Genomic DNA, 72,089 nt, shown 5'->3' on the forward strand with positions numbered 1-72,089 from the left:
TCCCATTGAATCACAGGTATTTATGGGGCTGGAGGTTTAGCTTGGCTAGCTGTGTTAGCTCTGTAAGCCATGACATGGTTTGAGGTTTGAGACAGGTAAAAGCACTCTGGACAAGGCAAGTCTGGGTGACACCAAGGTGAAAAGCTCAATCTGTAAATGGGCAAATGCCTTAGACAGACAAATGTGCGATGGAGAGATAATGGCTGACCATGCACCATTACAGAAATAGAACTGTCCGTGAAGAATGAGACGCCAATGAAGGGAACGCTGGAAATGAGAGAGGTCTTGCGTGGTGAATACATATGCACTGAAGCCATCGAGTGAGAAGGAGACGAGAACTGAACGGGTAGTTAGGTCAAGAAATGAAAGAAAATGGAGTCAATAAAGGTTAGGCAGAATGACTTTTAAACAATAAAATTGACGACCCTTGTCTGTGGAGGTAAAGTGTGGATGTTGTGAGCCATGACCAAAAAGCTATTGTTGACTAACGTAAAGCGAATGCGTTATCTTTGACCCCCGCGGCTGGAAATGGGAAAAGAGAGTGAAGGGAAGAAGCAAATATGAATTACAAGCATGTGATAGTATGACAATGGAAGGAAAAGAAATGAGTCTTTACACATTCAAAGTCAATTCTCTAAATGATCACACAGTTGTAAGTATCTTCAGGTAATATATTTGTATTCATAAAGAAAGTGCAACAACACTTTTTTTTTCTTTGCAGAGAGAGCTCTCCATGACAGAACAGCATTCTGGGAGAAGACAGACTGCAAAGGTCATAATTATTTGCAGTCATGCTGCTCCTCACTTAACAGATGGAGACAACCTGAGTCAACATTTTTCAATTAAAAAAGAGAACACAAACAAACAGAAGGGATGAGAAAACACACACACACACGCGCACACGCAAGCTGGAAAAACGGAAATGACCTTGAGGACCTGATACCTCATTAAAAGTGATGCTCCAAGCCTGCAAACAGGCTAATTAGACAAATCCTGCTCACACTTAGCAGTAGTACACATGGTGGGGGGATGCGAGAGATCGCATCGTGTTTGCGTGTTGGTTAAATCTTGTAAGAGAGCAAGTTTTCACCTGATCTTCGTGCAAATATCTGAAGTCAATTAGGTCTGTGAAGCAGGAGGGCAAACTGACACACATTGAATTCACATGTTCAGACACATGCGCATGCAACATATGGATGCATTACGTTTTGGACGTGGATGGATGATGATCTAACTCATCGAAAGAGCAGCAACTCCATACGAGGGAAGGAGTAACATGAAATTTTGTGGAAAAACATTTCTGGACTTTTAGACTGAGGACTTATTGTAAACATGAAACTCGCTTAAAAGGTCAAAACACACCGAAGTCAGTAGCCTAAAACACACCTTTTCTCATTTCCACTGGGAAAAAACATGCAGTTGTTTTATCTTAAATATAAATGCAAAATGCTGAGTTAACTGAACTGTTACCAAATGGTTTGATCGATTTGTTCATTACTTATTCTAATGCAAAACTTGTGGAGTCACATAAATATCTTAAAGGCGAACTCAACAAATTTTACACATCAAATTCTGCTCACAGAGATAAAAGTCGTATGAAGCTTTTTTCTGTTCCACACGGAGCTGCATGGAGTCTGGGTGGGGCTGAAAAGTTCGAAAATAAATAAAGTTCAAAAAAAAATTTGTGGTGGAGGAGAAAGAGGAAGTGAGCTTGCCCAGATGGCTCAGGGCTACATTAGCCGCTAGCATAGCATACTTGGACTTCTGCCTGAACTGTCAGTGTTCATGTTGCAGTGTGGGTAATGTAGGCACCAGGTTTGACAAGGACAAAGAAAACTGACACAAACTTCAGCCTTCAATGGTTTGGTAACATTGACATGAGTGGAAAGGCTTACATTTATTCTTGTTATATTTCCTCTTTGCACATAAAACAGTCTCAAGTTTTATCACTCTTGAATCACTTCCTGTCAAGCTTTCTCTTGTGTGCAGTTTACAGGAATGGGAGCAGATTAGCAACTCAAACGGGTCCTTAATATTTCAGAGACAGGTAGACAAAAGCAGGCTTACTTTCCAGCGACCATCAAATTTGATGTCATCGTCATCTGTAGCTAGTTAGCTAGTTAAGCTAGCATTAGCTCCATGGGTTTGTTTTAAACGCTGTTTTTACTTACAAACGTTCCTCCTTACTTATTAAATGTGCCCTTGATGGCTACTGACATGATACAGTGCTAAAAAACTGAGGCTAAAGCTGCATGTGTCTTCAACATACCTGATTTGGTTTTGACCAAACTGTGTTTTATCTGAAACACACATATAACAAGCCTCCATCGTCTTTTCTCAAACCAGGAAAAAGACTTTGTGGGGAATGTTAAATCAAATATGGTGCATGAAGGGAAGTGTGCTAATAAGCTAATGATGTCTCTAAAAATTTAATTTGCTCAGTTATGATGATCATTTTTATGTAAGAAGAACTCATGATTAGAAGATCTAAATTAAAAAAAATATGTATTTAATTTCATTAAACTCAAAACTGATAAACATGTGAAACTTCACTGAGTTAATGGTAATTTAATTCAATTCAAAGATTATAAATTGTAGTAATATCAAGCCATACACGCTTTTGGCTTTATGTGCCCAAGTTTTGAGACACCCACCTCTCAAACTGTTTTGTGTGTGTGTGTGTGTGTGTGTGTGCGTGATTTGGGTGGAGCATCCCTTTAACAGCAAAGAAAAATTCCGAAGCAGCATCGGTAAGAGCAACTTTTCTGATTGACAGCAGCATCCTGCTAAACATCATCTCAAGCTGACAGCCCTGGAGAACTTCGCCAGAATGTGACAGCCATCACAGACCCGCATCCACACATGAAAGGGCTTTGTGTTGCGAAGCCCCTCTACTGAGACAGAAGAGGACATGTTGTTCTCAGTTAGAAACAGACATTCAGAGAGACTGGAAGACAGAGAGAGAGGGAGAGAGAGTGTGTGCGTGCATGTGTGTGTGTGTGTGTGTGCATCCTTTCTGCGATAGGACAAGGAGTGCTGATTTAGACATAGCCAACCCAAACACAGATGCCCCAGTCCTTCCTTCCTGTGGGTAACAGAAGGAGACACAATGTGTTCAAGAGGCCGGAGCTGACAAAGGGATTAATCCGATGACAACAAATGCTGCAATCTCTGGCAGAAGTCGCGGCAGAAAAATACATATCATATGGTCGCAACAGCCCTGACACAGACAAACATGCACAGAGAGCCAGAAATGTTGGAAAAAATGAAAATCATGAAAGAAATTTTAAAAAAAGGAGCAACTCGATTCGATCGTTGGCTGTCTTAGATGTATGAGTGTCACATATTTTAGCGCCAACATTACTTTAAAAAAAAAAAAAAACGATTATTTTAGCTTTGGGAATGAATCTGTAGCAGTGATTTTTTTTCTTTTTTTTTTTTGACGTTTCATATCTCCCACTGGTAATCTGTCAATCTCGCTATTATCTCTTACTTTCTCGCCATTGTTGGTTCTCACATCTTTCTCTCTATCGCTTCCTGTGTCTGTCTTTTTCTCCCGCACACCCTGTCTGAACGTCGTTCAGGGGCTGATATGAACCTGTGAACATCTGCCTGCGATACAGTGGGAGGAACAGACGAGAGGGAGACTGAGATGAGGTTGAGTTCATGTGAGCCACCCGTGGCGCCGGACTGTTACGGCCATCAGTAAATCTACCATCTCGCTGCTATCAAAGGTTCACTCTCTGCCTCAGTGTCCGTTTGTATGTGTGTGTGTCCGCGTTTTGCTTTTTTTTTTTTCTGTGCAAGTCCTCGGCTGCCTGCATGTGTGTGTTTTCTTCTCAAATAACATAATCCCATAAGAGGGTGGGAGAGACATTTTTTGAGGATAAGGGGAGAAAAGAGAGGAAAAAATGATGGCAGTGAAGAGAGAAAAGGCGATGAAGGGGGAGGAAGGGTGGGGGGGGGCAGAGTAGAGCAGGAGAAAAGCATTAGTAGTTCCAGCCAGCTGCCAAATGATGCCCTTGATTGCCTCTCTTCTTGTGCAGAAACAGAAGGTGTGAGGGGTGATTAGGCCTGGGCCCGATCCCTGATGAACAGATGTTAATAACAAAGCCCATGTTCATTGTGGTTAATAGCCAAGCGCGCCAGGGCTGGCTGCTGAGGCTAGGGGAAAATCTGCCTCCATAGCTCTTCTCCTCCCCTCTCCCTTCATGGGAGAGAGATAGGCTCCCTCTACTAATGTTTTGGCTGTACACTAACGTAATGAGCATGGTATTTGCAAGAAAAGGTAATGATAATCAGTCACGGGGGCAGAAAAAACACAGCAAATGATGGTGCGTCGCATTCAGGAGATAGAGGAGCTCAGGGTTTGTGCTGTTAACTTTTAGTTGATGATAGCCTTTTGATGATATCAGAGATAAAGGGATGTTAATAAAGCTGGGCTGCATGGCTGAAATCACTGTTGCCTCATTTTTGATCCTATTAGGCGATTGTCTTCAGGCAGTAAAGACAACAACTATAATGTGCAGCAGAATAGTCATAATTCAATTTCATCAAAGCCAGAATCATTCATTTCTAAACTATACAGCGATACTCAGCATCTCAATCTAAGCCGTCCTGTGCGAACAAGCTCAAAATAGCATTTCAGATATGTGTTCGGTCAGCGAATGCAACAGGGGAAAAGGGTCAAGCAAGCAAAGGGTTAACAGTGTGGAGAAATACATCATCATCCCATCCTTGTTTATGAAAGACAAAGTTACAACAGCTCCCACTACAACGCCACATCCTTCCTTCTAAAGATTACACAGTTTACTTATAAAACATTCAAATGTGATGAATTATTGAAGTGAAGCAGATGCTGTAAATGGAATACTTTTGCTCTGTTTCTATTGGTGAGGAAAAACTTGCTATTCTTCCTAAGTATGAATGCGCCGGCACCAATTCTCTTTTCTCTCTGTGTACACAGCATGGAAGGAGACTCATCTCGCACTCAAATATCTCCGTGGGGAATGGAAAGATGGCAGAGATGCATGCCGAGGCCACTCCTTTTTCTCCGTGCCGCGGGAAGAGAAACATTTGCACCGTTGACGGGGGAAAATGTGACATTTTCTGCACTCTGATACCTTACATCTACAAATTGATGCCTTGTCTGAAATAGACAGGAGGCGTAATGAATGTGCTTCTGTGGCACAAAGACGTGCCACCAGGACATTGTGGGATCTTTGCTCTGGAACACCCTGACTGGTTTGCTTTTTAAAGCACAGAGGGCTAGCTGTTTATGTTATTCAGATTTAGAGGGGTTGGAGAAAATGTGCATCAATCGACTACAGTGGGGATAATGGTTTGGACAAAGGCACCCATTTGGAAAACTGCTCTTATGCTATTTTGGTCAGGCAAAAGTATTTTTCATGACTTGAATTTCTCTTTATATACAGCTGAAATTTGTACAAAAGATTAAAATGATTGTCATTTTCTTCAGTATTCACGCTGTCATTTCCACATATCAACTGAATCACTTGCGCTTTATGCGAAATCTTTCGCTGGTGGGAGACCGTGTTACTGTATGTGCACTGTTCAAACAGACTCATATGGGAGGTCATGGGAGTGCTGAGCTGACAATCAAGAGACCAGCTGTCATTCATAGCCCCATCGCCAGCCGCGCCATGTCGAATCCTCTGACGACCACATGACTACAATGGCACATTTCTGTTCTTTTTCTGACAGGTATGTATCAGCTTGATGGATTGGCATCACAGAAAATCTTTCATCAAGACCCAAATATCCTCTGTAATCATCCTCATTGTGAGACATAAAGGCACACACGTTTCCTTATGGGTTCGAGTGTCACCAAGGAAAGTCACTTCAGGAAGTCACATACTGTACATACGTATATCGTTCCAGGCCTTTCTATCTGATGTACCCAGACGACCCACACTGCCCTATCAGATGAGCTCAACTACCCCTTCTTCAAAACCACCCTTCATCTTCCACACACATTAATTTTACTTTATTTTAAAATGGGTGTTACTTAACACTATTATTTAAATATCAACACATTTATTATGACTATTTCAGCCATATATCCATTAAATTTAGCGAAGAATTTAAGCCATCTGTCCAGTACTTTTAGCTACTTTTTGCCAACTATTTCAGCTATTCACATTACTTTTTGCTAACTATTTCAGCCATATATCCATTACTTTTCGCTAACTATTTCAGCCATATATCCATTACTTTTAGCCAACTATTTCAACCATTCACATTACTTTTTGCTAACCATTTTAACCATTCACATTACTTTTAGCTAACTATTTCAGCCATTCACATTACTTTTAGCTAACTATTTCAACCATTCACATTACTGTTCACTAACTATTTCAACCATTCACATTACTTTTAGCTAACTATTTCAACCATTCACATTACTGTTCGCTAACTATTTCAGCCATTCACATTACTTTTAGCTAACTAATTCAACCATTCACATTACTGTTCGCTAACTATTTCAGCCATTCACATTACTTTTAGCTAACTAATTCAACCATTCACATTACTGTTCGCTAACTATTTCAGCCATTCACATTACTTTTAGCTAACTATTTCAACCATTCACATTACTTTTCACTAACTTTTCCAGCCATTTAGCCATTTTATTTTAACCATATAATAATTTCTAACCATTATTCAGTACTTCCAGCTAACAAATTCAACTGTTTATCCATTTTCGTTAACATCTTATCTTATTTCTTAGCTAACTTCTTTCCTCTTAGTCAACTTTTCTGCTCACTTGCTCTCAAAAATGCTTGGTAACCTCCGACAATATACAGCGTATACCAATAAGTGATATTTCATGCTCCTAACAAGTCTGTGCAAATACTTGGTGCACCATAGTTTGTAAAGTTTATCATTTTCGTGAGCCATAAAATCCTATGGGTGGCTGTAAGGGACAGTCACATGCTCACTTTGTGCCAGCTGAAATATCCCAGGCCACAAAAGATGCATTTGAATGCCAAAATTCACCAATATCCTCCTTTTAAAAGAAAGAATTATATAGATGACAGCCCTGGTCCTTCCTTTAAATTGAAAGGAGACAATGCTAGTTAAGAGTTATATTCCCAGCGGTATGCTTCCTCTCACAGGCGTCAAGCACTGCTGTTTAATGTACACTCATGCCCCATCTACCTTCTCTTCCATTATTCCACTCTCCAAACCTCCGTCTCATGCGCTCTTTCCCCAGGCCCCATGCTGTCCCTCTCTATTTATTGAATACATCTTTTACTCTGCAACATTTTTCCACCTGAGCTGGCAGTTGCAACTTTTATGGGGGTGGTGCACACAGAGAAGAGGACCCTCGTATTTTCATTGCACGCATCATGCTCCAGCGAACGAGAGCCATCTAGGCTGAAATGAACTAACAGGGAAGATGACTTAGACCTTACCTTTTTTTTTGTTGTTGTTCTCTTGTTTATATTATTTAAGAAGGAGTGATAGCAGCACTTGGTATTGCCCCCACTTCACTTCATGAAAAAATAACAACAAGTCAATAGAAAGCCACCAGCTGAGAGGAGACAGAATAGGGATTTAAAAGGGTAAGTAAACAGCAACCTGATCAACAAAACAATCTATTATTCAATGCCATTTTTGGCAAGATCAGTTTTTACATGGCCCCAATTTATCAGACAAGCCAAGCAGACAAAACACATAAACAAGCTTTCAGTGTGATAAAAAAAATAAAAAAAAACATCATTGAGGCATCTTTGATGCTGACACGTTTCTTGAAATACCCAAATAGAACTACTTAATGCCCATCAGGGGTGTTGTCAACTGTTTCCAATGCAGCAACAGTACAAGAAGATAATATTAGCTGTTACTTTTTCCCAACATCACACTTACAGCATGTTAATCATGTCTCACCCTCTTACGCATCAGTCTGTCAGGTGTGTCTGCACTTTACATGCAAGTTCTGTCAGGTGCAACTTTCCGAACATGATGTAACCCTATCAGACGCAGGTCAAAACAGGATGAGTGCTGATGTGAAATTCACTCCATTAGAGTGAAGCCTGGCTTTGTATTCATGGCAAAGGCGAGGCTTTCCAGCAGAATTACACCAGCTTTGTGTAAATAATCAAGGGCTGACCTGTGGGGTTAAACCCCGTAATTGAAGTGATACTTCAAAGAGACGACTACCACCTTCTGTAGGCGGCAAAACGCTGCATGGAGCAAGCGAGATTGAGGTGTGGGGGGGGGCATTTCACACACATGCATAGACACAGACAGGCACTCACACACACATACACATACACACACAGGGCGGAAGAGGGAGGTAATGGGGTGCCCAGATTGGATGACACCATGTGAATGCCTATTCTGTCATACAAGTGCTTTCTCTGTCTCCCCTTCTCTCTCTCCTCTATGGTAAATGGATGACCAAAATACCAAATTGGATCTCAAAGCCACAAATGAATAAATGAAATGAACGTGTGATGCCTTCGCTGCTTCTCGTATCGGCCACGTTGGACGCGTGCAGCCAAAGTCGAACTGCAATGAGCTGGAAGTATGTTCGAAAAAAGGCAAAAGTTTTGAGTGTGTACTTTGATTGGGCGGTACACTTCCACTAATGTGAACTTTTGGAAAAAATGTGTTTATACATTATGCATACATGAGCGTGACTCCAGTGTCTGGAAAATGTGTTAATGAGGTCAAAATCTAAAAATGTATTATTTTGCATGCATTTAATCTGTTTTACAGTATTCATAAAACCATTTATCATTATTCATGACTATTTGTTTCCACTGACAAATGGGGTCACACGGGTCACTATGATGCATCCATTCATCATTTCTGCTTCAAATATCATATCATTCACATGTCGTGATTCAAAATCATCTATCTATGTATCCTGGATCGCTGCTTTGACTCTATCAAACCCGCACTGAACGAGAAAAATGCGTAAGAATCCCCCGGCCCAGGAAAATCTAGAAAATCCACAAAGCAAAGATAGTTTTGCAAATTTCCCTCTTCCAATTTTGGAAACCCCACATATACGGAAAGATAATAAAAACACCGACCCCGAAAAAAAAATCTGCTATCTAATAAACCCTGGTTATTGAATTCCCCAGCTTTGCCTCTGCAGTGTCAAAAATCACAGCCATCCAGAAAAATAATAAAAACTTTGACCCAGAAAAGTCCAGAAAATTAAATAATAAGAATAATAATAAATAATGTAATAATTCTAGAATAATACGCATGTTTTTATAATTCCCTCTCCCTGATTTCACAGAATTCAAACTCCACTGGCCCAGTATAATCTTGAATGTATTCAATGTAATACAGCCTGAACAATGAGTGGTTGGGAAAATTTCCGACTTCATGCATTTTTTCATCGAAACCACAATGATCCCAACCAAAAAAACTGACCTGAAAAACCTAGAAAATAAATCTGCAATGTATTAAATCTAAAAATAGGTCGAGTTTGCAGATTTCCCTGCTTCTGCTTTGACACACAAACTCGTCTCATTAAGAATCTACAATGTAGAACATCCTGAACAATGAGGGAGTTTGCAAATTCCCCTCTTCCTGTTTTGACAGCGTCAAAAACCCCTCTGACCCCCAGCCATCCCCATGGCGACAAGAACCACATGCAGCCCAGGTGCCGGGCCATTCGCACTAAACTAGCCTCGCTCTGCCACAGCACAGTCGCGGCTGCAACCGCCAGCGCTCCACGCCGGCGAGCTCGAAGACATTTGCCCCGCTGCAATTCAATTAGAGGCTGTAAACAAGTGACAAAGGCAAAGACAGACAGACAGGCAGCAGCCACGGCTGAAAATTAATCAGCAGGGTGGTGGTGGGTAAGGAACTGTGCTGCCTGTCGGGGCTGCGAGGAGTGACTGGCACTGCTGTAATCACTCATTTACAGTAGTGATCACCATAGTGCATTGTGGGTGACGGATGCCCAGGCTGTAGAAGTGTACAACCCACTATCTCCCTCGTCCCACCCGCCTCTCGCACCCCCCCCCCCACTCACCCCCAAGCTTCGCACACACCTCCAGCAAAGAGTAGCAACCAGCGGGGAGAGGCAGATTGATCCCTGGATTCTGCGTAGCTACGGGCCTCCTTCCCTCATTAATTCTGCTGATTCCACCAGATGGGAAACAAAATATTAATTTTATTCAGCCCTAGGCACGGGCTCTATGTTAAGGTGTTCACTAAATCACCGGGGTTTCATCAGGATGCTCTGATATTGCAGCCTGGCTGTAAAATTGCCGGGCCGGTGGGTGGGACAAAGGTTCAAATTGTCATAAATGTAATTAATTGTATGGCAAGAATGATTAATTTATCAGAAATGGAGGAGCTGACGTGACTAGCCAAGATGCCTAGCCATGCCTTCAAAGTGGAAGAACATGCTCGTTTGAATTATGCAAATTAATTGACTCTTTCAATGTGGCATAAAATGCTAGTGCAACTACATTGCATGGTACATTAGTCTGTTCATCCAATAAAACTGCATTCTTTACAAGTGAATCCTTGACTCAGAGGGCTCTGGGATACAATTCATTTTCGGCACAGATGTGAGAGTCTGGCAGCATTTGGCAGAAGGTTTCAGGCGGAAAGCGAGGGGAGGATGGAAGGGGTGGGGGGCTTAGAGAGAGATGTACAGTGTGGGTGTATATGTATGGCTGTTTGGTGTTTTTCGGCCCCACTGGGAGCTGCACTGGCATGAAACCCTGCACACTCGTGATGTAATCTTAGCAGCTCCAGCGCACGGTGCTTTCAGCTTTTCCCCCCGTCACCCCTTTTGTTTCAGAATGAGATGACAACTTAGTTTGTTGGTCACATCTAAAGCACCATGGATCATTGATTTCATTGCAATGTTGCCGCGCTGCCCTCCCACCCGCCGAGCCATAGTGGAAACTGGCAATGACAAGGCATGTGCTCAAATGCACAACACACATGCATGCACACACACAAACAAACACACGCCTAATTATCAGCACCGCTTTGCCGCAGTCAAACTCCAGTGAAGGATGATGATTTCCTAAAAGGCACAGAATTACGGACAAGTAGACAATATGAAGATTTTCATTACACGCAGAAATAATCACCCTCAGAAGCAAAATCTAATTTCAGAGGAATAAATCAAGATATGACTCACACAGTAATTTATTTTAATCATTATTTCAACCCAAATGGCTGAATATTCCTTCAAATGTCCAGAATTCTAATATAATAGCTGACTTTCACTTCAGTACCATCCTTGTCTGTGTAGCACCTTATCAGAGGCTAAATATTTCCCTTTATGCCCCCCATCAAATGACACTACACCTGCCGTTCACTTGCAGCATGGAGACGGAGTGAGGAGCAGCTCTACCTTGCCACCTAATGAAAGCCCAGCATACCACTCTTACACCACTGCCCTCCACCTCTCACTCACCCCCACCCTCCTCCCAAGCCACCTCCTCACCCGCTGCAGCCGCCCTCCCCGCCCCCACCTTGATATACATGTGTCAAGGCAAAGTGACAAATAGCACATATTAATTAGGCACTAGGCCGGGCGAGATTGCTGTTATTAACGGTGGAAAGGGGTAAGGTTGGATTTAATTGCCTGTGACATCAAAGTCAAGTGACTGGTATTTCAAGCATCATTTAAAATGTTTGATATTGAGGCCATTGTACTCACATAAAAAAACATCTAAAAATATAACGGAGACTGATGGGGAGGAAAATACCTACATGCTTTTGCTGCAGCTATCTGGAAGCTAATAACATCTCTCCTCTGATAAATTGACTAGATCCTGATGGAAAGTATATTGTGGTTGCCCCTGACTGACTATCACTCCCTCTCTCTCTGATTTGCCATGTGCTCTCACGTATTTCATTCGCTTTTTATATCACTTGTACGCTGGGGGGAAAAAAAATCATTTCAATATCAAGCACAGACGTGGAGAGAGTAAATTTGCTTGGTTGGTTTGGAAAGTGTGTTTTTATTACAGAGTGAGTCCGCTAAATGGATAAAGCTATTGTTCTTGTGTTATTACTTTGTGATAGCGTGTGAATGCTAAATAATAGGAGCTTTTGTGCAAGATCGGAGGACAAAAATCAAGATTTAGCTTGAACAGAAGGGGATTAAAATGCATTAAATGTACTACTCATGGGATGCCTCTGCATTTATATTGTTGTGTAAATAAAATGAAATGTTTAACAGGTTAAAAAACACAAATTTGATGTTCACCTAAATTTTCCATGCTGGAGAAAGCCTTCTATAATCGTCTGTGTGTCTGACTGTGTGATGACTGATTATTTGGGGCCCCTATCAGATTGTAGACAGTGCTTTTAGCTGTTAACTGTTGCCATGGCAATGCCGTTCTCCTGTTGGGTGTTCTGCTAACCCTGAAATTAGTGCAGAGGTGTGGCGCCACCCCAAACGGCGCTCTACTCCTTTGCTGAGCCTGCCCTGATTCGCTGTCCACAACAACCCAAAAACCTGTTGAAAAGATAAGCTCCTGACGCTCCCCTGGAGGCGGTCGCCAGCTAGACGCCCCGGCACTCCAAAGCAAGGCAGGTGAAAGTGATAAACAGCAGATATACTCTAATAGTCAGAACCATAACCCTCGCCCACCGTAGTCTTTTTAAAGGTTTTAGAGCTTTTCTTGGATATGAGACAGATCTAGATGCTTCTAACATCTGCATGTCGCAGCCATTCCACTTTTACCATCAGGCATGAGCCGTCTGAAACAGGCCCCAATGGAGTCTCTACAGCAGTCCATTCAGACCACTGCTGTCACGCTCCTGTCTACATTAATCTGAGGCCCTGCTCAGTGGAGGGCTTATAAAAGCCGAATACTGGCCATTACAGGACATGGTGGCCATGTTGAAAGCCCCACTTCCTCTGCATCTCGTCCCACTCCGGTCTCTCATTTAGCACGGCGCAGCAACTTTTTGTGGCAATGACTTCATCCTTCTTCATTTTAATGGCCCGTTAATGCTAACATCGTCAGTACCTCCGCTCTGCATGGAAATAACCAAACCCAGTAGATAGAGTGCCATTTCTCGGCACTTGTGCACGCAATAAGACACACCAGGTGCGCTCGGTCTCAAATTAGCCGATCAACAGGGAGGCAAAACTGGCATCCTGATGATCCCAGGCACCAGCATGGCACATCATTTAGAAAATGGCCTATTATTTTTGTGCAAGCATTAAAAATAATTTACTGTCTTTAAAGTCTTTGATTTCCCCAAAGACATGACAAAATGTACAACTTGACATAGGGTTTATTGGGTTGCGTAAAATAAACTAAAGAAAACACTGGAGGGGAAACTTTAAAATACCTACTAGTTATGTAGCTTGTGGAATGTGAATTTAATATTGCGTGTGGTGTTACGTAAGTTTTCAATGAGTGTAGCTCGCATTAGAGTCAAAATAGTGCATACGCCTTCTATTTAAATAGTATGTAATACAACATATACATTTTAAAAGATCATGGACTCATACAGAAATCTGCCACTTTCTGCTTGCATTGTTCTAATCCTGCCTTTTCTTTCTTTACCTGCTGTCAGCTACACTTCATGTGTTCCATTATCACGTGTAGGCAAAGCATGTGTTCTCCCCATGCATGCACTATATATAGTGTGCAGGGTCACTTAATGTGCCATTATGTTGCTCTTGACCACCACACAGTGACACAATATATCAAATAGCTAAGCTTCAAATTTATAGCAGGTGTGCAACCAAATCTGGCGATTAATTTCTGTGCAGAACACAAAGATTTTTGTGTCTGACAGCCTTCAAGTCTGCGTCACCGTGTTCTGTCACATGTGCCTGCGAAGACGAGCTGGATCATATGCTGACAAAGAGACACAGAGAGACAGCCAGCGAGAGAGGCTAGTTAGCCACAGTGCAGTCAGGGGCCACTTGGAGAGGTGAAAAAGGGGAAATACATATTGATAAGATGCGGCGGTAGGCCCCTGTAGTCCCTTTCCCAAGACAGGCCACAGACTGGAATTATAATGAGTGGGATTAACACCCCCTACCACTGCTGTTTCTAACCCTTCAGCCCCCCTACCCATCCCTCAACACACATACACACACACATTTGTTCCCCACAAGCACTTCTACTCTAGGATCTGCCCTGCACGAAGGACAGGAAGCCAAGTGCCAGCGAGGAACATACTGACATTAATTAACAACATCTGACACAGATGCCACGCTTGTACTCGCTCGAGAGGTGGTCCAGCACATTATTTCATTTTGGTTATTTCCTTTCATTTTTTTCCTCCCCCTTTTCTCTCCTTGCTCGATTCACTTCTTAATCTCCTTGACACGCTGTCCTCTCTTCGCGTTCGGAACGCAAGGTTTGAACTGGCTTTGAATGCAATTAACTTTCTACTTGTCAGGCACTTTTGTTTAATTTTGAATAACCCTTCGCTCATAATAAGGAAGCTATAAAATCTCGTAGCGGAGATGCATGCGGTGATATTCATCGACATTCACACCTTGCTTTGCTCTAATCTGTTTGCTCTCTCTGATACCCCAAATATTGTGACACCAGACACAACACCGAGGCCCCGGCACTGCGGCCCGAAGCTCTGTGCGCCACCCAGAAGCACGTTCACAAAGACGAGCCGTTTCACAACGGGCTCGGGAGGCAAAGGTCAAGCTTTGAATCGAAGGTGGAGAAAGAAAAGGCCGTCAGACGTTTGGTAATTAGCCGGAGCTTCTACTGTGCTGGAGTTGCACCACGCCAACGAGAAGAGTGCAAGTCACACATGTGCTCGATCCCGTATCTGCACCACTAATCAGCCGACCTCAAACTAAAATAGACGTGTGACTTGCCAACTTGTCTGCAGACGTGTTGATAAGTGGCACATATGTCAAGCCATTATTTGTGATGCAACTCTGAGGGAGAGAGCACGCCGAGTGCTGCAGCCGTACACTGTACAAGAACAAAGAGCAGAGGTGAGGATGGGTAATAATCCCTTGCTGTCTTGAGGGACCATTCACCCATCAGGGGCCCTGCGTGCGTTCCCGGAGAAGGTCTGAAGAGATGTGGCATTTTCTAAACTGGCCAGACACTTTCTGCCTCCTCTGCTGTTTCTCTTTGGTGGCAAGAATGACCCGGACTCCCTCCTGACCTGCCTCTGGTAATGACTGTCGTACATCATGTCTTAAGTGCCGCAGCCCTCGTCGGCTGATGTCGCCGGCCTGTCCAGCGCTCATTTCCATCTGACCCACCGAGTCCTGGACCGGGGCCACGGCAGGGAAATTAAAAATGCATCATGTGATTCATCTTCTGAATGACTCCCACCACATAAGGGGCCTGACCACTGGGGATAAGTCATCGCAAAGGACCTTGATGGCTATCCCGTCTGGCCTAGGTGTCAGCCAGTGATGCTGCGACTTTGTTCAACAAGCAAAAAATGTAGAATTGCAAAACTAGACGTGAATGCAGACGGTCTGCAATTCAAATGATAATCATTACTGACCAAAGACAGTGTCTTTTTTTTTGTTTGTTTGTTTGTTTTTAATAATCAACTCAAACCCTTCAGACTACATGTAAGAACAGCTTTGAATTTCACTCATCGGTGATCAATAATATCCTATTTGCTGACATGTTGACAGTTTTAATTTCTCCTGAGCTGGAGGATAAAACACCTGTCAATATTACCAGAAAGTCCACAACCCAGAAGCTGAAGGGGTGGGGCTGCTCAAACGTTATGCTGCCGCCACCTGCTGGTAAGCAGCTTTTGAAGCCTTCTCCCCCTCCCCTTTTCTGCCATTCAAACTCACCAACCCCCCAAAGTAACCAACAGTAAAATCTCTCCTGCCTCCAGCTTCACTCCACAGCCTTTTTTTTTCTAAAAGAAATCCCAAAGCTGGAGAAGTGTTTATTTTTTAGCCTGTAAAAAATATTTCCTTTCACCTATTAAAAACTTGTCTGGTGCGTCTGCATAATTCGAGTAGAAATATGGGCCTGTGTAACTCTATCATGCACAGAGATGGGCGCAGACAGGGTGGGGTTGCAGATATTGAAGGTCAGCAGATGGACAAATGGCCGGTGACGGTGGAGGTTCTGCAACGTTAATTATTGTAAAAGTAAAAGAGGCTCTCTCATATTGAGGAGGCACCTGATGAGGAGGCCATTGTGCCCGTACAAAGGCCACGTGTTTTCCTTAAATCTCTTTAAGTCGCCTCTCAGACACTCCTGAGGCATATCTGCAGCAGGCCTGAGTCCAAGAACAGACAAAGACAGTCCTCAGCCATTTATCTTAAAGCTGGCATAAGGTGCCTCCGCCACATTACTCTAAACACTGTCTTTTCAATCGAATAAAATAAATTCTAGTGCTCTGGCTAATGGTCACATCGAACATTGACCACGGGAGGTAAGTCTAACAAAATTAGTATGCAAAAGACCTGCCCTCGCGAGGCCTATAATTTCCTTGCAAATGATTTCTGTATTTGAGGATGAAAGGGAAAAAAAAAAAAAAAGACAATGGCATTTTTGTGCGTGCGTGCGTGTGCAGCCTCCCAACAGAAGCCGCATTTAAATAACTTAACCCGCGTCAGCAGGTGGGACTGGATGAAATAAGGTAAAAATGCAGAGTGGAAAGATCCGACACTCCGCATCTTTGATATTTAGCTGATAGGCTTTGGCACGACGCCCCGACGGTGTGAGCTGAGGACAAAAACAAGCGCCTCGGAGAGCGTCCGGCCATAAGAAAGCCCCGCGTTTGCTCTTTCGCCTGCATTATGTGCAGCGCGCAGGCTGGCCGCGGCATGCTGTGACATCTTTCTCACGAGTTCACTTCATTAGACGTATATCCGCCTTGCATTGTTTGGCCCGGACAGACCTTTAACTTAGCTTTTAATAAAGGTCTGTCACAGCCCGCGACTGCCTTAAAAAAACTTACATTTTCCAGGGAAAAAGCAAAAGAAATGTAGTAGTAGGGGTCATAGGATAATAATAATAATAATAATAATAATAATAATAATAATAATAATAACTCTTTTAACTAACTTAATTAAAGTATCTCGTCATTTTGCAGGGCTGCACAGGCCTATAGGCTTCATGCAAGGCTGCATTTATTCAGACCACGAGTCTATGAATGTTAATTGCACCGTTTCCGAATCATAAATACTAACATAAATCATCGGACTATACAATATTATGCTCTACTTTTTTTTAATGTCCCCTACGTGGTCTGCAGGAGTACACCCTCATCACTATAAATCACATCCCTGCAGCTTCCAGGACTGGTTGCAGGGACCGAGCGGTGCCCGCGCACTTTCCACAGCTTAGAGACCATTTCTTGGTATTAATTTTAATGTACTTAAAAGATGGAGCTGTACTTCCCATGTTCGATGTCCATTTAGTAATCAATCATGACTTATAATGTACATTACGGTGTATTAAAATCCGGCCTGGGCAATTGTAATTTCTGTTATAAGTCATTGAAATAAACTATGGCAGAGGGATTCGTTAGAACAGTAATAAAATCAGAATTATTATTATTATTATTATTATTATTATTATTATTATTATTATTATTATTATTATTATTATACTGTAGAATAAAATTCACATTTAAGAAATATTACAGCTTTAATCTTAAGAATTCCTTGTCGACTATTTATTTAATATGCAGAGCTTTTGACAAGCAGTCAAAATATTTATCAAGTGTCAGAGCGTGTGGACACTCACTGTGATGCTAAAACATTTCATGGGAAATCTCAACCTTTTGCACACCAGAGTTTTGCAATTTTTCCAAGTGTTTGACATCTTGAAAATTCCAGATAAATGAGATTCCGAATGTTCTCGGTGACTGACGTTTTCTCCTCTAGTTGGCTCCCTTATTTTAATTTCAAAGAATTATGTGCATTAAATGTCATTTAAAGGCGAATTTTAAGTAGAATTTCAATCTTTTAAAATTAATTTTGGGGTCATAATTTATTAATACTTCATAAAACCAAACTGTTTCTCACATTTTTTAAGAGGAGAAAACAAAGAAATTCAGCCTGCTCTTAAATGTCTGTGGTGATACTGCAAGAAAAACTATGTGTATTTATATGTAAATTCAATGAACACTGTTTGTCCTTTGGAATAATTAAACACTGACTTTTAATGTGTAAGTTGCATCAAAAAGAGGAAGCAGAGTTGAAAGATGTGACCAATACAACAACAATTTTAAGCTGGAGACAAACACTTATTGCTGCATTCTGACCTTTACGTTTTCAGTTTAAGGATAAGCTTTTCTTCAACCAAACTACATGTAAGTTTTGGCAGTTTTCTGCCCGCCTGCATACAATAACAATGACTGCAGTAGAGTGGGCGCCTTAGCCCTCCAGTGTACACGTCTCTCTATGTGTCTGTGTCATAACCTCCATCAGGGTTTCATATTTCCCTCTTCCCTCATCTGTCCCAGCATGGTAGCCTTAATATGCATGTCTCCGTACCGACATGCTCTGACTAAATGGCCACATTTGCACATCTTTTTTGCAGCCTATGTCCAATCCCCTCGCTCCGTTAATGTGAGTTAATTTCTTCCTCCAAAATAATACTTTGGCAAATCATTCTTACAAAGTGCTACATCATTTATTGTGAGGACTTCGGTGAACTTCTTTGAAAAATTAATGCCTTTAATTTTGGTTGATGGCAACATCAGTGCAGCTCTGTAAATTGCACTTTAATGAGATTTTGCTACAGGGGATAATCTGCAACTGACAGAAAAAACATCTTGAAAACATCTGTAGACCTATGATTTCACTCTGACGATTGTACCCCCCGTAAATCTCGGAGTTGAGGGATGAGCTGAAAAATGGTCACTTGATAAGTACAACTTTATGATCCAACTGTTCAAAGTTAAACTATAAGAAGTAAACTTAAAGTATTCCTTATAGTCTGAATGTGTAAAGGGGAGAGGAAACAGAAGAAGGCAGGATCTTCAATAAGATGCTTATAGAAGGGGCTTACTGTAACCTGAGGACAGCCAGATAATATTCATTATCAACTTGTGTCCTCTGTAGCAAGCTTAAATAAGCATAACTGACAAATCTTCAAGTTTAAACATCACACACTATGCGAACTTAGTGAAAGAATCATAAAAGGAACAACAATTTACAGTCTTATGTGAAGATCAAAAGATTGCCCCGGCTGATCAAGCACCAGAAAAGCCGGCCAACTTTTGCATCTGATGATAAAAAACAAATGAGACAAATTCCACGCAGATATTCGACATTTGATCATAAAAAACAGTATGCGGCGTTTCAGCCCTGCAACCAATCCAAATTGAGCCCATCTGAAGCGCTGTGGTGTATATTGCCATCCTTGGGGTGTCTGGACAAGGTCCCACGGCCCAGTAACTCTTCCAAGGAGACAGATTTGGACGCCGTCCAGTAAAAGTATGGACCAGATCATCTGCAGCCCGGGCTAAGCCAAAAGCCCCCCAAATTAAAGCTGACACATTCAATCTCGTCAACATGGTATTTTTAATGTGTCTTTCTCACACCGTCACCTGATCTCTTTGCAGCACCGTGTTAATCTCATCTCTTCTAAAGGTTGTTTTTTCCCCCTCTCTCTCTGCAGCTTTAACCCCACTGCTCTCCATTCAGTGTGGAGAGGAGTGGCACTGAGAATCTGCCAGGTGAACTGTGAATGTCTCATTACTGTTTTATAGATGTGTCCAAAATGTCCACCTGGTTTGTATTTTCCTCATTTGCTCTTTATTTCCCTGTCTATGTTTTGTCTGCCTCTTGCTTGCTCTCGCTGTCATGGAAACAATAGCTTGCCTCAGCTAATTACAGAGCAGACACCAAACTGCAAGGTGGGATGTGGTGAGGAATGCTTGTTCTCATAATGAACGCAACGCCGGATTGGAGGCAAGTGATGGAGTCCCACCCTGTCGGATTTGGTCCCCGCTTTCTGAAATTCCTGACATTTATTGGCCCATCCTTATTCAATCTGTAAAAAGCTTAATGTTTTCCATGTGCAAGCTCACAGCCCTGCAGCGGAGGAAGACATGTTTCCAAATGTTTCATGGTGAGAGTTTGTCTCCTGTGAAAGTGGTTCCTTCACTCAGTTTCCATGTCAACCTCTGATAACAAATAACATTACACCTATTCGAGTGCGCACCCTGCCATGATAATTTCAGAAAAGAAAAAATAGTCCCGACTGGAGGCTGAGGAGGGATTTTAGACTTGTATCAAACTAAAGGTGGAACAATACATGTTGTGTACATGGTTTCATACTCCACTGCAACCTCACTCCTGTTTTCTCCAACTTCTCTTTTCTCCCAAGAGTGACACAATTAAATCAGCTCCAGTGATTGGTGCTGCGGTCAGTGCCAAGTTGGGATCACGCTCGCAGCACGGTCCTGGGTCTTCTGCGGCTCGAGCAGACAACTCTTGTCTGGTTGGTGGCCGAGCTGCGCTGTCGGGATGGCAGCACCTGTCAGAGCCGGGCGCATCATGCCAGAGTCTCGCCAGGAGCTCCTGAACCCAAAAGAAATGACGGCCTCGTGTTGCATAAATGTGGCATCTCTCCTCGGCTGCAGACGCTTCAACCCGAGATCCGCTGGGCTCCGCCAGCTGAGAGCGGTGTGGAGGCACAGTGCAGTGTGTGTTGGTGTGTGATTTCATGCCCGTGTTGTGCAAGTTGGTCTTGGTCTCTTGCTCTCCCTCTCTGTCTCTCTCCATCTCTCGCATGATTTCCCTGACTCGGGCTCCCCAGGGGTTAGTCATCTTGGTCATCAGCTCCGCTCGCAGGTCAATTGTAGCAGCAAGTGGTCGGCCAAACAATGCAGGGGAAAAAAAAGGGAAAAAAAAATTGTTATAGCCATGATCCACCGCCGCGCTCTTATCACCGGCGCATGACAAGATCAGACCAGAGAGCTGGCCATAAACAAGCCAATGAGCGGTGTGAGAGATTTGCTGAAGCTCTTAAAATGGATGAGTAGAATATCTTAAAAATGGGGAAACAGAAACCAGCTTCATATATTTGCATCAAGCGTGCCTCTGTGAATCAGTGACTGAGGCAGGCTTTTTTCCTGCTGATCTCCAGTAGGGGAAACAGTCCTGCCGGGGCAAATTAACTGGAGAGCCTTTGCACACAGGCCCCATAGACTAATGAAGAGGCCCAGAGGATATTTGCAGGGTCACACAAAGGAGGTGGTATAGATGCGGAATGAAAATTGGGCATTAAGCTGGATGCCATGGGTAGCCTCAAACTACTGCAGGCCTTGCTTCTAGGGAACCATCACTGAAGGAGGATTGCTGCACTGTTTTTTATTTATTTATTAAATTTCTTTCAAGAAATGAGATGATTATTCACAGAACATCTGCATGTTTAGTAGAGAAACTGTCATCATTTCTCTTACCCTGCAGACCCACAAAAAGAAAAATTAACATTTATTCAGGGCCACAGGACTTTTATTGGCTCCATATGCAGGCTGCAAACCCACAGGAAATTTCAATTTGAAGCCACTTAACTTCAACACTATTGCAGTCGTCTCCAACAATGAGGCATTTAGGTTTTAAGTGTTAAGAGGGAATCCCAGAATGCCAGTGTCAAACGCTGTATACCAGTCAAGAGCAGTGGCCACAAGGCATCTCTGCGAACGCTGGCATCCGCTAATGCTTTACAGCACTGCTAGTTACAAAGGGACTCCAACTGTTTGCCCAATATGAGGTAAAATGAAATTAATATCACTGACCATACATTTTCTGCTAAGTCCCACAAACTATTGTGATTCAGAAACCTGTGGTGTAATATTACAGCAGTTGTTGAGTTACTGTTGAGGATTTGAGGATGATAATAATATTAAAATCCCATTCTTTTTATTTCTTTTTCATCTATATACAATCTGTTAATAGCACGATCACACGCAGCCATATATCCTCTGAGCTACGCTATTCTTTACAGCTTTTTCACATAGAATGTGCTGTGTAGCCGTTTTACTGCAGGGATATTATTCAATTGTTCATCAGATTTTGGATCTCAGCCGAAACAGAAGCCGCAATTAGAGAATCTAACTATCCGTTTACTTGATGAATTCTATTCCACGGTGTTGTTTGATAAATAAGGAAGTACGACGACGCTTGCACTATGTATAGTAATTAAAGTGAAAAATACTGTCACAATGTAAATCCTTAATTGGACTCCCAGAGAGGTATTGAGAATTTGTCTTTAATAAGAGGTGATGACTGAGGACAGAAAAACAAAGCGTGCTGAAATGTGGCCCTGGAAGTTCAATTAATCACAACATAGAAAACAACCAATTTAGCATAGCTCATTCAGGGAATCACCGGGCTCAGGTAATACACTTTTAATCATCTCACTTGAGCACCTCAGTACAACGGTAAAATAGAGAGAAGCCTCACTCTCTGGGAGGATAATGTTTCTCTGGGTGTTGCAAAATGTTCCACTATAATAGGACATGATTAATAAAGAGTCGATAAGAGGTCTTCCATCCTCGGACTACTACATTTGTTATGCAGCTTTAAAAAAAAAAGCTGGTGAGGGTTATCCGAAGACTGTAAATACCTCCAGTAAAATGTATGTCAGCGAGTCTGTAAACTGTGTGCTAAGTATCTGGGCAGGACCTTATTAGCAGGGGTCAATCAAATCATTCGTGTGAATTGACCTCGTATTCCGCTGCTCTGACGAGTTAGAGCCGCGCACTTGGTAAAACAATCTCGCATCAAAGATAAAAGTTTTCTGGTGTTTACTATTCTCTCATTAACAACGCTCCCAGCCATCTGTGAAGTGCCGCAAACACACCTGCTTCACCCTGGGCTTGTAATGGCTTTTCTCAATGTGCATGTGGGTCTCCAACTATCTCAAGTAGAAGGGGGGTGCTGTTACAGACCTGTCATTCCAGGATCATCAACCAGACGCACAGCACCTTGTATTCCACTCGCATAATTATGGATATTGTAAAGCATTTGAAATGATCAATTCAGCAGGCTCTGTCACCGGAGGAGTTATTAAGCCACTTTGTGTTGATTTCAATGTTCATAATGTGGTGTTTTAAAAGCACACCCAACTGCGTGAATTTGGAGCTCTGCTGCAGAGTGTGGACTTGTGCAGCCTCGAGCAGAAGCATATTTGCTTGCGGAGTCATTTTAAGCAGTATCCACGTCATTTGGGTTCAGGCCAAAATCAACAAAATCTCTAAAAACCTTCCCGTGCTGCCATCCGCAACTGTATTCACATTCGTCTCCTCATCACAAAAACCCATTGATGACAAGATTAGGATGGGCTCTGGGGAGTGGCGCAGAGTGTCTGGAAATAGATTTTTGTTCATTAGTGATGAAATTGGATGGTCCTTAATTGGTGTGAACTGTACAGGGGTGATGCAGAAAACAGAATGAGTCGTTTTGAACAAAAACTCTTAATAACGTCGCCACCTTTGAAGTCTCGCACTTCAAACTGAAATGCCTCACGAAACAAGAAGCAGTGAACCACATCAGGTGCCAAGATGAATGAACTCCAGCAAATGAACTTTGGCAAGACCCCTTTGGATCCTTTGAACTTGCTATAGGGTCTGTTTCTGGTCTGTCAGGGGAGGGTGCAGTGTTGTGGTCACTCTGTGGTATGGTCATCAGGCTCTGGCCCCTCCACTCCTCTCTGCCAATGTATCTGTTTCCAAATGGGACTGACGCAGGCCTTAGACGTACCCTGCTGAGGTCCTCTGAAACCAGAGACTCTTGAAGTGGACGTCTGCCTGTGTCCAGTCTGCTCCCAGAGACCCTTTCAGATCCAAGGACTCCAAATGTGGCCTGCTGCATGAAGACTTTTTGGACACAGCCTGGTTGGTCGTGTCCCTGCCCCCGACGCCTCGGCCCTCTACACACCACCACCTCTACCAAGCTAACCACCAGCAGCCTCTTGCAGACCAGGGAGCAGACCACCCTGGGCTGGTCAGCAACCCCTGCTTACACCTGCCATAAAACTTAAAAGCTACAGTCTCATCCCCCAGCTTTGAAGTGTTCAAAGCATAGCTTAGTGACCTTTGATGCGACTTTGGCCGCAACACATGTTTTGCACCCATGTATGAGCGCAGGCCTCTCAGCAGACAAGGCGGGATTGTTTACCTACATGTGCAAAGTGTAAGGGCCAATGCATGGCAGCCATGCATGGAGCCTCTATTCCCACACGTCAAGTTCCCCGCGGTGGGAAACTGACACGAGTCGAGCCGGACACTGTTTTGAGCTGACATATTCAGCCGCCATGTGTTCAGCATTACTTAAAGCACTTTCTCTGTGCCCTCGCACTGACCACTACACGTGGACAGACGCAGCAGTTAGCTTTGACGTTACACTGGACATCCAGAGCCGAAAAATAACTTACTCTGTGGAGCAATGTAACTAAGTACATTTACTCAAGCACTGCACTTCAGTAGAATTCTGACATACTTACACTTCACTTGAGTATTTCTTTACTATGCTATACTTTATACTTCTACTCCGCCATATTTCAGAGAGAATTGTTGTACTTTGCCAAATATATTTGACAGTGGAACTGTGATAAAAAGTGATTAGTGTTTAAAAACAGACTAATGTAACATGAGTACTTTCACTTTTGATAGTTTGAGCAGATCTTTCTGGTAATACTTCTGTACTTTTACTTACTAACATTGTGAATGCAGGACTTTTACTTGTAATGGAGTATTTCTAGACACTAATGTCTACTTGTTTACTTTTGCTTAAGTAAATCTGAGAACTTTGGCATTTTTTTTGTTGTTGTTGCAAAACACGTTACATTAAAAATGATGTAAAAATTATTGGACGTTTTGGCAGCACTACTGAAAGACAGCTCCTGTGATCCCACTTAAAAGATACCCACTTAGTGTACAATATTGAGGCATATGATTTATAATTCATACTTCTACATCGCTTCACTTGAGGTGAAAATATTGTACTTTTAACTTGACATCTGCAAAGGAAGCCACAGGTGACTTCACAGTTAAGAAGAAATGCACATTAAAACATAAGACAGGCTCATTAATTGTTTTTGACGAACAGTGTAAAAAGTAGCAGCAGCTCCTCTTAGACCATGAACCGCGCTGCAACATGAGTTTCACTTGTAATTGAGTCTTTTTTACATCTTTTGTTTTACATCTTCTCTGTGTGTATGATTTTCAGGGCTCGGGTTACAGCAAATGCATGTAAATGATGCATAATTGTCTTCTTTAGGTCGGTGAAATGCAGCATGCTTTGTTCTGCTGAGTTCCATAATATATGGGTGTTGTTTTTTGAGTCCAAACTTCTGTGTGATGAGTTATTGGTGTCTGCTGGCATCTTAAACTTGCATGCAGTTACAGCTATAATCATGTTTACTGTGCACATGTCAGAGATTATATTTTAACCCTCCGCCGCTTCCCCTCTCACAGATAGCATAGCAGCATTCACTGTACATTATAAATAGCTGGCTGTTTTACAAGGCATTAAATATTTGACAGAACAGTAAGCTCATAATTACACAAGACCATGGCTGAGTATAAATGTCAAACAAAGCAGGCTGATATATAGCCGGCCATGGGGTTTACATGCTTCACATGCTAGTGTCTGAATGACAAGGCTTGAGATGATGTAATTATAACATGAGAGGCTTTATAAGTGTGTGAACCGTCACAGTATGCACACAGAGTTAAAATAGCACACGCTTGAGTCTGGAATAACCTGGCAGGGAAACATAGGCTTCCCTTTATTTACACAGTGTGTGCAAGACCTGCTGTGCATGCAGTGTAAGTACACTAACAATGAATCTCAATTACAGTACACATAGAATAAGTTGAAACATAATCAGGCTGCAAAATGCTGTCTGATTTCGCTGTTCCATTCCCTGCGCCAATCAAAGCGCCGGCTGTGCTGATGTCAGTGCTGTCCCCGCTCTGGGAGCCAGAGGAGCTGGCCTTTGGCTAACTATAGACTGAGAAATCCCGAGCGTGTTTCTTTAGGCCTCGGGGCTGTGCGGCCCACACAAATGTTGATGAGGATGAAACGGCGCAACTGCGCGCTGTCTGCACTGTGACCTATGCAACGTGCCTTCAAAGAGGATTCTCAGGCTGCGGGAATTTCTCTGAGGATTTCAGCCTCGTGGCACTATGTTAAACCAGCATTTATTCACTTGGGTTTACCCAGCAATTTGTAGCAGGCCATGACATGGACAGTGCCACAGGAAAAGTCATACCTGATCTGTGCTGCGTTTCTTTACACAAGGAGCCAGTTGTACCGTCACCAGCAGTCATTTCATCTACTTGTTTGCAAAATGTTGTAAACTCTCGCACAGTGGATGCACGATGACCCAGACAGGACGTCAAAGCAACATGAGCCACAGAGCCGCACTGTATCTTGGCCCAGAATGCTTAGACAGGGTGAGCATACGGGCACAGCAACACCAACATTAAAACAGTATAAGTGAGAAGCTGTCAAGTGTGGCTGTCAACACCTCTATTTCAGCAGACATGACAGGCCCTTTAAACCTTGATGGATATAAATCAGGAGGCCATTTTGAAAGAACAGGGTCATATTCAATCCCTGTTGAATGTCCACATAAACCCTGCCAGCGTGGGGCTCCCAGAGGGCACGCTGGCCTCCCGTTCCCATCTCTGCCAGGCGACACTTTCATATCGAATTCTTCCAATTCTATCGAATAACACCTCATTACGCTTCATTAAAAGTGTTGGTCTCGAAACTCACTTCTGCTGTTTTTGTTTAACTTTGAGGATTTTTTTTTATTGTTTTTATGGTGCAAAAATATTTCACATCTCAGTCAGGAAATGATGTTTGGAGCCTAAAATGCCAAAATTAAAACAGCATAGATTTGCTGTTAAAAGTAACTTCAAATATACAGAAAGCATTCATTCCTGAGGTGCTTTCTTATTTCCAGTCATACAGATGACCATATGGCAAACGCACTAAAAAATATGAATTTATGACAGTCGGTTGTAATAATAAAGCAGTAAAACATCTTCAGCTCTGCTAAAAAGCATATGCATTATAAAATTAGATCCGGTGTATCTCTGCCAGACTAAAGAGGTGAGCAAACTCTTTTCTGCTTATTAAAAGGTGAGCAAACTCCGTTTAAGTGGGTTTATCCATCCACTCCATCCCTAGTTAGGAAGGGAAATCAAGCACAACAACAAAACTTCCGTTCTTTCTCTAAATCTTCCGACCCTCTTTCAGACATGTCCAGCCCCTTCATTCCTTTCACCCCAATGGGACTCTACGGAGGGCCTTTGTACTCGGCAGATCAGGCTGTGTCCACTACTCCCACTCTTTTCAATAGAGAGTAAGAGGACTGCTAAGGGCTGGAACGACAGTGTTACCCATGCAAGCAGAACATCCCTCTCTTTTTGTGCAGTGGGTTGGTGAGGGGGCAGCGGGGAAGGATGCGGTCAGTCTGCTCCGGGATAATAGAGGGCTGGGCAGCTGCCTTTGGCACAACAAAGGGACTAGTCTCCTGTTAGTCCTGTTTACTTTAGTTGTTTCTATGCCGCCTGCGTGTCAGGGTACCTGAAAGGGCGGATGGATAAAAATGTGCGTAGGCCTTACAATTGAGACATTTCAGCCATCAGTCTCTCGGGGCCGGTCGGGTTTATTATAGGCAGAAAAGAAATACTTATAGCATGTCTTTATATTCTACTTCAGGTGTGCTGAGGCTATTTTCAAAAGCAAACAAAAGGAAAAAAAGCTGAAATTGATTTTTCCGTTATTATATTAAATAACAATGCATCTTCATCCGTGCAGTCATTTATGTTTGACTCCTGATCCGTCAACGTGCGATTATGAGGAGCAAAACACAACCAAACACAGTGCGTAAATGCGCACGGAAGTTCAGGTTTATTTCTCTCAAAAAATCCAGTTTTCAAGGATTAATCACCCGCTGCAAAACATAAATATGTGTGTTTGGTCGAGGTTTGTTGATGGCGAAATAAAAAATGTTTGCTGCGTAATGAGGAAAGTTTGCTGTAAAGCGCCTTTAAAGCCACGTTCGGGCTGCAGAAAACGGGTCTTCACAATCTTGCCAACGCTTAAAAGTCAACATCGTCCATCTTTTCTTCACGCAAAAAGCCTTCTTGAGCCGAGCCTTTGATCCCTTTGATCCCACCCCCCCTTTTCCTGCGCCAGATCTGTTATGCGCTAAAATTCTTTGGTTTTCCATAGAAACGTGTTCTTTCCGCGGGGATATTGATGTTTTTTGCCTCGCAGGGGTTATGATATGGTGAATCACAATTTCAAAGCCGGGGACAATACTTGCATTCATGCTTGTGTTTTTTTTTTCGTTTTTTTTTTGTGCCTTTGTCGGGTTTTGTCTCGTTGTTCAAATCCTCATTTCTCAAATGAATACCAATATTTATTCTGTGAATGTCGGAGCTCCGGTCACCTCGGATGCTTTTCAACCATTAAAGTCTTTGTTGAAGCAGCAGGTTGCAACGCCAAGACGCTCCAAAGTGAGGACGCAGAGACAGGTCTGTCTCTCACACACACAGGATTAGACCTGACACACCCATTTCATCGATCACCTCACTTCATGGTTACATGCCTGAATTTATTAGAATTATCACCAAATGTCCTGCAAGATGCGCACAGGATGGAGAAGATCTATGTCTCTCTATGCATTGACTTCCAAATACTAATCAGTGCTAAATCTCTCGCTTCTACAAAAATCACAGCATCCACAATAGCAAATTTGGACCCACTCATGCCCTGCTGTCGCCCATGTTCAGCAGATACCCCCACCCTCCCACCCCCGCAGACATGGATCACAGATGCTAACTGGAAGAATGCTGAAGAGAAACCGACTTGGCCACAGCTAAAAGCTTCAAATTCCTCCAGTTGGGGTATTAAATCGACACCCAGGCCTTTCTCAGCCTCCCCTCCCTCTCCTTTCTGCGGGCTGACATGTCTGATAGACCACGCTCTCCCTCGGCATTGTCGCCCTGTCATCTTAACAATGTACATCTTCGGGACACCAATTTCAGAGGCCTTTGATCTGCAGACCGAAGGGAGCAAAGTTATGGAGAGACGGAGATGATAGAGGAGGATTCCCCCGCCCCTGTCCCAGTTTGGAAAAAAAGCAGAAAGACAGAAATTGATTATCAGTACAACCCATAAAAAATAACACTCCCCCCACTGTAATTTCCAATAAGCAGCCCACATGCTACATTTATTGAAATTCTTCATGCAGCTACTGTATGAGCAGACATGCCCCCAAAGAGTCCTGCAGGAGAAGCACAAGTGTAACAGACAGCTCACTACAGTTTCCATACCTCCAGCTTCTTCAGGAGGAACAACAGACTATAGCTTGTAATCAGTGTGCAAAGAGGGAAGATGACTGAGAAAGTGTGAGCAGTGAGTCAATTTGCAGGTCTTTCTGCAGGCATATGAGATTCCACACATTCCCTTTGTGCCCTCAAGGCCGCCAAGAGTCTACATTTCAAATCTGCCCTAAACATTAATTATGATATTCTGGCAAGTCTCGCGGGAGCCTTAACATTTGACACAGTCTGGGTAATCCTTGTTTTCACCTTCTGATCTTCACCCCGGAGCCACACTGTAAGAACATACAGAAGCGAATGCGGCAAGGGGTGCAATAGCTCCTCTTTGGGGTAACACTCATACCTCTGAAATGTGTTGGCGGGCTACTGCTGTTGAGCTCAGGTAGTGTATGCATTAGTAGCAGTTTACTGGTGCCAAAATATTCACCTTTTTAAGGCACTGCACCTATGGCAGAGAGCTGAAATGTCACTCTTACAGCAGAGTAAGATATTAAACTGGCTAAGTGGCAAGTGGGAGTGCGCGCCTTTAAAGCTGGAAAGTGAGATGGTTCATAGATTTGTTCTACTTCGTGGCCAGATTTTTTTCTGTGGATCAGGACTGTTTTTTCTGCATAATTCAGGGTTACAAGACAACTATAAGTAACTCTAAGAAAGAGACTGCTGCCATATGAATCATGCACTTGTGTGCAGCTGGGACTTTTATTTACATGTCATCCCATATCAGCGCAGCGATCTGGTCTCACCCAAATGTTGCAGGAGCCTCTTGCGGTGCAGCACTTGCCAGAATATCACAGAAACAAATTAACATCAGATGCACTTCAGCGGCACATTTATATTAAGTAAATCTGTGCATGCACGGGCAAAATCGCCCCAAAATGAAGGCTGGCAGTGAACGTGGCAGCACCTCCGACACTCAGCAGCGTAATTATCATCATATAGAGTCATCTGATGGAGCTTTATGGTGGAGAAAAGGGGGCTTCTGCCGTCTCGGGTTGCATGTCATCTCACACGCTGCCACTCGTGATAAATGAACACATTCCTGCTCCCCCATAGGCTGCGACCAACGCAATCATGTCCCTCCTGCCATAAACAGCAGTCGTTTTACTGGCTCCGTTAGTATTTCTATCGCTCCCAAGCAACTTTCCCGCAGTTTACGGAGGGAGTGCAACACAGAAATAAAGATACTGTGAAAACTGACAACCGGAGTGTTGCAACGTGTCAAAAGCCTGTAGGAAGGAGGGCCAGAGCCTCTGCGCTGTTCGTGGCTGCGTCAAAATAACTCCCCAAGCGACGCTATCTGCGCGCATCCACCTCTCTCCTCCGCTGATTTATTGGAGTATTTGGGGTATTAACGCGACCAATTTTTCCTGCGCAGTTTAATCGCGTTAGAGTCTTAAATCCAGCCACCAAAATTCAAACCACACGCACGGATTTGATATGACTGACAAGCCTTGCAGGGACCGAGCGAGCGAAAGTTAGCGTTTCCTGGTGCAAGTGGAAATACGGTTTTAAACGATAAAACTGGAGAATGTGAACCTTTCATGCTCTTTATTTACACACTGACGCTGATTTAATCAGAGCTTATTTACGTAATTAGTTCAAAATGACGCATTTAAAGTGGATCCTAAAAATACACATTTTGAGTTTGGAAGGATGTTAAATGTTTTGAGATTTTATTGAATGATCTGTTTTATGTTTTGGTAAACATGTCTTGCCAATTAAGCCTACAGTTAATAGAAGTTATATTACTTTAATAGAAAAAGAAGTAATCTATTTACATTGGTTTTAATTTGCCCTACAGTGCAGCCAGCTCAGTGCTTGTATGCACAGGCCGGTGTTTGTTTACTCTCATGACAGAAACCTGGAGGAATCCCACCTCCGAGAGCTCCACTGACCCGTGTGTCCATCCAGCAGAGACGTAGGTAGACCTGCGCGGCGACATGAATGGTAACAAGTTTATCCCTCCCGCGACACGAAGCATGCGCGTCCTGCAGCGTCGCGGGGGTCCTTGAACGCGTCTTAAACGTGTTTACTGCACACAGAAGCGAGAAATTAATCACCTATGGAAACTCGTATCTGCCTGTTCAGACGCTTTGCTTGACTTTTTCTCCCCCCTCCCCTCTCCACGCTGCCCTGTTTCAGCGCTCCTTTTTTTCTGAGCAGGTCACCAAAAAGTTTACAAACACCTATGATCCATTGACGTCCTCTGCAGCCCGTCTGACTGCGAACATCCATCCGCTCAATGGGACGTGTCACGGCAGCGCATGTCCCCTCACAAAAGACAATTGTGATTTAGACAAACATTGAGGGGGGGGACATAAAGGCAAAGGTCAAGTCCTCTTTCAGTTCAAGTGTGCTCCGATTCACCTACAACACAACGGGCACAAAGAGTTGCAGCTACCTCCGTTTCTAAAGGGGATGTGATTACCCGTTTTACCGCGGAGGAGGAAGATGCTAATTCTCAACCTGATCCGCGTGAGGGAGAAAAAAAAAGAAGAGGAAGAGCATTTAGCAGAAATCAGCAGAAGATTCTTTGGGCTCCTTAAAGGCGAACCCCTTCCCCTCCCTCCCCACCTCCTCAGCAAACACCCACAGAAAGGCAGAGACATTACAGCCTGAATCCCTGACACACAATAAACAAATTATTATCATTTTAATTATCATGCCCGAAAAAAATATGCATTTTCTACAATTTAGGCACTGGCTCGTGAGTGGGTTTTTTTGTATTATTATTGCAACTTCAATTATTTCTAGAACAGAGGGATTAGCAGAATAAGTAGTGTTAATTGCGCGGCAGGTATAACGAGCAGGTCTAATCCTTCTTCCCCCCTCTTTGTATTGAGTTTTTGTGGGCTTAATGAGTGGCAGGTAGGGCTGCTTCCTGCTTTCTCACATGCTCAAATAGGCCTCTCGCCGCTTGCAGTCCTGGACCCTGGCTGTGTACAGGAAACAATTGATTTTGAGCATAAAGTTAATTATGCCTAGAAATTAGACAGCCTTAACGTTGGGTAAGGACCCAGAGGTTTGATTTTCTGACAGTCCTCAACACACACACTCACATATCATTCACGCATGTGCGTTTTTTTTTTTTTTTTTTTTTTTTACTATAGGCTGTGCAATAAAGTGAGGGGGAAAACGACACTTACCTCGCCTGCTCTTGCACTGGTTGTGTATTTATATATATATATTTTTATATTCCTTAAAAATAAAAATAAAATGCTGCTCTGCTTGTAGTCAGTTTTATCCAAGCATTAGTGGCGAATTTGCAGAAATAAATGGAGAAAAAAGTCCTTTGGGCTCGCGTCTGCGCTGGTCTGAGCAGTTTCCTAGGCTACACAAATCAGTATTATGAAGATAGCCTAAGCTCAAAGAATGTCGCAGTGGTCGGCTTATTATTGAAACCCAGAAAAAAAAATCTTATTGAAACTTTTTTTTTCTTTTGATGAATTAACTCGTGGACCAGGAGGATAAGCCTCGCATAGCGTCTTCTGCGCTGAAGTGGGATTTTTTTTAAGTGCTGCTTTGTGTTTCTTTGGACAGAATCAAGTGCTTTTAATTCTTTAAGACTCCAAAATAAGAGTTTTCCAACCAGAATTATTGCGTAAAAACGCATTAGGACTATTATCACCATCGCTGCTGCTGAAATGAACAGCGGCAATAAAGTTTTCACGGACAGATAAAGACCCGCTGACCCCTCTGAGAGGAACTTTAGCCTACATATGGTTTACGCGTCAAACTGAAATTGCCTGCCGCTGAAAGGGTTTTCTTTAATTCTATTACCGGACGTGGGCTCGCTTTGTTTCAATACCGTCGTATCAAAATGATTGACAAAGTAATAAACGCGTCATGCTGCTGCATCTGATTATGCCGCGGCATTTGCATCGGACATTGAGGGGAATATGACAACCCTGACACGCTGGGGATTTGCTCTGTCAAATAAACACGTCTCCAAGGATCTATATTGTTACGGTGACAATGCCTCCCGTTCATTGAATTTCAAAGTATCCCAAGTTGGTGTATCGTTTTGATCAGCGCTGGTTTTTTAGTGTGTGTGTGCAGCTCTGGCGAGTGTTGGGTCAAAGAAAGCAGGAATAATGATATGAACGAATGAATAAATAAACAGTTGGCCTGAGCGGATATTAACTCTATACCGGCGACACTCTTCTATAATTAATATCCCCCCTCCGCCGTTCCGCCTCCTCTTCCTCTCCTCCGTTTCGCAGGTTCAGTCCTCCAAGTGCCTCTTGACGTTGTAGTGGTCAGACAAGCTGCGTGCACTGCAAAAATATCCGTTTTAACAAATCACGCATTGCACGGTTTATTTATTTATTCCCCTTCCACAAAAAGAAGTGGAAAACATCGCAGTGGGAAATCCTCACACTTGTCAAAGTTGCTCCAAAATGCGCGCAAAACACGTTAGAAACTGGAGCTGCTTTATATTTTTTAAATAATATTTTTTAGGTGTTTTTATTTGATCTCGCTCATTAAAAACATAATAACAACCTCACTGACGTTTAACACTTTTTTTTCTACAGGCTACTGGCATTATAGATGGAGGCCATTTATATCCCACGGCGTGCCCACCTCCAGCAGGTGATCCTGATGTCGTAACGTGTCAGCGGTGGCCTGACATAAGTATAATAATAGTTAATAGAGCGTGATAGAGAGAATGGCATTAAACCTAACAAAGATGTGTCAAAAGCAAAAGTCTATGTCTTCATTAGCCGGATCTCCAAGGACCGTCGAACATTTCATTAGTTTGTAATTTATGAATGTTTGACAAATATTAAAGAGTATGTAAATATGAGCGGAGTAATGTCTTTCCTGCGGGAGATGGCGAAATGACCCAAAGTCTCCGATACTGCTACACTGATCACATGCATTATGCCTCTTCTCAAACTGTGCATTTGCTTGTCTATTTGGAACATATTTCCCGTCTGACGTGTGAAATAGTGCAGATAAACCAATGATTCATAATGCTGGCAGCATTTGCATCCCCTAATACTCTGTGTTATTTTGATATATGATGATATACTGTCTCTTTTATCGAGTGGAGAAGCGCACTTTTGCCATTATGGCTTTGGCTAAATCAGTAGGAGGTTTTTTTGTCCTAAAACGGTTCATTTCCTTGTTTGTGAACCACTTCCAGTGCAGGACCATTATTTTGTTTTTATTTCACTGGCTATCTCAGCCTCTTCACCCACATGCATGGGGTCGTTGTGCGCCGTGCTGAAACTTGAAGCACGAGGCCTCCGGAACTTTAACATTTCTGTCCTTTAGTAGAGTTTCATATTCTTTGTTGAACTGAACACACCTGTTCGCCATGACTGCAGCTTCAGTGTCACCGAACACTCTCTCACACCACGCGGAGGTCAGCAGAGGATGATAAATTCGTGTTATGATATATTACTGTGCGCCCTAATCGCCAAAGGGCAACTCCTCAAATTCAGAATCATTTATTCCGCATGATGCTTGGCCCACTTTCTCTCAATCTGAGGTTTGAGTAGCCCTTTTTTAAACAAACAAACATCTGGATTCATATTTGTCTTTGCAATCTGAAATAATTTCCTTTGGATTGTTGTTGTGAAACACTGAGAAGTTATTTTAAAAACACGCCTCGTGTATTAGAGCTGTGCGTAAATGCGCAGGAAGGAATCGAGTGCGCCACCTGATTACTGTTTACACTGCGCTGCCGCAGGAAGAATTGCGCCTTTTTTAATTCCCCTACATTTCCCCTCCTCTTCATGCGCACACGCACGTCTGAATAGGCCCGTGGCAACGTCTAGATCTATATGTTTGCAGCAACAAGTTCATATATGGAGCGACGCGCGTTATGGAGGGAAGCCATCGTGGCTCCTCCGTTCAGACTGCGAGATCAAGTGAGAGCAGGAGATCTCAGATCAAAAGAGACCAAATGAGCGGGTCGCTGATTCATTCATGCAGCTGCATTGAGACCAAGGCCAACAGGCGTATCACACGCTGAAAGGGAGCTGCTATTCAGAGTGCAGGTGTGAAGTATGTGGCACATTCTGCCATATAATGTGGAGGTTGTTAGAAATCCGTGTTCGGGCCTATGGGCTACTAGGGGGCTGATTCGCTTTGGAGGGAGCCCGCTCATCTATGAAAGTAAAATAACTTCGTTTCCTGAAATCTGCGGATGACGGTAATCCTAAAACCTGGGGAGTGTGGGGCGGAGGCGGAGGCTGGTGGTGGGGGTCTATAAGGTCTTATTGGCCCAGTTTTTTTTTTTCCTCTCTCCTGACTTATGTGAGGCTCGCCTGCTATGAGAAAAGCTACCGCAGGGGTGTAGCCTTAAACCTGCCTGGACTCCGCTTGCTCACCTTTTTTATACGCGGAATACAGTTAATTTAGCTTTAAAGGTTGTCATAAATCTTTATGACGGAAGCTCGTGGTAGCCTATACATCACAGGCCATGTGATCTCGTAGTTAACTTGCGGGCGCGCACGGTTTGCCTTTTGACCTCACGTCTGCGCACTCGATCAAAGTCGAAGAAATAAGGTGTAATGCTCCTTTACGGAGAGAAAAACGCGATAATCCTCCAAAAATATTTAGACGGAGGGGAAAGAAGAAGAAAACTGCAAAATAGTGGCGTCTGTGGAGATTTTTTAGCCACATTTACAACATCTATTTATTTATTGACTATAATAAATGGTAAAATCAATGCCTCTTCTTGCTTCGACCAGTGTTCCCAGGATGCCAGCTCTATTATAACAGCTCTGTCCTGCTTTTCCGGTCTGCGTCTGGTGGTTCTATTGCACCTGTCCGCCTTTCTCTTTATTTTCCATGCCAATTTCGGCCACTTCATTCCTGATAATTATGACCTGGTTGGTGTTGGAGGTGCTGATGGTGGTGTTGGAGCGTGGGGTGGGCGTGGAGGAAGAGGCGGTGTGGAGGGGGGGCTGATGAAGGGTGGTGTGGAAGGAGGAAGGGGGGGTGAGGCTTTTACTCCTAGACTGCTAATCCCCCTATTAAAAGGGTTTTGTTCAATAATGCCGGACAGTTTCCGGAAGTAGGATTACCGCCTCCATTATTTTACAAAGAAATGATATTTCACACTCAAATGAGCCTTAGGATGCAGCCGTGGCGGTGAGAGGGCCTCGGAAGAAACGAAATGGATTCATTTTCTTTTATTTCGTGGTGCTCTGGAAGTTCAAAACCTCCCCTCTTCTCCTCTTCATTTTAAAACATCTCCTCTTCTGTAATTAATGGGAATATTTCCTGTGAAACTGCGATGCCGCCACCAGTTTCCTGTTTTGTTTCTTGGAGAGGACTGGCGCTCGCGTTGCTGCTCCAGTGGAGAGCCTCTCCTCCTCCTCCTCCTCCTCCTCCTCCTCCTCCTCTCTCTCTCTCTCTCTCACACACACACACACCTGTTCTTGATTCTTGACCCCAGAGCTGATATCAGATCAGAGGTTGTCACTCAGCTGAAGGTGGGAAGCCCCGATGAGTGAACCCAACGGGACCAGTTGTTAAAGATCCCCTCTTGCAGTTCTCGCCGCCTGAGGGATCCGGCGTCCGCGCGCCGGGAATTTAACTTTCACAATAAAAGCAAACAATCATCATACCCGCGCTGTGGTGCAAACACCAGTTCACTTAACACTTACACTGTCTGGATCCGAGCTTCCTTGCTACTTGCGCACCAGCTCCGTTTCTGACTGGGACACAGGATGTTTATATTCGGCCAGAGTCGTAAATTGCTGCGCGTAAATGTCAGTAAACTGTTGCAGAGCAGAGGAGCGCAGTCCTCCAGCACCGGGGCATGATTTTATTTCACTTTGTGGCTTCTAAATGAACGCAGGGCCACTCCACTTTGATCTCTGGCTGCAGTAAAGATCACATTCAGAAACACTCAGGCTTAAAAAAAAAGAAAACACACTTTGCCGTACCTCACTGACTCGTGTTATAACTCTCTCCCGCTCTCCTTCCTCCTCCTCATGAAACAACCCTTTAAAAACGTTGCCTATCCTTCACTCTGAGCGCTGAATGGAAAATGTTTTTACGCGACTCAGTTAGTTCTTGTCCGTTCTGACGACTGGAACTAAAAGCTTTAGACGGCCCAATAGAGAGGAGCCCAATAGAGAGGAGCCCAACAAATCGGTGACAAAAGGCTTTCCGTGTCATCAACGTCGTTCAGACGACCTAGAAGAATCCCTCTGATATCAAGTCCCACTTCAAAGACTCCCACTTTCAATTGAGATCCAACTATCTTGCTTTTTTCTTCCTTCCTTTGTTTTTTGTTCTTTACGCACAAGAGCTGGTGCCAAAATCACCATCATCTTCCTTCTATTTGGTTGGTTTAGCGTTTTTTTCTTCTTTTCTTTAGCTGGGCCTCTTCCACAAGCAAAACTGTCATGCACTTAACCAAACTCTATATCAGAGAGTTGTTGCTCTGTTGTTTCCACCCACTCCTGCCTCAGTCAAGGCCGGGGTGAAAATTTACCCCTCCGCCAAAAAGTTTTCCCAGCACAACAGAGCTCTTCAGCTTTTTTTTCCTCAGTAAACTACAACTTTTCGCTCCTCTTCAAACTAATTTGACACTTTTCATTTTATTTTATTTTTAACTGAAAAAAAAAAAAAAAGTTGAAAAAGTGTTCGGCGCCGAAATAATTAATTTACACGTCTGTCATGAAGATGTGCAGTCATCATCACAGGCAGCGGAGCTCTTATGGTTTTACACATCTCATGTATAGAGCCTAAAATATGATTATGGTTAAATGTGTCCATTGAGCAGCTCGGCCCTCTCGCCATGCAAGTCTATTATGGTGTGAGACACTGCGTTTTAGCGGCGTCTCCTTTGATTGTCGTAAAGTAGGCCTGGAGCAAAAGAATATATTTTTCTTCTTTATACTGCCCTCGTCTGCAGTATAAAGGACACAGATTACCGTTTCCTACCCCATGGGAAGCAAATATTACATTCTTTAGAGCGGGCTTTTGAGTCCGCGGACTTGGCCCCATATCATTTGAGTTTGACTTGGCCATTGCTATAGAAATCTTAATTCACCATGAGGATTCACCGTCGTGAAAAAATGGCTCTTTGTACGAAATGCTCTTTGAAGTCTGGATCAGAATATTGTAGCCCTTCATCAAGCTCTGCCCACGTCTGCCTCGACCGCAGCTCAGCTGAGAAAGTAAGACTTTAACACAAGTGGGGCGCAACTGAAGTCGCCTCCTTTAACCGAGAGACACGTCAGAAAACACAGTCTTTAAATGTAACGCGAAGGGCTTTTCGTTACATGTTATTTGTTCGGATCTCTGCAGTTTTTTTTTTTGTGTGTGTGAATCTAAAAAAAAGCAGAAGCGGGCGTGTTATTTCTGGAGCTTCCCTGCAAGATGCGTGCAAACAGCAACACTTTTGTTTTAATGGAAATATTATTACGTGACTAATTTTACGACAGCTGACCGGACGTCAATTCCAGATAGACCCAGAGTAGCTCAGCAGATTTCACTTTAGTCATACAAGATTTATTCAAAATACTCACAAATTACAAGGCAGTTCGGTACGCATTTTGAGAGCCGCTCGATTTGAGATATTCAAAAAAGAAAAATATATATATATTGACGACAATGATACAAAACCACAAAATGCCCACTTTGATAAAACATTTAGAGTTTCACGGTCGTATATCAAATACTGCAGGGTTATGAAACAGTTCGATTGTTGACCCTCTGCACAAATGGGGGGGAGGCAAAAAAAATGCTGTAAACATAAAATGTTTGTACAAATAACCGCAGTAATCGGTAAGAGACTGCTTTCAGACAGATCCTTACAAAACTATCAACATCAACACATCGAAACTTACAAAATTTACAAATGTACAGCTTTGCCCTAATTGAAACATGCACTTTGGTTCGATAATACAAAAAAATCCTCCAAGGTCAGATTGAAAAATAAATAAAAACATGTTGAAGTCAAAACTCGAATTTACAAAATAACTTTACACCGACATGCCTAGCCTACAGTAACGCACCACACAGTCTAAGGGATTTACACGACTCTGTCCACAAGTGGAGCAGTGGGCCGTCAGGGCGCGTAGGCACTGAGCCAACCGTTTTGAATCGCTGAGGTTTGAATATATATTCTTTTATTGTGCCTGGAAATTAGCACGTCTTTAAGGTTTGCACATTTTCCTTCCAATGCGGTTAAAATGCGTCTCTTGGCCCTGGGTGTCTGCTAGCTCATCCAAAAGGGGGGGACCAGTGGGCCTTCACGGGCGTACAGGCACCAAAGCCAAACTTTTTTTTTTTTTTTTTTTTTTTTTTTTTTAATAGCCAAGCTTTTGAAAATGTCACTTCTGGCACCGTGCTGGAGCCCGGCTGGGTTAAAACGCGTCCCTCGGTTCCGGGTTTCTGTAAGGTGGCTCGTCCGCGGGGTCGGGTGTGGAGCGCCCGCTGGGTGGTGTTTGGGCGCCGCTGGCACCTGAGCTGTGGCACACGTACCATTCGCTTAAATTCGCGGGCTGGGAGGCTCCCACCGGTTCCGACAGCACCGAGGAGCCCCCTGGCTCCCGGCCCAAGTCTGAGGAGGGGGAGACCAGGGACGGGGTGGACGACTCGTAGCCCGAGCTGGGCGGGGGGGACTTGCAGTGCACCTTCATGTGCTTCCTCAGGGAGCTGGGGTGTGTGTAGGATTTATCGCAGCCTCTCACTTTGCAGTTGTAGGGCTTATCGCTGGTGTGGACGTGGGAGTGCTTTTTCCGGTCACTGCTGTTGGCGAAGCGTCGGTCGCAGCCGTCAAACTCACATTTGAAGGGCTTCTCACCTGTTAACAGTGATGATGACACAATCGAGTATGAATCAATACATTAAGCCATGCTGTTTATTTATTTTTTGAGACCATGCCCTCCAAATTACTCGCAGCTTCATGTTTGAATGCATTAACAACGTGGGTGACTCCAGTTTATGGGCTAAGAATAAACTAAGGTAAGCAACAAGCATCAAAGTACCTGTGGCCAAAAGAAAGAAAGAAAGAAAAATATAAAGTTGGCACTTTCATAACTTTTTGTTACTTTTTCACGTGTGATTTTATTATTATTATTATATATTTTCTTTGTATTTGCTATAGCCACGTTTCCCCCACCTGCACTTTAAAAAGTTTGCCTGTTTGGACAGCCCTGCCATGAGCCTCAGCCTGGTGTAAACAGGAGGGCTGAACCCCCACCGTCCTGGGTCTATACCTGGCGTCTGCATGCATCAAGGCATACGTCAAAACAGACAAGCTAAGAGCACAGACATAGCAGGCCTTAAACCAACTGAAAACCATGATAGATGAACCAGCGCCACTGCCAGGCTTCACCTACTGCGTGAAATAACGGCAGCCTGTCTGCTATTTGAAAATCCTGCAAATGGTTGCGGACTGCGACTAATTTTGCGTCTTAATAACAAGTATTTCTACCTGATTATGACAAGGCAAAAAAAAAAAAAAGACAATCTGAATAAATTACACGGAAATCATCCACTGCTGATTTTTCTCCTCCGATTAAAGCTTTTGAGAATATGTAATTGCCTCTGTCTAATTACACTTGCGGGTTGAATATCAATTTGACCTTCAGCTGTTGGGTTGAGAGAGCCAATCAAGGATATTAGTGTAGTACAAGAAACCGTCGAGGAACAGACCCCAGGGGCAGCCCCAGTCATAACCACACTTTCGGATAGGTTTTAAACATGATACCAAAGACCAGGCCCCTTGGGAGTCAACACACAGAAATAATTTAACAGATTTGTACTTAGGTAATGTGAGCAAATTATATGAATAATACATAGGGCGCAGAAATGGAGCGGGGGAGGGAAGTGCCATGCAGCCACGAAAAAAAGAGGGAATGTAATCATTGTATTCATTTACAAGTCTGACTCGACATTTTGAGGCCTTTCTCTCTCTCTCTCTGTCTCCTCACTGGCTCCACTGGGCCACAGAGGCAAGCAGCCATACTGCACTATTGCATGTTGTTAAAGTTAAAAAAAAAAAATAAAAATCAGAGCTGCATATGTGCACACATTAGGGCGTATGGACGCTCTGCCAACCTGTTGGTGAGTTATTGCACTTGTCGACTTGTTGCTTTGGCTCCAGGCTATCAAGAGCTGATCATTCCAGAAGGGTTATTTCACCATGCTTCCATGACATATCACTAAAACATCAGGGTAACATAAGGCTTCAAATATTAAAGCACTCCCTTCTTTGTAGCTTTAAATCTAATAAAGCAAAAATAAGAAAAAAAAAAAAAAATCCAACCATCAACATAATTATGGTAATTATTATTTTCATTCTTATTCTTATTCTTATTCTTATTAGGAGTTTAAATAAAGCAACATGCTTAAAATAGCTAATAAACAGAGCAACAAGTGGCGGGGGTGGGGGGTAAATAAAAGCATCATCACCACATCATCATATCAGTTACACTGAACGTGAAGATGCACCTCTCCAGCTTTGCTGCCAGTCATGTCTGGCGTGCACTGAGCTGCGTGGACAGGACCTGACGGCGGTCTCAGTCTTTGTGCTGCGGTGTAAACAAGAGGCTGAGCAGCTCAAACGCCTGAGTGAGCTGTGCCATAATCCCCAAGCTCACAAAAAAAAAAAAAACCCTCTTGCACTCCTGACAAACAGGTGGCCCAGTAGCTGCACGCGCGCATTGATTAATTGGCACGGCTGATCGGGGTTTATTTTCAATGCGTGAAATGAGAGAAATTCAAACGAAATCGGATTTAAAAACCCCTGAAAATTAGACAAACGTGACTAACTTGTGTCTGGACATTATGCAAAGTCTACATTTGAATTTCAGCATGCGACTTGATTTTAGTTTACATGCTACAGAGCATTAACATTTCTCTTTTGTGAATATACGGCTACTGACCTGTGTGCGTCCTTTTGTGAATCTTAAGATTCTCGGATCTGGCGAACACTTTCCCACAGCCAGGGAAGGGGCATGGAAACGGTTTCTCCCCGGTGTGCACTCGAATGTGATTTACAAGTTTGTATTTGGCTTTAAATGGTTTGCCTTCCCTCGGACACTCTTCCCAAAAACATATATGGTTCGCCTGCTCTGGTCCTCCGACGTGCTCCACCGTCACATGCGTTACCAGTTCGTGCATGGTGCTGTAAGTTTTGGAGCAAAGTTTCTTCGGCGAGTGCTCCGGCTCCAGCCACTTGCATATCAGCTCTTGCTTTATCGGCTGCCTCATGTAGCGGAAAAAGGCTCCGGCTCCGTGGTGGTGGTGGTGGTGAGCGCTGAGATTCATGTTCAGGTTTAGACCACCGTAGCCATGCAACGGCGAGGCGGAGAACGGATCAGCCCTGGAGCTTGCCACTTGACTCAAGTGATCAGACCTAACATACATTTCTCCAGGTAGTCCTAACCTTATTTGTCCATTCAACGCTTGGCCACCCGGTGATCCGCTAGAAGGCTGGTCGTGATGGAGTCCGGAGAAGAGGGTATGGTTCCCAGCGTCAGGGTGATGACCATAGTGTCCGGGATAGCTACCTGTTGTTGAGACAAACATTCCGTGGTGAGAGGCTGAACCAGCAGTCTGGTCAGTCAGTACTGGCATGGCTTGAGCTGTCAGATCTCTCCGGATGAGGAAATCCCTACCTGCGGATAAAGCCTGGGCCGTGTGAGACATAGAATAGGGGACCGATGTCGCCTGAACCGGGCCAAAAGCTCCCGTTTGACTGGAGACCACTTCACTGTGGCCTGCCATATGATGATTGTGGTGGTGGTGATGGTGGTGGGGATAATGATGGGCTGGGCTGATTTTGAGGGCCGCGGAGTGCCCCATGTGTTCTGGCCCGAATGGACTCGGCCCCAGGCGGGGTTCCGCAGTAATCTCCCCAGGGTGCGAGTGAGCCATTGAGTGTGGATGGCTGCTGAACCCCGGGAAGCCTGTCACGCTCTGAGGGGTATGGTGGTGATGATGGTGATGGTGGTGAGCCCCTGCCAAGTCAACTAATCTCAGCGCCGTGTTCCGTTTGGAAAACGTAGGGTCCATCACGGGGCTTCCCAATGCATCCACGCTCATTACTTCCTAATTTTAGAATAACTTGACAGCAGGCAAAATAATAATGATGATGACAAATATATTTTAATCGCAATGAAAAATAAAGTAAAAAAAAAAAGACTTTATAAAGTTAAGTCTATCTGCAGACTACATGGAATCCCATTCGGTTGAGAGGCAGCAGCAGGACGCTTTGATACTGAATAGAGATTCATGGTAGGCGCTGCAGCCCGTGGAGCTAAACAATCACCCTGCGCTCTAATTGGTCAGAGCTCGGTGATTGACGTCACCAGTGACAGTTTCCAACGTGAAGAAAAATGTCTTAGTGACAGCGAGCAGCCAGCGCGCATGCGCAGTGCCTCAGGCAACGCTTGAGAAAAATAGTTGTTATGCAAAGGTTATTGTACAACAAAACTCCTAAAAAGTTGATCCAGATATACAGTCGCCTTTCTTTTGTCGCAGGGAACAAAGGCAGCGCGGCTATGAAATAGCAATTTCCCCACTTTGATTGTGCAATTACAAAACAGACTGCCTCGCAAGACTATGCAAATTGTCACTATAAAAGTTGTAAGGATCATAAATAATGCAGTGATATCTTCATTTTGCCACGCAAGGTATGAAAGACAACGATACGCACAAATTACGCACAACTTTACGCACGTAAAAGATCGACGCCAGCGGAGGACAAACTTGTTAAGTTAACCAAAGGAAAACTCCACGTGCGAGTTTAAAATAGTCCGGAGCACATACCATCAATGTGCGCTTTGATAAACACCCATATTTACACATCCAGTCGTTTGCCCTTCAGCGCGCACTACGGCGTTGACTCCGTGCTCTGCTCGGTGGGATCCGTGTGTGTAGGGAGTGTGAACGGGGCGAGCTGCGGCCATTGTCCCGAGGAAAAAAAATGTAATGGACGGGACCTGTTGTTATGATCCGGGGTAATTTTGTTTTAGACCCAGGACGGCAGCAGATGAGGGTCACAGGAGGTGGTGCCATTGCAGACTTAAGTTCAGAATAAAACGTGTGTGTGCTGTAAGTATCGGTTACTACGATATTATCCCTCAAAGTGTAATCCTCTATCTCAGCGGTTCTTTTCTGCTTACTGTTTGAATGCTTAAAAGAGTGTTTTTAATTATGGATCGTAACTACAAACCGTGTAAATGATCTACCACTTACTGCTGATTATTATTTCCACGGACTCTGTCTTTTTAAACCATCAGCCGACTAACAGGACTACTTATATAATGCTAAGTGTTGTCATTCAAATGTCGAGTAATGTTTAGATGTTACTGTACTGTTACACGGATTATAATCTGCAGCACGGTGGGCATTTTTCATGACTGTAACAAACATGGATGGTCAAGATTTTAACAGACTAACTAATTGAAATCACAACTTGGAAATGTAGATTTTTTTTAAATCTTGCCCTTGTGATACTCTCAGAATTATCAGTTATTATGGTCACACGCACTTTATTATTTGAAGCGTTTGATTTGTATCTCGTGTGTTACTGGACGCTTCAGATTTATTTTTATTTTTATTTTTGTTGAGGGGGGATGACTGAACGTTTAATCTTTGTAGTTGCAGACAAAATAAATTATTGTGACCTTGGAGACGGTCGCACAGTGCTGATCACTTTGAAGTCGAGTGTGAAATGTGTTAATCATTTTACTTCTGTGGTGATCTGAAGTAATTTGTGAGGGTTGTAAGACCACAAGCTAAATTTACTGTCACAGGCGCTCGTCACTTTTTTTGGCTGATAAGAAAATCGACTGGACATAACATGAACTTGTGTTTCAGGATTGATTTTTTTTTTTATTTTAATTGTTTTTAAATATAAACCAAAGCAATTAGCTGAATATGCCGAAGGGCACTCACTCACATGGCTGATATTTTCATGAGAGACGGAATTTTAAAAATAACTGTATTCCTCTCGGTTCTCTGAATTGACTTGTCAAAATCTTGTGCTGACAGCGTCATATCCATCACGTTAGGAATTGAGTCAATATTTTGAGACATGACGGATCCAAAAGATGTTTATTAAATGGCCTTTGCGCATGGGGATCATGAGGCTCACAGCTGTAGCCTTCAAAGGCATCACAGCACCAGCGTAATGCAAAACTTTGAAGTGCTATTTCTGGTCCAAATTGTGCATGCAGTCACTTTGGAGAGAAGTAAGCAGGGGAGTTGTATAAGATCCCAAACAACCAAATAAAAAAAAAGCTAAATATTGCAGAGAGGTCTCATAAAACGCTGCTTTGGCTTATTGGTTTTCAATGTAAATCCTAAGAAGCTCCTGGTAGCCATTTTACATTCTACAGTATGACTCCTGCACTTTGGGATCATGACAGTAAACGGTTATTGGCCTTTCAATTAGGACGCACCTTTTACGCATAAAAGTTAAATATGTTAGACTCATTTTGAGGCACATAGGTGCAAAAGAAACTTCAAGCACACTTGCAAAGCTATGCATAACTCCAACGACTCTTTTCTTGGCACGCAGTTTCCAATTTAGCCTCACTTGTTGCACGTCTGAGCACACGACCTGCAGTCTTGACTCGTTCAATGATATGCCATTCTTACCGTTTTCCACCTGTTGAAAGATCCCTCCAAATTTTGCATAGCAGAGTAGCGGGCTACCTAAAACGTCGGATCAAGTTGTAGGTCTTACTTGTTAAGTTGAGAACAACAAAAGTTCCCCTCTTTGCCTGGTCTCTCAAGACTGACTTGGAGAATGCCTTGTAGAAACTAGCCTAGTAGCCAAGAAGATATTTTAATGGTTCGCATGGCACGTCTGTGCATGTGGCTTTGAACTCTAGCAGCCGGAGGTTCCTGCAGAGAGCGCCGCAAATCCCACTTGATAACTTCGACAACCCACAACGTTTTGCACACAGGCTATGCATCACTGGCCTGCGAGAAAAAAAAAAAAAAAAAAAGGAGTAAGTTGCACAAGCACAGCCAAACCGTGATGGAGTGATGGATACATTAGGCATACTCGTGCATCCAAGTTAAATACTGGCCTATATATTCAAAGTAACCTTTGTGAACGTGGGGTGCTGCTGGTGAGCATGATGATGTGGAAATAAAAAGCACAGATGTTGCACTGGCGCGAGCTCCAGTGGACGCAGGAACATTGTTTTCAAAGGAGGCAGAAAACACGCAGGGCGCGCGCGCAAGAGTCACCGAAAACGTTGCGTGGACTCCCTCCGAAACATGGAAGGGATAAGTTGATAATAACAGGCCTTTAAAGACAGCGACGACAGTGGGCAGACTTCATATCAAACCTCAGGGTTCCCCACGGGCTTCCCTGAGGAAGGACAGAAAGCTCGTCTCTTGCATACCTGAACCTGACACGCGTCACGAGGGTCCACCTTCGAATGCCACGGGGCTTGTTTACCATCCTGCCAGCCTAGCTGCAATAAATTAAATCAGTCTCATAATTTATTCGTCTGCCATTGTTTACCTATCAAGCTCGTGCCAGCTCCAGACAGACAGACAGACAGACAGACACAAATAGATAGATAGATAGATAGATAGATAGATAGATAGATAGATAGATAGATAGATAATGTCTGAGTGTTTAATTGCGCAAAAACGTCACCAATTACACCACCAAATGCTTTGCATGGTAATCTAATGCCCCCTTGTTAACAAAGACAATCTGACACGTTTGCTTTACAAGCTCTTAATTCAGTATGTGGCTGCAGAACGTGCTTCGACTGCCTACAAGGCCAGTTGTTGTCTCGGTGCCTCTCAACTTTTGTTTTGCTGTTATTCAGCCTTTTAACCAAATTCACAGTCAGCAATCTCACAATATCTGGGATTGATGATGCAAAGAGGCCAATAGAAGTGTGGGCCCTGCACCGTGGATTGTTATTTGGTGAGTGGATGTTATTGGGGGGAAAGGGGCTCCGCCAATGAGCGCGCGGCTCCGGCGCCACATGACTACCCCCCTCCTCTCCCATTCATCAGGGCTGGACTGTGTTGTCTTTTCAATTCATTTATCTGCAGGAATGATTGCGACTATCAGTCTAGAGCTCACCGCCTGACTGAGGAGGTGAAAGTTGCGCCACAGGAAGATAAACCGCAAAAGACAATATTGCATGTATACATGGTTTTGCGTGCGCATCGGATGAGCGGTATAGGGGAATTCCTCGCGTCGTAAAAAGTAAACAGAAAATCGGTGGATTTGAGAGTTTGCTCAGTCGAGTGAGGTCCAAGAGATAGAGAGAGGGGGAGGAAGAATATCTGTGCGTGATTTTGTGATTTCTGCTCTCAGTCGTCTCGGCGAGTCTAGACTGAAGATGCTCTTGGACGCAGGACCGCAGTATCCCACCATAGGAGTCACTACTTTCGGCTCCTCGCGGCATCACTCAACAGGCGAAGTCACAGAGAGAGAAGTGGCGTTGGGGATAAATCCGTTCGCGGATGGGATGGGCGCCTTCAAAATAAACCACAGCTCCCACGATATTGGCTCCGGACAGACGGCGTTTTCCTCCCAGGCGCCCGGCTACGCAGCAGCCGCCCTGGGACACCATCACCACCCGACCCACGTTGGCTCTTACTCCACGGCGGCTTTCAACTCCACCAGGGACTTTCTCTTCAGAAATCGGGGATTCGGGGACGCCACCGGCGCGCAGCACAGTTTGTTCGCCTCCGGAAGTTTCGCAGGCCCACATGGACACTCAGATGCAGCGGGGCACCTGCTCTTCCCGGGGCTCCACGAGCAAGCGGCGAGCCATGCGTCTTCCAACGTGGTCAACAGCCAGATGCGGCTGGGCTTCTCGGGGGACATGTACGGACGGGCCGACCAGTACGGCCACGTTACAAGCCCGCGGTCCGACCACTACGCTTCGACCCAGCTGCACGGCTACGGCCCCATGAACATGAATATGGCCGCACACCACGGAGCAGGGGCCTTCTTTCGATACATGAGGCAGCCGATCAAGCAAGAGCTCATCTGCAAGTGGATCGAGCCGGAGCAGCTGACAAACCCCAAAAAGTCGTGCAACAAAACTTTCAGCACGATGCACGAGCTGGTGACCCATCTGACGGTGGAGCATGTGGGGGGACCGGAGCAGACCAACCACGTCTGCTTCTGGGAGGATTGCGCCCGAGAAGGAAAGCCATTCAAAGCCAAATACAAACTTGTGAATCATATCAGAGTACACACCGGAGAAAAGCCCTTTCCGTGTCCGTTCCCCGGCTGTGGCAAAGTATTTGCTCGCTCGGAAAATCTAAAAATTCACAAACGGACTCACACCGGTAAGATCCGCACAGAGTGACCCGCTTTTACCGCTGACAATATCCCATCCAAAAACATGCATGCGATCCGGCTGATTATTTATAAGGCAGCTGGGGTCTCTTCACTGGCATGTGATTCATGTCAACACAAAATATTTAACATGCTAAGTATTTTTATATTAAAAGTGATATTTGTGATACATATTTGAATGTAATTAATCCATGATCATAAATGTCTTAAATCCAATTAATTATGTCTATAAGTAGATTATAGTTGTCTGTCAAATTTAAAAGTGGGTGGAAAAAGGGATGTCTTTTTATTCTTAGCTAATATTTAGTTTGAATTTAAAAAAAAGAGATGTGATGATGTGGTTTTTAAATCCAGTGTTAAACATTGTGTTTTCTGTCTTTTTTTCTTGGTTTAGGTGAGAAGCCTTTTAAGTGTGAGTTTGAAGGCTGCGACAGGCGGTTTGCAAACAGCAGCGACCGCAAGAAACACATGCACGTCCACACGTCGGACAAGCCCTATCTGTGCAAAATGTGCGACAAGTCATACACACATCCCAGCTCCCTCCGAAAACACATGAAGGTAAAACCCGGTGGCTCTCACCTCTCTCACTGCTCTCTTCTCTTTAATGCCATTGCACAATGTTAGAACTGCAACTTGCTCGAAGCTGCTTCTGACTGGAAATGAGAATAAGAATATTTATATCGTGTCATATTATTATGAGGGGATTTGTTGCGGATTTATTCCAGGAATAGAGAAACGTGAGTTAATTTGCTTTGACACTTTCTTTCTTTCGTTTCTTCCAAGCGAAAAATCAGATTAAGATTTTAACGAGAATAATCATGTTTTGGGTCTGCTTTGTTTAAGATTTTTTTTTTTTTTTTGCACACGTAGCAGTCAACTCAAGAGTTTTGAATTGTTTTTAATGAATTTCTCCTGTAATGCAACCGCACAAAAAAAAAAAAAAAAAAAAAGAGCTCAGGAGCAAGCAGCATGTGCGGGGAGGAAGTGATTTTAAAAACGTTTTTCTTCTCTTATTACTGTTGAAGGTCCACGAATCCACCAATCCGGGACCGCAGCCGTCTCCAGCGGCCAGTTCAGGGTACGAGTCCTCCACACCCCCCACCATAGTATCACCGTCCACAGAGAACCAGAGCAGCAGCTCCATATCACCAGCAGCCTCAGCAGTACACCACACAGCCAGCCACAGCACGCTGTCGTCAAATTTCAATGAATGGTACGTGTAAATATTTTTGAAAAAAAAAGAAAACAAAAAAAAGAGACTGCAGAATTTAAAAAAATCTGCTTGGAATCAAAGACTTTAAAAGTCAGCCAGTGAAACGTGGACTGAGAGAATCACGGGAGGCCCGAGCGATCAATTAAAGGCTGTCTTAATGTCAATGAAAGAGAATGCATGGACAAAAAGGAGGCGAGGACAGCCACCGAGTTCAACCACCCCCTCAATATTTCTTTATTTCTACTGAGAGACTTTCTCAAGAGAGATCTCCAAAAGCATGCTATCTGCGGGCCTGAATTTTTGTACATATAAGGATTTCACCAAGTTGGGGAAAAAAAGTGTAATATTTTATTTTGTAAATAGTTCTATCACAGTTTAAGGGGAATTTGTGAAAATGTGGTCCCTACATATATGGAAAAATGAGATGGTTTTAAGAATATTGCGATGAATAGACTTCATTGAACAGAATGTTATAGTTGTGAACCAAATGTGAATTATTCAGTATTACTACAGTCTACACGTCGACCTAACCGACTCTTAGTATTAATGTGCTTTTGTAGCCTATTCAGTGCAACATTTTCGTCCAAGGTCCAGTTTGAGTAGCACAGTATCATTGTTGTTATTTAATGTCATGTCGATAAATCGTGTAGTGGAAGCCTGAAAATCCGTGTCAATCTGTTTATGTACGTGATAAATATAAAATCTCTGTCAATTGCTTTGTCTGAAAGGAAGTATTATTACATGTAAGTAGCTCAATTTTCCATATTTATCCGCATGTAAAGGACCGGTACCATGTTAGAAATGATCGGTATTTATGGAGAAATGCGCTCGTATGTAAAATTTAGTTTACAAAAAAATGTTTGGATACATTTCGTACTATATTAAAGGATTAAAAAATATAATGCAATGCGTTGGAGGTTATTGGCTTCGCTGGTGTGTGAAGCTGATCTCAACATGGGTGCTGTGTGAAACTAGTGGCTTCTTTTGACGTGGAGTGCTGTGCTGCGCAGGATTTGCCCCTTTTTTCAGCACAATAACGCATCGAGTGCTGGCTCGATGGAAGAATTCACGCATGTTTAGCTGCACAAATAATTTTAACTCATTACTGCGTGCATGCTTGTGCAAGTGTGTGTGTGTGTGTGTGTGTGTGTGTGTGTGTGTGTGTCAGAGGCTCATTCAAAGCTAAAGGTTATGTTTTAAACGCACCGTCACAAACTTCCCTGACAGTCAACAATGAGGAAATTCACTCCCCCCGCTGCATCTTCTGTTTATCCAAAATTAACACCCAACACTTTGCCCTGCAGTAATGTGCAAATTAAATCGATTAATCACGGCGGTTGTTCCTCGGTGTAAACCGGAGTAGTTTGCGTTACTTAATTGTTCGGGAATCTAATTTTCAAATCTAATTTATTTCCTTTGCTGCGTTCGTCGGATTTCGTAGATTTAAGGGAGAACCGAGGAGTCAGTGTGGCCCCTCATTGTTCCTGGCTGCAGCTTGCTTGACCGCCCCATTAGGCAGAGATCACATCAGCAGCCGCCAGTGATCACGGTTAACACTGCCAGTGTGCACGGAGCCACGATCTGTCAGTCTGCAGCGGTGTCAAACCCGCTGCACACACCGAAAAGAGCCAAACAGCAATTTTAATCTCAAAAAGAATCTACACGGCGGCGCAGGACGCGTGTGTGTGCGCGTGTGTGTGTGCGCGCACATGCCTCTCAGCCAAAATTAAAAAAAAAAAAAAAAAAACAAAACATGCACGACTCCCACCATCATCTTTAGATGATTTGTTGGAAATGTATTGAAATGTATTCATATTTTCTTTTCACGGACTATTAAATTTGGAGATAAATGAAGGATGGTAGGTAATAAAATGACTTTTTCGACTCTATTTAACACTATCTATCTGGGCCCCGGCGCTGATGCTGCGCTGCTGCAGACGGGACGCACTCCGCGTCGTGCGTATTCGTTTGAGGAAAGCCACTGTGCAGCTTTTATAGAAAAATGTTCACATGTAACTGGAAATATTAAAGTGGGTGTGTTAAAAATGAGCTCGTGGTTTCTGGCCTGGCGGGATGTTCCACACATGCGCCATATTTAAATCTAAAGCTGATGCCAGTTTGACAAATGTAGTGATAGAAGCTAAACCCACCTTAAAAAAAACAGCTTATTCATCATGTGAACTTGAAAAAAGGGTGAAATTCTGTTTTCAGAGTCTAATAATGATGGAAAAATACGTCTCTGGAATGCATTTGGAGTTTTGTTTAGATTGGTGGTTATTTGCCTCTTTGTGGCCACAGGCTTGACTTTATCCTGCTTTTTATTCGCCTGCACATGTTTTGACTGAGGGGAGATACTGCGACGTTTTAGCCCCCCGAAGCAGCCAGACGCTGCTCCTTAACGCGCCAGTGCGAAGCATGAACCCTGACTATGCTGTTTAATTCCCACCTCATGCCTCTGTCGCGTTACTTTCCCACTGAACCTGCACACCGCTGCAGTCTGAAAGGAAAACGCTCGTAAAGAGCAGAGGAGTCGACGACAGGCTGCGGCGCGTCTCCGTCGAGCTGATGGTGACTCCAGATCAAATAGGAGCGCAGGAAAAACATCCACTTTAAATGTATTTACGCCCAAGCAATGACAAACACTCAGATATCGGGAAAGCGCAGGCGCCAGCATCATGAATATTTATCACCAGCACTTGTGGCCAGTAAAGCGAGCCTGACGTTTGTGTTACCAAGGTAGACGCTGTGCAGCAAATATCACACAGGCTGGAGCTCAGCCTTTCACTTCATGTTGCCTCTCACACATTTAAAAGTCAGAATTATCAGTTTTTTTTCTCTCTGCAAACAACTCAGACGCTCAGTAAATCGATGCAGACTGGACAAAAAGTTTAGAATTAATACACAATAGACTTGTTTTTAATGCAATCATGGCTGCATTGGCATTCTTCTGGCGAGCTTCCTCTCCAGGCGCACATTTAATTAGGTCGTCCTGCTCTCAAACATTATACGTGCAGATAAATGCAACTTTCCGTTGGACTTTTTTCTGTTTTTTTTTCTGCAGCCACTAACACGCGGAGAATAGTCCAAGATTAGAAGAAAGCTATAATCCGTGCCCCTTGATGCTTGAGGTGGCCGTGCCATGTGCCAGCACTCTGATCTGCCGCCAATGAGAACTAAATCGATAAGTTAAACATTTACAGTTGGGTTTAACTATCAGGTTTCCGGCTAAATGATCCTGTATGCAACAGAGAGAGAGAGAGAGAGGGAGGGAGGTAGGGAGAGAGAGTGGGGGGGACATGTGATATCTATTTTTAACTGCTCCAAAGTTTAAAATCTTATGAGGCTATATACGCCCCCAAGTTGCAAGTCATGAAATATCTTTAAAAAAAAGGGGAAGAAAAAAAACGTCTCCTACAGTCTCCATCTGCTGAGTTTAAGAGTCCTTAATACAGAAAGGTCAAATTCAAGTCAGCGCCACTTTCGTTTATTGGCATGCAGACATTTCAAAACGCCTCCAAGAAACCCTGTCGTATTTGCAGCCATAAAACGCGTTCAGTGCCAGAGTCTGGGTAATGGAGCAATCCATCCCACACCGAACGTCTCCGTTTGCGTATAATCCACAGAAAGCGATTTCTAATCTTCATGCGCAGGAAAGTGACTGGACGACGTCGAGGAGCGCACAGTGGGTTGTTCTGTTGCTGGGAAGTTCAGAAACGTGACTTTTTATTTATTTATTTAATTTTAGCCAAACAGTAAAGACAAGTGAATGCAATTAATCAATTTAAATGTGTAAATATCTCCCCACAGCTTTGAGTTGGTGTTTAAATTAGCCTGAACACCCTCCAGCATCAAATCTAAAAAAAAAAAAAGTTAATAAATAAACGTGATTGACACAATTTCTGAATTATGATCCTCTGTTTCAGCTCTCTCCTCAAATCTTTATTAATTGCAGCTCTCACCTGCAGTAAGAGTACCTGCAGCACCTGGTGCAACTTTCCGTTTAACCTGCTGAATAATTCATCCACCTTGTGCAAATGCTGCAAACCACAGTGCATGAGAAGACAACAGAAATATCTGATTCAGTCCCTCCTTCGGTCTGAACGCTGTTTGGCTGCCTTGCGATAATCCTGACTGGAGCTCATATAGTTCGCAGCTCTTTTTACTTAACCACATCGCTGATTGGGACATTAATCTCCGCTTTGCCAGCGCGCTCCCAGAGCCGCGGCTTTGGAGAGGGTTCGTTATCGTGAAACATTAGGCTCACGGTGACCCCCGTTGCATCAGTTGTGGTCTCTGACATGCCATTAAATTGGAGACGGTGCGGGAGATTTGTGGAGGCGCTGACACGGTGTCGTCGCGTCCCCTTTGACGTGCTGCTAAATGAGGCCACTCCAATTAGCTCCTTGCGACAGGGTGAGACAGCCGCACACCTCCGCGGAGGAGAAAAATAGTCCCAGCCCGAGCCGTGTTTGTGCAGTGAACGTGCAGCCGCACACCTGAGCTGCTGTTTGCTGACTTATTGTGCAGTTTTTGGCGCAGGATGCATTGCTCGGGGGCACTTCGGAGATAGTGGCTCTCAGAGAGGGCGGAGTGGCCTTTGAATCCAGGAAATGGCACCGGCCACCGACGAGCTTCCGGTTCCAAAATCTCGCATATTTAACCCTTTCACAACACATCAGTTAAAGGGCCAATCCGTTTTTTTTTTCATTTTAAATGACACTATTATTCACATACAGCAGTCTGAACAAATTGACTTATTGATGAAATATTAACATTATGTTTCTTTCAGTTTGAGATACAGACAGATTTTACTCATGTTTATAAGCATTAGAAATCATGAAAAACTGTTTGCTTAGAATAAGACTTGTTAAAGAGAAAGAAGAGGGATGGCAGTTTCTTGTTTTTCTTATTTAGGTAATGGACCTCCAGCAAACAACATTAAAGATTTGTAGTAAATTCATCATGATGAAATCGGCCCCACGTTTTTTTATTTTACACCTTAAAAAAGAGATGCATATGGTGCATTAACGCGCCGCTTCAATGGAGGGGTCCTCTCGCTTACAGAGCAGCTTGCCGACATCTGCTTATCTGATGAGTCTGATAATGAGTCGTTCTTTCGCAAACGAGGATGACCAGCCAGAGATAATCGCTGGCAGATTTCTCCCAATTCCATTCCACATCGCAACGTGTTTGTCAGGGTACATCATAAGGTGGCCCCCGAGGAAAACATGGCTGAAACCATATGTACTCCAAGGTTTTGATGGTTTTTAGTGACATAAAGCCTGATTCGAACTGATGTTGCTTTGTATTCCCTCAAATCTAAGTGGAGTCCCAATTAACCTATTTGCTATTGTTCTGTAAAGATGGCATATGGTGTTTGAAACTGATAGCAAACCCAGAATATTTCTCACTGCTTGCGGAAGGCTACGTTGTTGGTCACCATTTTCACAAATGAGTGTCTGACTGGGGGTTTGTCAGGAAGAAGGTTTTTTACAATAAACCCCAGACCAACCTGTGCCATTGCTTTGTTTTAGATTTTCAGATTATTTTTTTCTGCTGCATCTCTTCGAGAACTGCTGCTGTTACAAATGTAGTAGTCAAAAACATACAGATATAATTCTTAAACCCAGGTCAGCGGTTGAATATTTTAACACCGAGCAGCATTTATGCACATTAACACCATGTCAGCAGGACTAACAAACTCACTAGCCTCGGCACAACCGCTTTTTCTTTGAGCTGCCTGAAATTCATTGTTCATTTCCTGTTGGGCTGCAGCTCAAAACCTTCAAATATTCTTCAGAGACAAGAGGCAATAAATATTGGTCGTTTTGCTTGCCTGTTGTTTCGAGTGCAGATATTTTTACTAGAAATGGGTTCCATTTTTTTTTCTTTTCCTCACGAGTAAATCATTTCAGGAAAAAAAACAAAAAAACAAACACATGTGCAATGAAACAAACTGGAATCATAATTCCCCTGGTTAGTTGGCTCGTGCATGCAGAATTGCAGCTATTTTCAATAGTATGTTAATACCCGTGCTTTTTTTCCCTAAACATTTGCTGCTTTGTAATTGTTCTGGCTCACTGTTGTTCAGTTTGATTCTGATAATGGAAGTAGATCCATCATTAGTCCATCCATCCATCATTAGAGTCCAGCGCGCACTGTGGCTGTGTATGTGTTTGTCACGCCAGTGTGTGCATCTGTAGATATTTTCCATTCCTTACTACTGAAGCGTTTCTCACATCAAATCTATTCAGAATGGAATAAAGCTGTGGCTGAGTCATCAAGCCAAAACCCTGTAGTAAAAACGCTACAACTCAGAGGAAGCATGTCGATAGATAGAAAAACATCATCTCCCTTGCACATTTTCACTGAACTCAGCAAAGGCCCACAAGCCACGCTGACATCCTGCAGCCACATACAGTAAGTATGAACAACAAGAGAGACGCATCGACTGATGAACGCTTCACTCACACCTGATACGTTCCACCTCTCTGCAGTGCATTCATTTATAATTACACTGGCATCGCAGAAAGAGAGTGATTAAAAGTAGACTTTGGCAAACAAAACGCGGTGTGTAAGGTATCATCATAACAGTGCTGTTGGCATGGAGAATTTTTCGGCAGCTGCATCAGCAGGACACAGGTGGAAATGCAGCTCGACTGGTGCCGGCAGCCAAGAAAGGCCTGGAAGCTGAATGTGTCTGTGTGTCCGTCTATGTGTGTTGGTATGACTGCGCGCTAAGTGTTGAACTCCGGTAGAATATCAGCTTCCTAATGTTGCCAGAGGAAAGCTCAAGGAGTCTGTGAAGGACTGTGACTCATTAGGGGGAAAGCTGGGGACATGCAACACATTATTCCAAAGTATGACGAGAAAAGCAAATAAAAAATCTTAAATCCTGCCTGCAGCAAGCTTCATTCAGCAGTTTAGCAGCAATACAAGAGTTTTGAGATTAAATGTCAAGTAACAAAAGATGCTAAATAATGTAAAGCAAGATGTACCAAATCCTACTCAGCAACTCCCTGATGCTCAACTCACAGTCCGACCTGTGTGCAGCAGCTGCTCCTGTAAGTATCTCGCGGTTCGATTTTATGTCTTTGACTCTGATATTCCTGGATGTCACAGCTGATACAATGTGGTTCAGGTGAGAATAGATGAAATGACGGGGTCACATCGCCACCAGCAGCTGTGGTGGCCTCTGTGCTCCTGTGTGAATGCACCTCTCGAACAATATTTAATACATGCCGGTGGTTTTAAAATTATTTTCAGGCCCAAGTTGGCAGTGCAGAGCGGTGAGAGGCGGGGAGGTGACTGCTGGGTTTCTTATCAACATGCTGGAGGAGTAATGTGCCATAAGCCAACATGGTAATGTGTGAGGAGGAGGCTGAGTAAAGGGCTATTCTGTACAATGTCAAACATGCACCCCAAGCCAAAAGGTCATTTTTCTTAACATCTTGATGCTGTTTGCTTATATTTTGATGATCTAAAAACAGTACAAACATGTTTCTCTCATTATCCAGCATGCATAGTGAACCTGCCAGACAGGAAATCCATCTATTCTAACTCAATGACCAACTGCTGGACAGACCTAACTGCGGTAATTCAATATGTCTGCTAATAACTATTTAGAATTAAAACGTCACGCATGTCCGACATTATAAGGTGTGTGTATCCCATTAATTCCAACTGCCCGATGCTCACTCACGGTTTGATTGATAATGATTGGCCCAAATTTGCTTGCTCCAGGTGTTTGCCGTTTATTATTTTTCCACCCTTTTCAATTAATCACTAATTGGTGCTCCCACCTGCAATGGAAATTATACCACAACTGTGGCCAAAAGCCTCACACTGCTACTCTTTGTGAGGAAAATGCATCGGAAAGACTTAAACTGCCGGGGTTTTAATGTTCACGTGATGAACAAGAAAACATCCCAAACCGAAACGCGACACTAAAAACACATATTTGTTGTGCCGCTGCTGCTTGCACGGCATGGCCCAGTCAGCGTTCAAAGATTTTGAAATGAGTGACAACAAGGGCTGATTTGGTTGAGAAGGTCACTGTGTGGGATGCAACATGATGTTTGATGTCTGCATATGGAAACACTATGATGTTCTGACTATTATGATGCCTTAATAAAGACTCTTTTACAAAATGTGTCACCGCGAGTCAGAATTTCTCTAGAATATCATAAACTCAGCAAAAGATGCTTTTTTCCTAACATCATGGCTACTTGTAGCACTCGAACACTCCATGTAGAGTTGCTGCTTCGCTGAGGTCTGGTTTAAAGAAACCACTGTACTCCACTAAAAGGGCAAATAAAAGCTCTCACAAAAGGTCAAGCTCTGAAAAACAGCAAGGCTTTAACCAACAAATAGCATCTACACTTGGGGGAAAAAAATGGTAGGAATGAGGACTGAAATCTAGATGAAAGTTTGTGTTTTTGGAGCACGGAGGAAAGCAGCATTACAACTGGACACAAACCCACATCAGAACATCGAAGCTCGCATTGCACAAGTAATGTTGCACTGGCGGTTTATGGCTTACTGGGAACTTGTCAGCAGCTTTTTAAACTTAGAAATAAATGTTGAAACTCTGCATGCGCTGCAAACATGCAAGATGGAGCCACTCGAGAAAGACTAGAATGCAGACAGCATCTTAATGCTATTATTCCAACTATCATACAGGAATGTATAATTATGGCTTCAGTCCACTGTGTGTCTGTTTACTCATAGCAAAGAAAATAGCAGGACTGGAGTTTAAGTGTCACGTGACTCGTCTGCAATCACTTTTTTTTTTTTTTAAACATATGACAGCCCCCTGCACTGCATCCACACTCAGCTATTTGGTACAAAGCCACACGCAGCAGTGGTTTGTGTCTAATGGACAAGTGTTGATAAGTCCTTAAAAAAGAGCATCCGGCTGAACTTCTCGCTGAAGGTTGTTTCCAAACTTACGCGATGTAAGTATCCATCTGTCATCGCCTCACAGCCCCCGTCATCAAACAGATAAATGGCGGCATGTTGCTACCTAATGGCGAGTGGAATGATTGTGTGAAAGCGGCCATTTCTGCAAAGCATTTACTCTTCTTTTTTTTTAATTTGTCCACCAGTTGCTTATATTTTCTTTTTAGAAAATAATTGGTTTATGCTTAAAAAACGCAATCTGTAATTGAGCCTCAGTGAATCTCTGTCATTGCAACGCCGACTTTATTTATGTTTGGATTTATGTGATTGAGGATATTTTTTTATGCAAAAAAAAAACAAAACAAAAACAGCAGAGGTGTTAAATCAGAGAAAAACATCAAATTTGAATCTTCTTCTTTTAGATTTGTACTAATAATTAATTTGTTTTTTAAGTTAAATAAATCACTCGCTGCCTCCGTACACACAGTCTGTGTTACAGGACCGAACTTTACCAATCTAAAAACTTCACCTGCTTTATGTGCTGAACACAAACCACTGAAAATCAGAGCTTTTCTCTCTGTTCTCACTAATGTATTCAAGTCATAACCCCCTGTGATATTAGGTATTGAACTGATAATACAAGATGAAGTAAAGAGAGAGCGAACACAAAAAGTACAAAGCCATCCTCGTCTTTTTTTTTTTTTCCTCTTGGTGCTTTACACAGGAAGAGAGATTGAATCAGGATTAGAGCCCATAGAAACATATCTTTAAAATAGTGTTACCATCGAGCACTGCAAGTTAATTATAACCAAAGGGAGTGTGTGTGTGTGTGTGTGTGTGTGTGTGGGATTAGTGTTTTGATCCCTGGCCTTGTTAAACAGAATGGTGACGTACTGTAAGGTTTGAACAGTTGATCCCACTGGTTTACAGGTCGATTCTTTGTACAAGTGAGCTGCGGCCTTTGTTTTCTGAGCCTTTAAGAGTGTAGAACACATATCACACAGCTGCTTATGCGAATTACAAGTGTTGCATTAATATATGAGGATGCCAGAAGTGTTGTGTGTTTAAAAAAAAAAAAAATAATAATAATAATCAAATCAAACTTCTTCACAATCAACTCAAACCTAAAGGACACACTGAATCTAACATTTGGTCACACACATAGTAGAAGATGATTGAGGACCATTTAGGATTATTTGCGTGTCTATTTTGGGAGGCCTATATTTGTGCATCTGAATGATGATATGTCGTCGACTCGTAAATAATTTCAAAGTAACATCACTCCGTGGCTTTAAGCCGCCTCTGCTACAACCCAACCTCATGGCCACGTGCGGCGTTTCAATAAATCACTCATTCCTGACACGTTTGCCGATGGTGTTTGACTAAAACCTCAAACATCCATTACAAAGCTGTTTTCCTTTCTCCCTTCCAAACATATGTTGGAAACAGAAACATTCAAAACTGTCATTCTTTGCATTTTCCAACTCTTTAAAAGTGCCCTCCCCTTCTTCTTCTTCTTCGTCTTCTGCAATTAAGTTCATTGAAGTTGAGGATTGTTGCATGTGCAGCTGGTTTGGAGGAGCATCAATCTCTGTCAGCAGTGCAATAATGCAGACATTCCATACTGGGACACTTCATGAGCAGAGGAGGCACATGAGAGGGGGAGTTCCCTAAATCAAATAAAGGCTTGTTTTCTGGCTGAAGTCTGAGAACCAGCACCCCGGTGAGGATGCAGTGGGAATGAAATTACACACAGACCCCCGGATAGACTGTCTGCATTTTTATACATTACAGTTACAGAAACGTTGTTAAGCACTAGCAAATGAAATTCAAATGTAACATGCAATAAAACGTTCATCTTTGTGATGTGTAAGTCTAAACCATCGTGATGCCTTTAAAAAATCACTGCAGTTTAATAATAGGGTGGTTTTATTGTAAAAACAAGGCTATATAATAGCAGGATTTTTAGGGTTTTTCAAATTAATGTATATCAGCTTTATAGTCAGAGTTCATGGGTATTATGAGTGAAAGATGTTATGAGTTTCCCCCAATCTTGCCAATCTTACCCCACTTTGTCACACAAACATTAAGCTACATCTCTCTTTACACCACTTCCCTGGCTGTCTGGCATCTCTTATAGTGATCTTTCATCCGCCGATCAATGTGAACATGGATTCCAAAGCCGTAAAACGCTGGCAGCCCTTCTGATTCAACCCCTCGCACCTCCCTTGACTTTGGGTCCCGGCTTGATGTTGACATCACATGCAGAAGAATTCTCAGGCACAAACTGGAATAACACATGGAAAGTATTGGGGCTGCAGGGAGACATGGGATGGAGAATGATAAGACTGGATGCCCTTCATCTTTCCCTCTGAATACAGGCCTAAGTCAATTTTACTCTCAGCGTGAGACTTTCTTCAGCCCAAGTTTTGAGTAAATCCAATCAGCTGTCCGCAGGATTGAGATGTAGTGTGTCAGTGATGACAGAGTTCGCTGAGCAGGGAGGATGCAGTCCGGCATTTTTAATAAGACGCCACACTATAAGCTCCTCCTAAAGCATTAATTATCATTTAAAGGGAATTACGCTTTAAGACTTAATGTACATCAATAAATTATTAAGCGTTACTTTGAGTTTAATTTTACATCATTTGCTCCCCTGGGACAAACCTGACACACATTCACTGGCTATAAATTCCCATTCTGAAGTCCATTAGCATTTCAGTACATTAAAATAAATCCGAATAAAAGAGTAAAGAAGTAAATTACACCAAACTTTCTGATTTGGGTGGCAAAAATTTCCTCAAAGTTGTCTAAGACCTTTTCTTTTTTTTTTTTGCCATCACACCAGCAAGAATAAGTGTGTATATTTACAGGCCCTCCGTCAGGTTTTGTGTGTGGCAACCAGAAGAATTAAGCTCTGAGTTTAGCATGGCATTGCTTGAGCGCTTTGGCATAGCGGCATAGCGTGAAATCCCTCAGCCTGCCAGGTGCGAGCTCCCAAATTGTACTTCCCCCAAATGTGCATCAACAGTTTTGACAGGCGGCCTGTACAGTGCTATTCTACACTCAACAGCGCTGCTGTTCCAAGAAGACGGAGCACACACACATCACATGACTTGATTGTTGTTGTTTTTTTTAGGGGGAGAGGGGCACCTTCCCATCTCCACCCCTCTCCCTTTCGTTTCTCTCCTTTTTTTTTTTTTTTTTTCGACTGGCTCGATTCCACGCTCATTAGCATGTCCCATTATCTTCTGCAATATTCACGGGAATGTTTCCAGTTGCTGCCATTCCAATTATTATAATATACAACACAGTTCATGACTTTCAAGTTTCTGGAAGTGCTTCAGTTTTTTGTCAAGGTCCTCAGTCACATGTGAGGGCTGTAGATTTTTCAAGGGCATCTGTTCCAAGCTGGCCCAGAAGAGAGACAACGCGGGAAAAGGGGGGTGGGGGAGCAAGCTGGAAAGATCCACCTAGAATTTGTTGAATCAAATCCTTGCACCTGGATATAATTGTCCTGCTGCTGTGCTGGGAGTTGCCACTGCCACGAGGAGACCAAATTAGTGGCTTGAAAATGGCGACCTGTCAAGACACGCAGCCTCACCTGGTATCATATTTTACCAAGACAAAACACTTTCCCTGCATTGCTGGTTAATGATTATTTTGTTTACGGGTTCGGATAAATACGCCACTCTGAAATGCTGAGCTGATGAACATGAAATCAAGAAACCAAACAATCCAGTACAGCAGTAATAGCTTCTCGAAGTGCTAAATGAATCATTTGAGCCAAATCAAATGGTTTTGTGTTGTATTTAAACTTCTTTTGTGTTGACTTATGTTTTTTTGGTTCTTGTGCTTTTTATAGATTGATGGTCTAATTCGGATAAATCCCAATCTGGTTTGGTATTGGCTCATTGTGGTTCAGCACATGATAAAACCGGATTTATGTAAATTAACAAGTAGTAATAGTAATGTCAGACTCTTGGGTGCAACCAAACTTTAATCACTTCTTGCGTAGGATCAGGGGAGTTGTTTTTTTTTTTTCTTCAAATCTATAACCTAAACACACGAAGCCATTACATGTACAAACTCAATTATGTGCAGCTGCTTTGCGTCGGCCTGCTGATTGTGTGAGGGGAAAAGAATTACATCTTCTTAACTAAATAATGCAGTTTACCAAGATGGCAGGGATAAAGAATGACAACCCTGGGGGGTCTGGACAATACTAAGGTTGATGAATATTGTGGAAGATAACACCAGACCTAAGCATTCCTCTAAGAATATTAAAAGAATACCCTCTATTTATATTCCTATATAAATTCCAGCTGTATGTGAAGTTTATGGTATTCATTTTCAGCTGTGACAAATTAGTGTTGTTACATTGCAACAATGACGGTTCTCTCTGTAATCTGGACTCTTTGAAGTTTGCATCTCACGTGAAAGAAAGATGACTCTTTCGTATTGTAATTAAACTCAGATTTTTGTATTAAAACCGGTTATGGGCCCAATTTTATGGATAGGAGTGGAGGAAGACTTTTATATTTTGTTTCCATGAATCTTCATGGGAGGCTTATTTTGGGTTGGACTTGGCAGGGAGCTAGAGTAGTGTGGTCTGAGTAATGGTTAGGTGTGTAATGGTTGCTGGGTGAAGCCATATAAGCAATGTGGCAGCTTCGCGGCCTCTTAATGTTTTCGCTGGGAGAAGGAGACGTGTTTTGGTGCTTGAAGAAAGTCGACAGCAGAGTCAGGAGCGCTCCTTTGTTGGTGTTTTTTTTTGCACATACTCATATTTTTTTTTTTTTTTTTTTTGGACTGGAGGCAAAGCTTTCCAAAGCTTACTTCACTTTCCAAGTATTTTTAATCATGTTAAAGTCAAAATACAATATCATGTTACGGGTGAAAAACATCACAGTCACCTCATTTGACTCATGCTTTCTCGCTGATAACTTTCCAAGAACCATTTATTGTAGCCTGAAAACGAAAGTTCCCAGTAATGCACAGAAAAGAAGAATCCACTTGTCTCATTCATGGACGATAAAAGAGGTTTTTCGAGGAAGCAACTGCTAAATCTGGAGTAATTCATCACGGTTTCTCCACCTCTGCACCTGCATGGTGAGGGGCATTCTCGGGGGATCCTGGCTATAGACAGTGTGGTGCGTAGTCTAATGGTTGAATCAGCTGGCAGGTGTGCCCCAGAAGTTTCTCTGCCACCTGCACACTGGATAGTCCATAAATGGTGTAACTGTTGTATTGCTTAGCTGGACAGAGAGACGCACCTGGGCCAGGCTGAATTAAATGCTTAATGGGTCTGTCTCCTTCTGCGGGGGGAAAAACATCCGGTGAATCTCTGCAATTTTCTTCCACAACATGCAATAACAACAGGAGAGGAGCTCATCTGAGTGCATGAAAGTTAAGAATTATTTCATCTTCCAGTTAACGTTTCAACCACAAACGTTCTTTGTTGAACTGCAGTGCGGTTTATTCACATCTGAAGCTCTAACTGTGACGTTATTGGCTTTTTATCAGCTGCTATATTGAAACATCAAGGCAACACATTCCTATTTTTATCAACATCCCATCAGATTGTCGAGGACGTCGGATGATCCTCGAGGATTACTTGCTGCAAAATTAGCCGAAGGTAAACGTGGTATTGAATTGCTCGTCCAATGACACACTACATGGATTGAACGGCAGCCTAAGCAGCTTAGAGCTAACAATGATAGAGACGAGCAAAAAGCTCAGGAACTCCAATATTTTCTTGTAAAATGGAATAAATTGACCTCTTTCCTCCTCCAGAGTCTAGCTGTGGAGCTTGAATGGCCATTAGTGCTATCATAAAACAAATAAATCCAGCAGAAGATCCAAGAGAGCTGATGCTAATTTCCAACTGCAAAATTCAAAGTAAGCAATTACAAGGAAAATGCTCCAGGTACTCACACATATTCCCTCTGCTAACCTCATATCTACAGAAATTTCTCAACATTTTGTGACTAACTGGGTCACTATCATCGTTGCACTCTGCATATATTTGATTTCTTTTAGGTTTTACAAATTCAAGCCACATTTCTAACAGAACAGTGAATACTTTTCCATTAATAATAATGTTAGAATAATAAACTGGTGTCATTATTTCTCAAAACTGTGGACAGAGCCTTTCATTTGCTGCAAAGAGGCTGTTCTTGCTTGTGCCCATTCACTCTTTTTAGCATCACTCTGCATGCATTCACTGTGGAGACCAGGAAGACACATAAAGGCGTCTAGCAGCACATGCACATATTCAAGCAAATATGGATTTCAGTGAGGTGGCTAAGGACTGAAAGCACCTACAACACTGATCGTATTAGTTGCCTGTGAGTCGTATGTTGCTAACTGATTAGCCTTGTTGCCGCTAGCTGCAGCTAGTCTGTGATTCTTTGCTACTTGATTTTGGTATTTGGATTTTAGTATTTTGAGATTTAGGCTTTTGGGGAAGTCATGGTGTATGTGGAGCATGCAGTGAGGTAATATGGCAGCAAGTGTAAGTTTGTTTGTTTATGTTCCTTGCTTAGCCCCTCAGGATGGTGCTGGTATATTAGGCCATTGCAGGTCACATGACACCCACTGGCCCATACACAGTTCTTTAAAAATTAATAACTACAATTAGAAATAGTTTGAGTGTCAGAAACAGGTTCATATTACACAGAGAGTGAAATCTTATCAATGCACAATCCATGACTCTATTAATAATAAAAGTTTAATACTTCATAGCACAGTTCATCATCCTTCTCTACACACATGAATACTAAATATTCAGTATTTACAATAATTACAGTTTAACAATTCCGGTAATTACAAATGATTATAAAGATGACATTATTGTAATTTGTTCTTCATTTTCAACTTAACAGCCTCATCACACGAATCCGATGTCAAACTTTCAGCGGCTAAAATACAAGGCTGGTTTTTAGTTGATCTCATCATTAGAGTGATAAATATGCATTATGTCTCACAACTGTTTGTTTTGATAATGTCATTTATGATGTTTTGAAGCTACTTTTACTAATTATGATTATCTTTAAATAACAGGTGCCAAAATGTTAGCAGTTTTAAAGATGATAAAATGAATAATCTTCCCGTCTTGCACGTAAACGCATGCATGCAATGCATCCGTCTTATTATTAATGCTGTGTGAATAATTTGGCCTTGTCACAGCTGAGACGTGTGATTTAAGAAAGAACAGGCGGTGGAATGGGAGGCAGATTTTACTGACTACAGCACTGATGGGTGAAAGCATAACATAAAAAGATTTGATGTTTATCTCCTCGAAGATATCGGATACAGCTACTCGGAGCTGATTTCTGAACTTGATACAAATAGAAACACAGTCGCTGCTTTCTGCGCGGAGCTCCCAAGCCAGCCGGAGCTCCCAAGTGTACTCTTTGCGTGGGCTAACCCCGTCTGCGGCGCATTAGTTTCTAGTTCTTGAGATTTAAACTGTGGCAGCAACACATACTGTAGTGTAACAGCTCCCCAGAGAGAACCAGTGATTGCACTCCAGCGCATGAGGTGATATTATGTTTAATGTGTCGGTTTATTCCTTGAGGGGTTCCCAACATCTGGCGTGCTTTTAATTCTTGGGACGTTCCCACTTCCATGTCTTTTACTTCTCCTGAGTATCATTGCTACAAGGCTTAAACTGCATGGGTCAGGTTTATGCTTTACACATTTTTCTTTTACAGTTGTCAGTGTGGTTGTCGTTATAAATTAGGCAAGCGGAAGTACCCATTTCCTGTTGTATTCTTCCAGTTTCTGTCCTTTTTAGGTTGATTTCCTGCAGGCGTTTGAGCAGAAAATGGCATCATATGCTGTCTGGCAATACAAAAAAAGTGTTTGCACTCACACGTGAGGATACTGGTTTTAAGTTCCAGCGTTACCCAGCCTCACAGGTACCTTGAACAGCTCTCTGCAGACCCCCTCTGCAGCCATCCCTTAGTTAGCTGTCCCATGTTAGAGGCCAGCTCACTGCAGTAAAAGACCCTGCCGGAAACTGGGTTTGATTTGTTGATGTGAGTGCGCTGAGGGCAGAGTGGGGGCCAAGCATTAATGGGATCGAGACAATAGGCCATCACTAATCAGAGACCTCAAGGTTGCCATGAGGTTAATTGTAATGCAGGTGGCACTAGGGGAGGGGGCGAATAAGAAATGTCGACTCCTTTACTGCCTTGGCGGCCATTGTGTTCTAACATTAAGCCCTGGGGCTAGGATTTGGCTTTCTCTCTCGCTCTTTCCCCTGTGTCCTCTTTACCTTTTAATTTCTTATTATCTGCTGATTCCCATTCAACCTCCATGGGTTAAAGAAAACCTTTTGCCACATGTCAAAAGGAAATGTTAATATTGAGTCTGTCCTGGCTGTTGTGATGCGTGGCGAGCCATTGTGGGGCTCCACTGGTGATTCAACAGTGCATTTCACATTCACTGGAAGCGCTCCTGTTGCATCATTGTTATTTGCTTAAACTGACAGAAACAGCAGAGCCTGCTTGCTTTTGTGTCAGTGAAAGACCATCTCCAAACAAGAGCCAGGTCATGAATACACAATAGGGCAGCATCTTTAGAGCAGCATTTGTTTTAGGTTTTGTTGTTTCTTGTTACCGTTTTTCCGGGAGGTTGGACTGAGCTGCATTTACCATGCTCATGTTTTTTCCTGTGAGTTGTTTGAAATGTGGTGGAGCTTACAGAGAGGGACACATCACTGAAACATTGAGGTTATACACCAGCCTCTCAAATGTATGTGTGTGTGTGTGTGTGTGGGTGTGTGTGTGTGGTTTGTGGCGAGAGCTACCCAATCCTGCCTCCAAGAAATTACATAGTCTTCCACTTTTTATCAATATAATGAGGAAATAAGTCTGCAGAATGTTAAAATAATAACATACTGGAAAATATTCAGAGATGATATATTTCATGTTACACGACATCCATACAATATCTGCTGATAGCATGATTAAAAAATGTTATGGTTCTGTGTAGGCACTCACAGCACTTGGTTAAGTTTAGGAAAACTTGTGGTTTTGGTTGAATATTGCAGCAGCAGCCAGGCCAGCTTCTCTGTGAGGCTTTAGACAAAGTGGTGCTTAGAGCTAAATGCTAATGCCATCATGACATGTATAACATGCATGCAAAGACAATTCTAATGCTGATGTTTCAGCAGGCGCAATTATCTTATCTTAGCATGCTAACGTGGCAGGTTAATTGATACTTAGAAGGTTGTTTATGTTTACTATTTCCTGTTTCCTTCTCCTTAACTGTTCAATATTGTTCATAAGGGACCAATTGCAAGCTAACTAATAGGTTAATTTGCAATTGCATCCTTATTTCTTTACATGCAGGCACATTTAATCAAGAACCTCAATCTTTCTCTAAAACTAACCAAAGTCCATTCATTGCCCAAGTCAGAATGTGAACCATGGTCTGCAGTTTCACAGTCCTGCCCTTTGTAAGACAACCATCCACCCAGACCACCAAATTCTGTTTGCTACAAGAACTTTGTTCCCTGCTAAAATCATTCCTACCAAACATAATCCGAGCAGTAATTACAATTCCCTCAAAACCAAACTGGAAAAACAAATTAGTGGTAATATAAATGTAATTTCTAGAGGACAGGATTTGGGCTATACTATAGCGTTTGATGAAAAGATTCTAATCAAATATCAGGATTCTTTATAGATGTGTAATTGGTTAATTAACCTGAGTATCAACATTTGCTTTTTATTCTAATCTGTGTCTCAGTTTGCAGATCGGATTTGTTATTACAGTGATTAATCATTCAAAACCATCTCTTTCATCCTAATTGATTTGGTCCCTTTGATATAACGTCCTCTAAAGTTTGACATTTTTTTTCTGTCCTCTTCTTCATCTCACAGCTTTAAATTTTGACGCTCCAAACACCACGAATGTTCATTTCATGCAAGCTTCTCCGCCAGCCGCAGCAGCTCTAGCTACTGGAGATCCAGTGACTTGTAGCAGTGGCAGGCTCCAGCCGCCTCTTCCCCTTTGCGTTTGAGAGGGAAGGGGGTCAACTGGAGTAAAGGGAGGGAGGTGGATCGCCTTGAAAGACAAACATGTCAGTGTCTGCCAACCTGCAAATGGCCCCTGTGTTTATTCAGCTGAGGATTGGACAGCAGCCAGAGCATCACTGTGGCAGACTCCTTCTTCCACAGCATATGCGAGGGCAGTTCGTTCAAATTTGCGTTTGATACATGACAAATGAGACGGTATTGAACAGCGGGGAAGCTGGTAAGGCATGGCTGGATGAGGTACAGCCGGTATGGTGGAGGGTAAGAGGAGGGACGGGGGTACCATGTCTCTGCCAAGATCCTTCCTCATCAAAGCATTGTGTCAGGGGAATTGCTTTTAGTGATATTTATGTCAGAAAAATGTGGCACAAAAAATGCAAAGTATGAGAAAAAAGGCTAATGTATTGTCTTTATTACTGTACAGTGACATGGCGTTACTGCAGAACAAAACTCCCACTGACCAAAGGCTGGATCCCTACACCTGTCTGCTCTGATCACCTGCCTGTGTCGTGAATGCTAATTAGCCTCAAAGCAGCCGCCTTCCGTTTTAGAAAGCTTTTGCATCTTGCATGCAAAAATATGCATTTCGCATTTCAGCTTTATTTTTAATCCAAGAGTTTCCAACTTGCACCATCCAAATAGTATTAACCTGGTGATTATACAGTACACTGACTTTAAAAATTGCAAATGTTATGTACACCTTTCATCTTTCACCCGTTCCATGTGACCAAGACCTTGGTCTGACAAAACCAGATAAAGTGGCATTATTCCAACTATGGGCTGATATTTACCACATTTATCCGGATATGTGACATTGAGAGGGACAAGCAGAACCAGCAGGGTGATTAAGGCCCTATTATCACCTGTGCCTCCAAGACATCCGTGACTTCGCCACATATCCACATGGGCAGGAAATCTGTCGAGCAGTGACTTTGAAATCAACCTCTTACGATGAGATGCAATGTGAAGCACTTTGAAAAGCAAGATGGTGCTTACCTGAGCAGATCAGCTGTTGTCACTAGCTGTCTTTTTGGGGGGGTGGGGGGTTGGTCGATCACATCCGTCAAAGTGTTTAGGAGGTTCGTATCAAGCGGAACATTCTTTCATCTCGCTTAAAGGAGGAGCGTGGCGTTTACGCCTCCAGCTAAGCTCTGAAGCGACACCTCCGTCCGGATCGGTTGGCCTTAACTGGGGGCTGATCAGCAGCTCTCACATTCAATCAGAGTGGAACCTCGTGTCAGTGTCGGAAACAGGATTTTAATCCAAACCTGTTCGCAACTTCACACATCAGTGAGATTCTTTCAAAATCAAGTCGCAATTGCAGGAATCGGGTGAAGCTAAAGAAATTAATCTGGGTATTGAAACTGTATTTTTGAGGGTTTCTGATTGGAAAGTCACATTATGAGAAATACTGTTGTCATTTCAGCACCAGAAGTTCCAAACATACAGTATATACTTGGTGGCTGAAGCTTGTGTCACCTAAATGCTTGTTTTTACCGTTAATTGAGTAAAAATAATTCTGTATTTTTTGCACAGAATAAAACATTCTAATAAATACACTTTTGGACATTTATTATGACTCTCCTTTGAAAGAACAGATAAAAACCATCCCTAAAATGAATAAACCAGCAATAGCAGGACTGATAAATACGGCACATATTTGAGATATCTTATCAAAACAACCCAACAACAGCTTGATTGATATTCCTTGGAGAGCACAAAAAAACAGAAATGAAGATATCCATTTTTGCAAATGAACCTTTCATAGAATTTCTCCTTCGTGCTATGTCTGATACAGAATTTCTCTCAAAACGGATTTTTAGTGGTTCGACAGGGAAGCAAACCATAAAATTGTTATAATTAACGGCTTACAGAGATCAGTGATTGAGAACCTACAAGTTCAGGAATCACTTTAATGTTTGTTGATTTTAAAGCATTGATAACAGTTTGTACAAAATGGCTAATAATCTAATAATGCTTCCATCTTTGAAGGCCTAATCACTATCCAGAGTGTGGTGCAACAAGTCTCACTCTTCTGATTTCTTCTGAGATCCTGATTGTTTGTCACCGGGGAGGATCTTGTCTTTTAAACGCCACCACATACCATCTCTTATCTCAGATATAGCACCTATTGGGAGGTGCGGGCTGTCTTAAGTGCGACTGTGAAATCCCTTGAGGCTCAGTGATGGAAAATGTGTCTAAATTCCCAACTTGACACCCAGCTTCTGCCACCTCTGCTACTGTGGGATCCAGTGTCTGCGGGTGAAGGGGATGTCACAGGTTACGAACCGACTTCCTTGTAGCTACCCGAGCATAAACACGAAGACGCCTTCATTAGGAGATTTTTCCACTTAAAGTACATAGGTTGACTAAAACACACCGCCAATGTAATCATTGGCATCTCCTGATAGCATTGAGTGTTAAGTACAGGAGTGAAAATGTAGGTTGATAATTGTGTGTTAGCAGGATAAATGTTGCAAAAGCCATCTGGTACATTTCGTTACAAAATGAAGAAGCATGGAGGGGTTTTTTTTGCAACTATTAACCTGAACAAGAGTGAAATGCTTTTATGTTGTTTGCACTGAGGCAATAAAGACATCTCACATGTGTATTTAGCACTTAGTCTTGTTTCATTATGTGCGTTTACATTACAAACAGCGCTGAATTACGCTATATAAATGGCCCTGTGAGGGGGGTGGAAAAAAAGAAACTCCCGACTCCCTGCCTCCTTCCCTGGAACCAACCAACTGGGATGGTTTTAATGCCACAACATGATTTGTATTTTTACATTTGCTTTACATATGATTATGTTATTACATATTTTCAGTTCGCAATCACAATCAGGTTGCATTACAGGGTTAGATGTAATCCCAAAGTAATACAAATTCAGCTCACAGCTAATGATATTCATGAGGTGCAGCGTTTCCCAGCGCTCTGCCTGTAGCTTGTACCTATTGTTAAGCCTTCCTATCTTCCCCTGAGGTATAGGCTAGTGGAAACATTTAAGGAAATGACATAATCTACACTTACGCATAGAAAAGCCACCATTGAAACTGAAAGTATTCCGGGCCGGTTTGTTCATGTTTGCATTAAATGTCTTCTTCTTTTAAAACATGGACTGGGAATAGACTTTAACTCTTTAAATGATGACATCTAAACTCATCCTTTGAAGAAATTATTAGGAAAAACGGTATTTTCTCTTTCTTTCAGCACATCAAAGCAGCTCAGTCCGTTGTTATCCTTCATGTCACTATCAAGAGCTTTTCTAAAGGACATGAAAACTTGCAGCCCTCGACTATGTCACTGCCTGCCATTTAACATAAGACAATAACCTCCTTAAGTACGAGACTAGGTCTCAGCTCCGCCTGCA

At 42.9% G+C, this 72,089-nt stretch overlaps 2 protein-coding genes across 2 annotated transcripts; one reads left to right on the forward strand and one right to left on the reverse strand.

Moving 5' to 3' along the window:
• Nucleotides 1-39,614: 39,614 nt before the first annotated feature.
• On the reverse strand, nucleotides 39,615-43,302 carry zic4 (zic family member 4). Its single transcript, XM_041961579.1, has 3 exons — nucleotides 42,876-43,302; nucleotides 42,141-42,767; nucleotides 39,615-40,054 (listed from the first exon to the last, which is right to left on the reverse strand). Exons 1-3 carry the CDS (start codon nucleotides 43,300-43,302, stop codon nucleotides 39,615-39,617), a joined length of 1,494 nt encoding a protein of 497 aa, XP_041817513.1.
• A 4,283-nt stretch (nucleotides 43,303-47,585) lies between these two features.
• Nucleotides 47,586-49,779, forward strand: zic1 (zic family member 1 (odd-paired homolog, Drosophila)). The gene is made up of 3 exons (XM_041961523.1): nucleotides 47,586-48,546; nucleotides 48,951-49,114; nucleotides 49,582-49,779. The coding sequence occupies exons 1-3, from the start codon at nucleotides 47,586-47,588 to the stop codon at nucleotides 49,777-49,779; spliced, it is 1,323 nt and encodes a 440-aa protein (XP_041817457.1).
• The last annotated feature ends 22,310 nt before the right edge of the window (nucleotides 49,780-72,089 follow it).

The sequence above is a fragment of the Chelmon rostratus genome, chromosome 20 (assembly GCF_017976325.1).
Source record: "Chelmon rostratus isolate fCheRos1 chromosome 20, fCheRos1.pri, whole genome shotgun sequence".
Lineage (NCBI taxonomy): Eukaryota > Metazoa > Chordata > Actinopteri > Chaetodontiformes > Chaetodontidae > Chelmon > Chelmon rostratus.

Coding starts and splice junctions, on each gene's coding strand:
- zic4 (XM_041961579.1), bottom strand. CDS start 43,302: ATGAGCGTGGATGCATTGGGAAGCCCCGTGATGGACCCTACGTTTTCC. Junction 42,768..42,875: donor GGCCCAGGCTTTATCCGCAG/GTAGGGATTTCC, acceptor TCTCAACAACAG/GTAGCTATCCCGGACACTAT. Junction 40,055..42,140: donor TCACAAAAGGACGCACACAG/GTCAGTAGCCGT, acceptor CACTGTTAACAG/GTGAGAAGCCCTTCAAATGT.
- zic1 (XM_041961523.1), top strand. CDS start 47,586: ATGCTCTTGGACGCAGGACCGCAGTATCCCACCATAGGAGTCACTACT. Junction 48,547..48,950: donor TCACAAACGGACTCACACCG/GTAAGATCCGCA, acceptor TTCTTGGTTTAG/GTGAGAAGCCTTTTAAGTGT. Junction 49,115..49,581: donor CCCTCCGAAAACACATGAAG/GTAAAACCCGGT, acceptor TTACTGTTGAAG/GTCCACGAATCCACCAATCC.